This window comes from Mastigoproctus giganteus, chromosome 7 (assembly GCF_048544385.1).
Source record: "Mastigoproctus giganteus isolate SK-2022 chromosome 7, ASM4854438v1, whole genome shotgun sequence".
Lineage (NCBI taxonomy): Eukaryota > Metazoa > Arthropoda > Arachnida > Uropygi > Thelyphonidae > Mastigoproctus > Mastigoproctus giganteus.
In genome coordinates, this window is record NC_143581.1 from 39966201 (window position 1) to 40038289 (window position 72089).

At 37.0% G+C, this 72089-nt stretch overlaps 1 protein-coding gene across 2 annotated transcripts; it reads right to left on the reverse strand.

The window, feature by feature from the left end:
* Positions 1–3801: 3801 nt before the first annotated feature.
* On the reverse strand, positions 3802–34140 carry LOC150082837 (solute carrier family 66 member 2). 2 transcript variants are annotated; one of them, XM_090376853.1, is made up of 5 exons: positions 33917–34140; positions 30555–30691; positions 19572–19646; positions 7297–7513; positions 3802–4203 (listed from the first exon to the last, which is right to left on the reverse strand). In XM_090376853.1, exons 1-5 carry the CDS (start codon positions 34117–34119, stop codon positions 4005–4007), a joined length of 831 nt encoding a protein of 276 aa, XP_090232979.1. In that variant the 5' UTR covers positions 34120–34140; the 3' UTR covers positions 3802–4004. The 2 variants fall into 2 exon arrangements, with proteins under 2 accessions (XP_090232979.1, XP_090232980.1); XM_090376854.1 differs by lacking the exon at positions 19572–19646.
* Positions 34141–72089: the final 37949 nt, after the last annotated feature.

The window sequence follows — 72089 nt, forward strand, 5'->3', positions numbered from 1 at the left end:
ACGGCATGCACAAGTTGCAACCAACATCATTTATGAGTTTCTGAAAATTCACTTGTTTTTTATATGATTGAATATTTCATGGAGGGGAAACACATTTCACCATAACATGAAAACCCACAGAAGTCCAGCTATCAGTACTATAGCAAATGCAAGAAGATCAAGCTTACTACCCGTTCATAATTGATTGCACTAACAGAAAAGACCAATAAACTGGAAAATGCAAATTGTTTTTTGGTAGTGACCTCCAGAAATGTGCTTTAAAAAAATATCACGAAGGCGATAACGACTAGCGAGTCAACAGCGGGGATTCACAAAAAGGAATGGAAAAGTTGAAAATTACATCTAACATAATAGCAGGATTTTCTCAGCACAAAAATACCGTGTTATGTGAGATTTCCCACAATTCTCAAACTGTGTTAGAGCAAAACCTTAATATATAAGTACTGTGTTGTGCAAGGATTGCCACAATTTATCAATCGTGTTAGAGCGAAACCATGTTGTAGAAGTACCATGTTATACGGGGGTTGCCTGTACTTACCAAGCCTCGCAAGTTCAGGTATATTAACCATTTCATTAAGTACTTGACCGTGTCACAGTCATCTCATTTGTAAGGTATGGCTGCAAAATACAAAACTTGTACAATCAGTCACAATAAACCCAAATTGGTCAGGGTCATATACTATCAATAATGCCAAAGTAAGATCTTCCCCCACCCCATTGCTTGCTGCAACTGATGCTTGAATGCTCTACTCAGCTACTCTGACACTTTTCAGCAGTGACATTGTTGTCAACGTAAACCTTGTGAAATTGCCTTCACTTTATGTGAAAAGACATATGGTCATGTTCCATTGAGTGCCTGACAAGAGATAGAACTGTAGCATCTTCACAGATGAGTCCTTTTATAGCTTATGGTAGGATTCTCCTCAGGTCTTAGTGTAGTGTGAAAGAGGAACCTGAAACAAACTTGTGTTCATATAGGAATACAATCCAATGAAGGTAGATTGCTGGTATGGGGGGGGTGACATTAGTCTATGTGGTTGTACAGACCTCCACATCATGCTTACTGCACACAGGTACTGATACGAGATCCCCGAAATCTATAGTTTTCTATGCTGATACTGCTGGCAAGGAACTTTTGGACTATAGCTGGAAACAGCACTTTTGCAAGATTGGTGACTTTACACAATGATTCACTAATATCACTTGATTTTATTGATGTATCACATGTGCAAAACATATTTGGTAGTGACTGGGGACCATACATCATTTAGAGTTGTTCGTGATGACAAAAGCTGTTCCTATGCACTTGTGGGATTGTTTCTGATGTATCATGTTCCAATAAAGCTGCAATTACTGTTCACCCTTGAATTGCATTGAAATTTTTGATTTCACTGATTGAAACTTTAGTTTCATCTACATATGTCATATTTACACATATTGTGATCCTCTAATTATTTTGGCCGTGTGCCTTTCAGGAATTAATATTTTCCTTTACAGAACTTCAAGATTCAGTGAGTATTTAATATAATTTAGGTTAAATACCTTCAACACTTAATTTTTAACACATGATAGTTGTTTATTTGAACACCACCCTCTATATTAATGAAAAAAAAATTAGCTAGAGATCAGAGTGATATGCTATTTTCTAAGTGATTCAATTTAAAGTTGTTTTGCTCTTGGTTTATTATAAATTGATAACTTCCTAATATTTTAAGTATTGGCATAAAGAAGGAACAAAATATCATCACACTTCATGTTTTTATTTCAGATATTCTCCTAACATAAAGAATAAAATAAAAAATACATTTAATAAATATCTCCCAGATACTGCCAACTCTAAACACGTTCAGTGTTTTATATGTGCGCACGCACACACACACACAAAACAGACTCCAACTTAACCAGCATAAGTGGGACTGAGGAGCAGCTAGTTAATTCAGTTACATTACCTTCTATCTAAATCATGACATTCTATTTTTAATTTTGTTTTCATAGGTAATGCCACTCTTCTCAATATCCTTTGAGAATGCTGAACAATGCTTTCCACACAAGGTCCATGTTATTGAAACAATATGTATGGGGTGATAAATCCAGATGTTATATAAATGTTATTTATTAGTAGTGGCAAAACGATGCGAGGAAAGCTTATATGGAATCAGCAAAAAAAAAAAAAAAAAACCCAAAAAACTAGCATTATCCGATGCAACTTCTTAATGGCACTTGCTGTCTGTTTCCACTATTATAAAATTGTGTGTGTGTGTGAGAGAGAGAGAGAGCAATGGTTGATCGGTCTGCCTTCACTCTCTGGAGGAAAGGCTAATGATGAAAGGTCACTTAATGTTAAAACCAGAAATCTCCTTGAAAATGGTCACAAAATCACAATTCCTTTCTTTTTATAATGAATTAAGTGTTTCAAAAACAATATGAAGCTTGTGAACATTTCCTATTTGCTAAACTTAAACTATTATTAGGAATATTTTAAAAATGCAAGCTGAATAGAATGAATGTAAAATTGGGCTGCACTGCACAAAATTCAGGCTATCATGTATGCATAATGAGGCCAACTCAAGTAAAAAGTAATGAAATCCAATAAATGGGATACTCAGTTCCAAAACACATCAGTTTTCTTGTTGGTAATTTGATTTCTTCCTCATCAGCCATTTCATTATGGCATCACTAGTGATGATGGCCACTACCATTACTTGTTAATCTGGTGTACATACTACTTTTGTTAGAGTACTTATCAGCTTACTGTAAGTTGTTTAGCGGAGCCTAATTTTATGGTCATTCAGTTTAATGTGACTATTATTCCTAGCAAAAATTCTTAGCTATTTTCTTATATATTTCTAGATATTCATGCATCTTTAAAACATTTCTCTATATATTCCCAATAACAGTTGGCTAAGTTTAAATTATGTCAATCACAAACTGATTGACATAGTAATTATTATTATCAATTATTTTATAATTACAATATGTAATTTTTGAAAATAACTCTTTATACTTTATATGCTTGCAGAACTTGATGGTCGGATTCTACAAGGAAATAAGGTGCAAAGAGTAATTTTCAATTCAATCAGGAGCGCAGAGATATTGCCATTTTAATTTGTATATTGGGATTCACTGAGTCAAAATTTGTAAACATTTTATCCCGGCTCACCACTAAATCTAATTTAAAACTTATCATCTGGAAAACTTTTTTTTAAAAACTAACTTAAATGATTTTATAATTTGTGGCTGAATTTTAATCAGAAAGAGGGGGGCCCTTAAGCCAGAGGGTTAATTGAATGCTGGTTAGGAAAGCCCATTGTGTGGATGTATATGTACACAGAATGTTTTAATTAAAAGCAGCAGTTCCACTCACTTATTTTTAGGTTGAGGCTGTTTATCATATGCACCTTTTTTTTGTTTAAAATTGGGCTAAGTATTATTATTTAGATTTCCTTTATAAATTAAAATTTTGATTTATCAATGAGTTTCCCCCATTCTCAATAAAATGGATTATGCTCATTTCAGAAGTACATCAAACATCTTCTCCTTCGAAAAAAAAACTTTGTAACATCAGTTCAAATATGATTAAATAAAGGGCCAGATGACATAGCTTAAACCTAAATCAAGAGAGACAGACCCCTGGCCTTTTAATTGAAACACCCTGTATGATAGTGCACACACAAGCAGATTTCAGTTTACGAGGTTTTGCAAACAAGAGACAACTAATTCTAATTTTGTTAGTGAATCTTAGTCATTTTTTTTTTTTTAAACTTGAATTTATCAACTGAAAAAATATCTCTGTGAATTCTAATCTACTGTGTAAAATAGCACGTTTTGACTTCTGTATTCCCATAACAAATTATAATGATAAATGATTTCTATTCATTTTTTTTTTTTTACAAAATATCTGATATCACCATTGTCTTAGTTTTAACAACAAATCTTTAACAAGTGCAGCTTAAAAATATATACACTAGTTATTATTATTTTACAGGCAGTGTTTAAAAGTTATATCAACTTCTATGCTCTCCACGTTTTGCTACATACGTTGGAGTTGGAATACCTCTGTAAAATAATATTTGTGACATAATTGCTATATCAATCATGACTTGCAATGCCCCACAGATTCCGAACTGTATAGGTGCTTCATGAACAATAAAATAACCTGTTTTGAAGAGATCTCCAACTGTCCACATAAGTACCATCTTCTTACTACAAAAAATGATAAGAAATATTATTTAATATATCAGTATTTAATATATCAGTGGCATTGTGAGTAGGGTTATTATGTTATGCCAAATTATTTGGGTTAAGGGTATATAGATTATCAAAGCAGGCTTATTTATGTATAAATGGATGCTGAAGATCTAAAAGAGAAACTATTCCTTAAAATCATTATTTGCTGTACCATAATGATCAACTCAAGTTTGAATCAAAATTCAAGACTTTAAAAATAAATTTAAATACATTGTAGGTGATCCACATTGCTCATTTTTAGTGGCTGCCAAAAATAAACTACAAACAAAATTACTGCTCAAACGCATGCAATTTATTTTTGTCAGCCATTAAAACACACACACACACACCATTCAAGATGTGGCTGCATGTCAAATGAGGTCAGAATTGACCCTAGGCAAATGTTTTCCTTATTTCTTGTTACAGTTTATTATTTTTCCCATTATTATTATTATTTTTTTTTAAAGGTGGGGGGGGGGGACAAAAAAATGACAATTTCTTGTTTATTTATAAAATTAGGATGATGCTGGGTTAGGCTCTGAACCTACCTGGTAATGTACTGAATTATAAATTTTGTGAAATAAAGCATGGTTTTATTTCTTCCCTAGATTTGTTTACATATCCTGTTCATGTATATATTGTTTCAATAAAAAAAAAAAAAAAAAACACTTGTTATTAGGATGAGATCACACGTATTGTGAAAATGGGGTCAAAAAATAACTCACTGAGTTCAAAACATTTACTGCTAATTTAAAATTACTGCTAATTTAAAAGATAGTGAAGGTGAGTGCATCAATGAAATTATGGCATCCATGATTTTATTAATACTTTCTGCAGTTGTAGATCATATATGAAAAGCCTCATTATTGAGGTATATAATGTGGTAAATGCATGCGTGAGAGCTAGTACCAATGGTTGCTTTCTTTTGAGTACTGGCCATGAGGCTTTTATTGAAATCGTGAATGAAAAACTATCACAGACATCTTAAATCACATTTTTCATATAAGAAGTGCAGACCAAAAGTTTCTAGACTGGCCTTGTTTAGCATTATCCACATATAATATGATTAGTACATTCTTAAACACCACTGAAATAATTCATTGTGAGGTAGTGTGGCAAGTTTTTGTGCCAGTAGGACATTTGTCCTACTGGCACAAAATGCCTTTGCATGATTGGTGTTTGTGTGTTTCTGTTGAGTGAGTCTTGCAATTTTTTGTATCTGAGTAAGATTGCAAACATTAAGGAACAGCAAAAAATTACAAAATGCTTAAACAAGCATTTAGTGATAATATGTTACTATGTGTAGAACACAAACTTCATGTTTCCAAGGCAGCCAAAACTTCAGTTGAGAATTTTGGGCACTCATCTATCGTCAAATTGGACTGATGAAAATGTTGAAAAATTGTATCAAGTCATCCATGAGGACAGACAGCGCAGACCAGAAACTTCCTTTCCATGGTCATAACAGGAGATGAAAGTTGAGTTTATGGTTATGACCAAGAAACAAAGCAACAGTAGAAAAGTCCATCTCCACATCCAAAAAAGGCATGTCAGATCATTGGTCAAGAGTATGCTGATTGTTTTCTTCTAAAATGAGGGAATTATTTATAAGAAGATCCTTCTGCCAGGCCAAACTGTAAATTGCCAGTTACACATTTGGGTCCTAAGGGAGAAAGGAGAAAATATCTGGACAAATGGTGCACTCAGGAGTGGCTTCTGCACTGTGATAATGAGCCAATTCACATGGCTTTGTTGGTTCAGCAGTTTTTACTAAGAACAAATTGGCAGTGGTTCCATACCCTGTCTATTGTGACTTCTTGTTCCCCAAAATGAAAATCCAATTAAAAGGACAAAATATTTGCACTGAATTGCAGAGTGTTGGACAGCATCATGAAACATGTTGCCATTGTCTCTATGTAATTAATGTAAGTCTAAATTAATTTTATTGTTCCAGTCCAGAAACTTGGCTTACACCTTGTATATTTTAACTACAGAGAACAAGTCAGTTAAATGTTTTAAAACCACAAACTTTGTGGTTTTAACACAACACATTTAACTGACTTGTATTGTGAACACGATATAGTAATAATTAGAATGCTATTTCTCAAAATTGCCCTATCTTAGTGTCTTGGCATAGCAGACATAAATTGAAAATAAAATCCCAAATGTGTAACTGGTGACTTACAGTTTGACCTGACAGAAGGATCTTCTTATAAATAATTCCCTCATTTTAGAAGAAAACAATCAGCATACTCCTGACCAGTGATCTGAGAGGGAGTAACTTGAACCATTTATAGGATAGGTATACTGTTTCCTGTTAATAACCCACCCATTGAATCTTCTGGTGAGATTAATAGTAGACAGCAAGCATAAATTCAGTGTTTTCCCCCATTTTATTAAGCATGAGAAAAATTGAGTCACTGGTGACTGGACTTGGTAATCAACACACAGTAAGTCCCCGACATACGTAAGTGATACATTCCAAGACTTCTTGCATAGAGTAACATTATTTATTTGTCTTCTAGAGTAGTGTTACTTATTCATTTAATAGAGAAGCATTATTATGGCCACCTTCAGAATGAGATACCAGGTATTGCACTACTTCGAATAAGTGATGCTTCTCTAGTAGAGAAGATGATTATTACTTATTCTCAGTGGGCACAACTGAGAATAAGTAACAGTAGAGAAGCATCACTTATTCATCTATTAGAGTGCATTACTTATTCACCTACTAGAGAAAGCATTATTGTTGCTACCTTCACAACAAGATACCATTTATTTCACTAATTCAAACAAGTAACGCTTCCCTAGTAGAAAAAACTTACTTATTCGAATGCTCAGTTAGGGGATACCCCCGGTGCTTCCTGGCATTGAACACTATGACACTGTGTCACTTAATCGAAATTAGCCTTAATTTTAAATAAGTAAACTTACTTAAGTTTACTTATTCGAAGAAAAAAAAATTGAGTGAAAAAAATTTAAGTCAGGGACTTACTGCATTAAGTAAGATTACTTATTAATTTATTAGTATAAGATTACTATTCAATAACTTAAAGTTCCAATACTGACCTCATGCCAATTGTTGATTTCTTTTTGAAGTTTTTAATGAACTGTGGTGCTCCAAGCATAGCTTCTGTTAATAATGCCAAAAATCCAATAGTTTCAACCACAAGAGGAAGTTCAATACAGAAATACATTAATATTCCCACCATTCCTGCAAATGTAACAATACATTCCACGTAACTTTGAAAGTCTGTCCACTCCCAGAAGAAATTTGCATCGAAATCTAATAGAATCAAAAGAAATGATTTAAGAGGTGATTATTCTGCTTTTACTGAAAATGCTAAATTTAAAAGATTAAATCAAAATGCTAAATTTTGTACATATGATGCAACTCAGATATACTTCTTTACTTTGCATATACAGGCACTCCCTGGCTTACGTAATGCCTGACTTATGGAAATTCGACTTTACATAAGTTTTTGCCGGACGGTGCAAACTTAAAAAAATTGCGGAAACATATTTTGCATCCTGTAGGAATAAATGGAGGTATCATAATGTGAACCCAATGACACATTGTTTTTTTTTGGTAATTTGTTCCAAGACCTCAGAAGTTGAAATTTTCGCTATATAACTAAACTTTTATCTCTCTAAAAGGTAATTTTTATAATGGAAATTGCAATACACTTTCATCATTATAATATGTTCAGTTATAAGAATCGATTTGAATGCCTTTGTGATATTTTTATAAAACTCATTTCTGGAGGTCTCTCCCATAAAACAAAAACAATTTGCACTTTCCGGTTTACTGGGCTTTTCTGTTAGCACAATCTGTTATAAACGGGTAGTAAACTAGATCTTACTGCATTTGCGATAATACCAATATCTGGAATTCTGTGGGTTTTTACGTTACGGTATGGTGAAATGAGTTTCCCTTCACTGAAATCTTCAATCATATAAAAAAATTTTCAGAAGCTTCTCTTCATTCCTATTTAATTATTATAATGGTGAAGGGAAAGGGACCAACAGAAATTGCAAGTGCTGGCAGTGCTAGGAAACAAAATAAAATTGATTTAGAAATGAAGATGATTAATTAAGAAGTATGAAGCAGGACAAAGTTTGTCATCTATTACACGGAATTAGGTCTTGCTGCTTCAACAGTGAATACTATTTTAAGAGACAGTGCACATATAAAAGAACATGTTAAAGGATCAATGCATTTAAGATCAACAGTGATCACAAAACAGCATTCAGGTGCTATGTTGAAGATGGAAAAGCTATTAATAATATGGATGGAAAATCAGATTCAGAAGCAAGTGCCGCTGAGTCCAATGGCCATTCAAGCAAAAGCAAGAAGTATTTACGAAGATATTAAGGATAAGTACAGTGAAACCCAAACCAATTTCTTGGCAAGCAATGGGTGGCTTAATAGGTTCAAGCATCGCGCTGGTTTCCAAAACATTAAAGTATGCAGTAAAGTCGCCAGTGCCGATTCTGTAGCTGCAGAGAAATTTTGGGATGTCTCGGGAAAAACCCCTTCTAAATCTCCACAGCCCTCAACTTCCGCAGCAGCATGTTTATCCGCTGGAGAGTTAATTCTGGCAATGATGCTCGAAAGGTAAAACTTGCTGATATCTCTTCTCTATCTCCCCTCTCTTTTTTGTAAATTTATAATTTTGAAATTTTTGCAATTTTTCCTGCGCACGAGATAACAAAATTGAATGAATTTACATGTTCCTCGGACATTTCTTTTTTGCTTCAATCAAATTCAGCGTGCATAGTTGTGAGTGCTGCATAAGCATTTAGGGAAATTCTGACTTATGTAGAGTTCTGCGGAATGCAATCCTTATGTGAGTCAGGGAGTGGCTGTACAGGGTGATTCACAAAGATGGGTTAACTTCAGGAGCCCATTTCTGAGTAAAAATAAAAAGTTGATACGAACATGGGTCTGATTCTGAATAATTATGGAATTATGTGAATTTATTAGGTTCTCAGCAATGCGCCATTGCAAATTGGGCTCGCAACTTGTGTACCCACACAATCTTTTTCGAACATAACCCGATGCAGTTTGCAGAGCAGTGTGATTCCTTTTTGTTCTGTGTTCTGTTTTTACTTTCAGGATGTATTTTACATTTAAAAGTACTGAAGGTGTAGGATTTTGTGATGGAAATGCTGTTGCTGCTATCACTGAATACCAATGACATTTTCTGAACTGACAAGTTGTTAGCCCAGCTTTCCAAATATTGAAAGATACCAGCTCATTTCCCAGCATTCAACATCACATATGAGTGTGTGGTTCGGCAAGGTGTAGCTGAGCAAGAAAACATTGTTGAGGTGGAACGGTAATCCTTGTGGATATCTATGCATCTTGATGTTCCATAATCAAGAATATGGAGAACACTGGATAAAGGTGGCATGCATTCCTACCAAGTGCAGTGTGTTAAATACCTCAAACATGGAGATCCTGTCTATGGCTAGAATTTTGTAATTGGCTGAATGACAACTGCCAATTACAACTGAAGCTCAATTCACAATTCCCATGTTTGGTCAGATTTGAATGCCAGCAACTGGAAAGTAATTTTAAACACTGATTCATTGTTAATGTGTGGTGTGGAATCCTCTATGATTAGTTGATTGGTCCATTTATTTTTGAGGAATGTCTTACTGGACAGGTTTATTAACAATTTCTGCAAAATGAATTGCCACATTTTGAATGAACTTCAAAATTATTCTGGCAAAACATTCAACTACAGTTAGTTTTTTTACACACACTGCAAGTAATGAGGCCTTGATTCATACAACTGCCTTCATCAGTTCTCCCCTACACATCCTTGTTGCTCTGGGCCTTATGCTTTGCTGCTCTAGTCTGAGGCATAATTTCAGTTAAAAAGTTAAATCAGACTTACAGCACTATACCTCTATGTGATATGCAAGACACTCTTCTATCGTGTTTTCCACCGATCAAAACATTTTTTGAAGTCTGCTGTTGTGAATAGCCAAACTTAAAACAGGACATGTTTTTATTTGGGATGTTAAGATGTGTAATGCCAAATCAGGTGAACAAGGTGGATAACATGATGGCGAATGTTTTTTTTTGCATGTTTAACTTGCCATTTTCAATACCTCTGCAAAATGAGAAAAACTCAAAGCACTCAAAGCAGTTTTCTTCTAGGCTGGCACATAACATGTTAAGTTTGGTATGCACATGCCCAAAAGGCATTGTTGTAAGCCTCTCACAGTCTTTTAACTACCACTATGCAGTCAAGAATTATGAGATTATTTGCCTAAACTTGTTGATAAAACCTTGTATATGTACTATGCAAAGTTTATAAACACTTAATTATACTTTATCTCTAGTACCATTTTGAAACTTTCCTGCTTCTACAGCTAAACAAAACTGAACTGCTCTGCTTACAAAGTGCCCTTCACCAGACTAATGCCATTACCTTTATTATCCATCCACTGTGAGACATGCTTTTAATAGTTGTGTCTAATGGTGTCTAATGCATGTAATTGGTATTCTCTGCACTGAAAAAAATATTTTATTAAATATTATTGTTTTATCCATCAAATTTTGTACCTTCTAAGAATAAAAATAATTTAGGAGTTTAGTCACATTTTATTATAGTTTATTATCCTTTATATTTTATCTTAATGGATATTAAGATAAAATATATGAATGTATTGTCATTTTATAACCATATTAAAGGTATTAGAAACTAGAAACACAAAACCAACGAAGGGGCACACCTTTATATGGTAGATCATTATTACTTCTAAAACTTTAAATAGGAACATTGAAAGAAGTTAGGAGTTCCATATGTAAGTGGTAAATAAAAATGAAAAAGAATATTTTTGTGAAATCTCTGCTTTTGAATTAGCAGAGATCTTAAAACTACAACGCAGTACTCTAAGTGATTTGTTAGCTAATTTCGATGCTTGTCAAAATGTCATCTCCATGCTATCTATGGTGAAAAGTCAAATTTAAATGACAGAATGAAATGGAAATCACCTAGTATAGACATCAGCACTCAAACTCCATGTAGTGATGCCATACTGGCAATTTCCCAATATTCTTTCTATTATTTAAATTTACTAGAATAATGCCTAGTGGAGATTATCATGACAAAAAATAAATAATAATAACAATAAAAGACAATGCCTGGCCAGGTTTCACTGTAAAGAAAAATCACTGGCAATACTGATGACTTCAAATTTCTTATAACCATGCACATGTATGTGAGATGGAAAGCAGATCACAAACAACATACAGGAATAATAAAACTCATGTGACCTTAATCCTTTGAATTTCTTTCTTTGGGAACATCAACAGGAATTAATGTACCACTTGTTAATGACACAGATGATGTAGTGGCTGAAATGTAGGTTGTGATTACTGCACACACAACACGCACACATACTGGTATGTATACTCCAACATGCCGAGGCCAGTTGTGTAATGTAGGGTTTCATTTTGAACCCCTACTTCCATATGTAAATGGTAAATAAAAATGAAAGAGAACATTTCTGCAAAATCTCTGCTTTTGAATTAGCAGAGATCTTAAAACTACAATGCAGTGCCCTAAGTGATTTGTTAGCTAATTTCGATGCTTGTTTTGCTGGTAACATTTACCAAACAAATTAGGTACTTTTAAGCAGCACATTACATTTCAGGTGCATCTGATTTTTATTTGAATTTTTTCCCCCTTTTTCCATGATTAATAGAAATAAAAGTAAATATAGTTACGTTCTTATCAATTAATTAATAACATTATAACTTCATAGAATACTAAAATAAAACTCTATAGTTTTACATTTTCTAAACTTAGCCATTCAGTTTAATTACATTTAAGTAATAATATTTATTACTTAATACCTTTTTTAAGAGAGAGAGAGAGAAGACCAGGTCTCCTCTCTCTATCTCTCCATTTTCATAAACCTTACATACCAATACACACAAAAAGCATACATGGACTGTCTAAAGCTAACAATATTGCATTAAGACCACATTTAATCTATGAATTTCTGTTTTTCAAACTGTATGGAAAAAAAATAGTTCCTGGATTTCTATATGACTGATTTTAATGAAAATTGGGATGATCCAACAAATTTTTCTAAAAGAACTAAAAATATAAAATTTTGCGAAAATCCATCCACCGGTATGGAAACTGTTACATGTGGACAGATGGGGTGAAGACAATAAGCACTTATGCATATAAATATGCAAATATACCTAATAAAAAATTAGTCCTTAAGGGTATCCTGAAAGAGGCCTCTTGAGGTCGGGAAAACTCATATCTAGAAAATAAACTCATACACCGACCATTGAACAAAATTTGCTGTAACTAAAATTTTTACAAATAGTATAAAAACAAATTATTTACAATAAACTAATAATTGTATATTGCGGAATACTAAAAACTGTAATAAAAGATCTTTTACCATAAAATAAGCTAAAATGTAAAATTAAGAGCGCTAAAAACCTGGAGCTTTCAAGAGCGTCAGCTCTCTTCTTCAACAGTAATATGACTTTCTGCAACATCTTAAATAGCAGGTTCACGGTACTTCCACACGTGGTATTTCTCCACGTGGTTCAATCGGCACATGGTCAGAAGCGGAAATGTCTCGGGTACGTGGCAAATAAAATCGTTCATCCGAACTTAATACAATTGTTTCAAAAATAGGATGAATACGCATGCCTCTATCTCTATTCATGGTATTCTTACTGGATGAACCAATCCGTAAACCCTCGAGCCATTTACGCTCCCAGTATCCGTGTGCACGATCCAAAATAATAGCGTCCTCCGGGGAGATTTGATGCTGCTTCTCCCAAAAATGTTCGGCCATGGCACACTTACTGTAATCAGCGGTTCTTATGGCATTTAAAATGTTCCCCCAGACGATCCCTAAGCCGTCGTTTTGTTTCCCCCACATAACACTCCCCACAATCCGGGCATTCTATTCTATAAATAACTCCGCTACTGAGATCTTTTGGTATATGGTCTTTGACCTGAGATGCTGCACAACTATGTTGTGCAGCATCTCCGACAGTATCAGAAGTATTGTGTAAAAGAAGCTGGACAACAACAGCATTTAAGATTTGCGTACCGTTGCAGAGCGCATAGGCTGGTACCGCATGGGTTTAGGGTTAAAATACCTTTCCAGGATGTTCGATTAGTACGGGCCACTGTGCGTTTTCAAAAGAGTATTATGAATGTTTGGATTCGTAAGCTGCATGAAGATCTCAGATTTACTAGATGACAAATTGGCATGTATTTAGGTAATATTGGTAGTAATGTTTCTTCTAGACACCTGGTTCTTATCAGAAGGTTAGTTTCGGATAAAGTTGCTAGGGTAGCAGAGTCATATAGGCAAAGACAAATTATGAAGTTCAGTAGGTTGGTGAGTGAAAATGTGGTACAGCGATATGATAGGAGTACCCATTTTATACATAATTTGAGTAATAGACAATTCATGAAAGAGCAGGAGGCAGTCCTTAGTCTAGGCCCTAAGTTCACGCTGGTTCCTTCGAAACCCCCCATTGCGGAGATAGCAATGGGTATTGAACGGGCCATTAATAAGTTTCCTGAGCCTTTAGCTAATGAAATCCATGTGAAGTCTGCTGCAGCGTTGAGTCAGGTGAGGAAGGCATCCCCGAATCTCAGCCTTAGTCAAAAGAGAGCACTAGAAGAATTGAGAAGAGACAAAGGAATAGTTGTTTTACCAGCGGACAAAGGGAGATCAACGGTGGTCCTAAATACAGAAGATTATAATAAGAAGGCATTGGAACTTCTGCAAGATAATAATACTTATAAGGTGATCCAGAGGAACCCATTGGTGGATCTGGAATGGCGAGTCAATAAATTGGTACAATCCTGGTTGAACATGGAGAAGATTTCCAAGGAGAGTTACTGGTTATTACACACTACAGGTAGTCAACTCCCGCGATTCTATGGACTGCCAAAAATTCATAAGGCAGAAGTACCCTTGGGACCTATAGTTTCATTTATAGGGAGTCCTTCCTATGCACTATCAGGGTACTTGGCCAAATTAATTGCACCCATAGTGGGGCAGTCCGAGTATGTTGTTAAGGACAGTAGAGAGTTTGTGAATTTTGTGGGGAATTTGACTATAAATGATGATGAGAGCATGATCTCTTTTGATGTTGTATCTTTATTTACATGTATTCCTATTAATCATGCAGTATATTGTGTAAAAATGGCATTGACCAGGGATGCCTCACTTGGTAATAGATCACTGCTCGGTGTGGAAGATATTTGTACCGGGGTAGAATTATGTCTAGCTAGCACTACCATGTTATTTCAAGGAACTATGTGTAGTATAAGCAAGTTCGCGGTACGGCCATGGGTTCACCCATTAGTGCCACCGTGGCCAACTTGGCCATGGAGGAGTTGGAAAGTAGGGTTTTTAGTGGGTGTTCGTTTCCTATCAGGAATTGGAGAAGATACGTTGATGATACCTTTGCCCTGGTCCAGAAGGGGAGGGAGGTTGATGCCGTTTGTTGGCTTAATAGCTTCTCCCAATTTATACAATTGACAGGTGGAAACGGGCGGTACTCTGTCGTTTTTGGATGTATTGGTCTCTAGGGTGGGTTCTAGGCTTAAGACGTCAGTTTTTAAAAAACCCATGTGTAGAGGTCAATGGACAATACAAGAATAGCGTAGCAAAAGCTTTATTTGACAGAGTAAGATCACACTGTACCACTTCTGAGGATAAAGAGAAAGAAATTAATCGTGTCACGGCAGAACTTAGAAAGTGCGGATACCCCCAGAGGATCCTGGATAGATATAATAGAGGGGTGTCTGAGCGTAGGGAGTCGTTCGTCCCGGTAGCCACCGCATACATCCCCTACTGTCCGGGCCTTACTGAGCATCTGGCAAGAATTTTATGGGGTTATAAGACACGCTGTGTACAGCTTCCTGGGCGGAGGCTGTGCACAGCTGTGTCTCAGGTCAAAGACCGTATATCAAAAGATCTCAGTAGCGGAGTTATTTATAGAATAGAATGCCCGGATTGTGGGGAGTGTTATTTGGGGGGAACAAAACGACGGCTTAGGGATCGTCTGGGGGAACATTTAAATGCCATAACAACTGCTGATTACAGTAAGTCTGCCGTGGCCGAACATTTTTGGGAGAAGCAGCATCAAATCTCCCCGGAGGACGCTATTATTTTGGATCGTGCACACGGATACTGGGAGCGTAAATGGCTCGAGGGTTTACGGATTGGTTCATCCAGTAAGAATACCATGAATAGAGATAGAGGCATGCGTATTCATCCTATTTTTGAAACAATTGTATTAAGTTCGGATGAACGATTTTATTTGCCACGTACCCGAGACATTTCCGCTTCTGACCATGTGCCGATTGAACCACGTGGAGAAATACCACGTGTGCAAGTACCGTGAACCTGCTATTTAAGGAGATGTTGCAGAAAGTCATATTACTGTTGAAGAAAGAGCTGACGCTCTCAAAAGCTCCAGGTTTTTAGCGCTCTTAATTTTACATTTTAGCTTATTTTATGGTAAACGATCTTTTATTAGTTTTTAGTATTCCGCAATATACAATTATTAGTTTATTGTAAATAATTTGTTTTTATACTATTTGTAAAAATTTTAGTTACAGTAAATTTTGTTCAATGGTCGGTGTATGAGTTTATTTTCTAGATATAGTCCTTAAGGGTCACTGAGTAAAGCTGGGTTCCATCACAAAACACTGCTGTTAAGCCCCCAGAGGAAGAAATTACAACTGTCTACTAGACAGTTGTAATTCCAGAGAAGTGATCAAGTTAACTACAAGACAAGAAGCCTACCTAATACCTAATCTGAAGACAAACATGTTATACAGTTTCTAAAGATCTTGCATCATGTATCCAGCAAGAGATCATTAAGTTATGTCTAACGCTTTACCACAAGTGTGTTGGCCATGTATCTTTTAAAGACTCCATGACGGTCAAGTGACTTTGTCATTTCTTAGCCATTTGAAAAAAGCCAGAGGTTCAATTTCACTATAAAAAATTCTATAGAAAGGTGTTTTTCACTCAGGGCATATTTAACCAGTCTTAAACAGTGGTGTAGGTTTCTCTCCTACATACAAACATTGAGTAAGCTCAATGTTTGTATGTATGGCATTTTGTATGGCATTTTTCCTCTTGCTCAAACTGCACACATCAAAGGGCATAAATTCAAGTTGAGGAAATATGGTTGCAAGGTTTAGCTTCAGCCAGTGAATGGCTCACTGTTGGAACAAACTTCCATCTGTTATTGTGGAGGTGGTTTGAATAAATTCAAGGAAGAACTAGACAAATTATTGGAGGAAGGGGGTGGACTAGTGATATATATATATATATATATTTTTTTTTTTTTTGGCTGATGCTTTATAAGCTTGCATCAAGTGCCAATAATAATAATGCAATCCCAGTATTAACATACTCCTTTGGGGTCATAAATTGGACTAACACCAAGCTGGAGGATATGAGAAAGGCAAGAACAATAATGACCAAGAGCAGCCAACGTCAGCTGTGGAGAGACTGACAATTGCTCAGAAAGGAGGAAGAGGCCTAATAGACCAACAGAAAACAGCGATTAATAACCTGAAGGATTACACAGCAGCAATCTACCAGACCATAAGGAAGATAGACAAGCAGTAATACCCCACTCAACCTAAGCGAGGAGTCTCCTCCCACCCAGATGGCACAAACAAAGCTAGAAAGATGGGCAAAGAGGACACTCCATGGCAGACACTATAATGACCTCACAGATAAAATTGCTTCCAATGCATGGTTCACGAGCAGGATGTTCTTCCCCAAGACTGAAGGATTCATGCTCGCCATCCAAGACCATGTAATCAACACCAGAAACTATAGAAAATATATCGCCAAGGAGCCTGGGTTGTCAGATGGCACATGTCAACGATGTCACCTGGCCTCAGAAATGATCCAACATATCACCGTGGGATGCAAGGAGTAGACACAACCAGGTAGCCAAGATAATACATCAGAAGCTAGCAAGGAAATGCCAGTTGATCAAAGAAAGTGTACCGTACTACAAGTATGAATACCAAGCAGTACTAGAGACCCCACCCCATAAGCTGTACTGGGAGCGTGCCATAATAACGGATAAGACAATCCCACACAACAGCCTGGACATAAACCTTGTGGACAAGAAGGAAAAGGCTACCTATCTGATTGCCATAGTGATACCCAACACTGGCAGCCTCCAGAAAACCCATGAGGAAAAATCAGGAAGTACACAAACTTGATCATCATGTCAACCACCGGTATGGTGCCAAAGATCCTACATAACAGCCCAGTAGCAATAGGTCTCCCAGTGAACATCTACAAGGAACTCCAGAAAGTCACAATCCTGAACACCTGTAGGATAGTCAGAGAGTTTCTCAACCAACAGTAACACCAGACATAACAATTATCCTGTGTACGAGGTAGCAGTACCCGTCACGGGGTGGGAGCCCCCCATCAGAGAGAAATAATAATAATACACAAAAAAAACCAGCCTAGGACTGGTGTAATTTACAGACATGGTGTGTAAATGGATTAATTGCCATTACAGACTAAGGCCAGGATAGCTCACGACCTTAGTCTGATTACCTCAAACAGCCTAACCTATTTGAAGATATGGTCCCACAACTCTGTCACCAAAAACAGACCAAATTGTATCAATACTGTTTTAACACCAGGATTGTTCAAATGTTTTGACATCTGGTTGAAGAATACAAACATTTGCAGACTACTACATGTAATATGTGCAAATATTTCATCAGCTTATAAGGGTGATTTTGGGGTGGGGGGATATTTTAGTGAACTGATCCTCTGTTGATACTGCTTGCTCATTCCATGCATCATACTTTGTAGGGCTAAGTGACAACCACTTCCATTGTATGCTATTAATTTGTAGCCAATTTTGGTTGACCACTGCTATCCAGAACTGTGAATTTTTTGGATGGATTGTTATTCAAAAATTTCAAGCCATTCTCTCCAAAGGTAGCTAGTCCGCTGCAAATATTTTAAATGACATTCACAGTTCACCATGAATGTAATTCCAAATTTGTGCAGTCATCTGATACTTGGAAGAATAGCTTTGGAATTTATGAATGATAATGATGCAAATATCTGGCAGCCCACCGGTTAGGCCTGATACTCTTATTTGCTAATAAATTAATATTAGCCAAACTTGTTATGGTGTCAAGTATGGCTGGGATGTATTATTTCTTTAATTTATTTAGTGAAGCAAAAATAAAGAAAATTAATTGTTTTTTCATGTATTAAGTGTCTTTTGTGTCATACTGTGCATCAGCCAGTCTGTCCAGCAGCTACGGTTATTAACTTTTTTTTTTAACATTAATAAAAATTTTGAACAGCTTCCCAGGTTTAAGAACAATTTCAATATCTATTTCCCTACTAAGTCATATCAACCTTGCAAATGATTAACACTGGAAGACCAGTGTTAATCAATTTTATGCACCAGTTCGGTGGGCTGGTACACAAATAAAGAAAAATCAGTGTTTTTTTTAATAACAATCACTGTATGGTTTAGTTTTCTGATATATATATATATATATAGAGAGAGAGAGGAAAGCAGAGAAATTTATAATTGGTACGGGTAGCTGTAACTATTTTACACTTAACTTTGTTGTTGCTTCGCCATTTTAAATCACTTAATGGATCATTATTTATTTCAAAGTCTCCTGCCACACTGAAGTACCTCTTCATTCCATGGATAAAGAATGCAACAGAAAAGGCTTGACATAAGTTAACATTCTTTTTCAACTTCAACTAATTTCCAATTATTTTGTTAACTTGTTTGCCAGTGGGGTTTTTTTTTTTTTTGAAAATCTGACATCTGCAACCACACAAGCTTGGCAAACACAAAACTAATTTTTTCTTGGCCTTTATACCAGCTTCAGATATGTAATTATCAATTAAAAAAAACATACAGAAAACTTCAAACACATGCCGATATAAGTATCAGTACTCTGCCTTTGTAAAGCACTTTCCCACCATAATGGTTTAGGACTAAACTAAAAATCTAAAAAAATAAAATTATTTTGGCTGAAACCAGTTTTTCAAAAATATATTTTTATATATTTGGGTAAGTATGGTTAGTTAAAAAATCCATAAACACAGGAAGCTGTCATGACTTGATAGTGTGCAGATCAATTGCATTCTTAAATAAACCATTATGTGAAAAGAATACATGCATAAGAAGTTCATTTTTTAAATGTATCAAATGAAAGAAAATAAATAAGGAAACTGGGAGAAGGAAAAGAGGAGCAGCTCTTTAAAGGTTGAAATTACAAGGGCAAACATACCCCAAAAGTCTCGAGATGAAGAAGGAGGATGTAGTTTAGGCTCTTCAGGATCCACAGCATCCTTGTCTTTATTTTCTATGGGGGTGGTTAGTATGACAGAGATTTTTAATCATTTTTGCTTTGATTAATTTAAAATAGAAACTTCTTTCTATAACAAGAAGTGAGTTTAATTATTATTTTAATAGAAAAACTTTCATTACATGACAATGCACAAATAATAACATGGTTTTGCATATTTATATATAAAAATATTACTGAACTGAATCATCATAATATAATTATGAACAGCAAAAATAAAAGCTTAATTCAGTTATTCAGTTAATTTACTGGTTTTCCTAAAGGGATAGAATTTGCAAGAAGTCTTAATTTACTTCTTTTTTTACTGAACAAATATAGTATAAACTAAAAGTCAACCCAACTTAAAAAAAAGTCAACAGAAAACTAAGTTTATATGAGATGATTATTTAATATTTTATATGTTATCTCATATAAAATATTAAATAAATCAATGTAAAAAAAACTATGTATATGTGAGTAAAAAATTAACATTGGCCAGTTGGTTCATTCCCACCAATACCATTTCATTTTTGATTCTTCCATCAGATTTAGTATTAGTAGTGACAAAGTTATGTAAGGAAGCAAGCTTATGCGGCATCAGAAATAAAAACAAAAACTACCAACTCCATTTGCCCACCATCTAATAATTTATCCATTCCTTTAAATTTATTCAATTACTCTCTGGTTTAAAACAAAATTCACACATTTATCTTCTGCAACCATTCTTTTCCAGTTTATATTTATGTCCCCTTATATGATTCATCCAAAAAAGAGTAAGGAAGCCATCAGCATTTACTTTACTCATTATATTTAAGCCTTAAATTCTTCAAGTCTCACAGGGGTGCCTAGTTTATATATGCCGTAACTCAAGTCTTTCTTAGTAAGAATATTCTTTTTTTTTGTCCCATGCATTGTTTCACTTTTGAATCAGAATAAATGAGAAAGATTCACTGATAATAGAAGAAAACTGCCACAATATTAATGGAGTGAAAGTTGGAAATCAAAATGTTAAATTATGACATGTAGATAATTTAGTATTATTATCTAAATCAGAAGAAAATTTACAAAAATTAACACAAAACCACTAAATCTATATATGAATGTTCCAACTAAAGCTTTGTGACAGCATTATTAAAATTCTAATCTTTTTTCTCTGTACCTGTTTTAACAGATCTACATCCTTCCTAAAATGAGCCTGCCAAACTTCTATGCAGTACCCATTGCCTTGTATAACAGGATAATCACCACCTCTGCTGGTATATCAATGACAAAACCTCCCATGAGCTTTCCTAGCAGTCTGTATAGACTACTCAGAGAACTTCTATTACCCCTATTCTTTTTAATTTTTCACTATCTTAACTCAATAGGTTTGCTATTCTGGGATTACTGCTACCCACAGGCAGTACCTTGCATTTATCAATGTAAAATCTCAATTGCCATTTTTCCAGCATCTTGTTTGAGTAGCATACTCTGGTTACATTAAGGGCAAGTTGCTACAATGAGATTGCAATAATGACATTAAGGGCAAGCTGCTATCATGGATAAAAGGATGGTTGAGTGGGAGAAGACAGAGAGTGGTAATTAATGGGCACTGTTCTTTGTGGACTAATGTTATTAGTGGTGTCCCCCAGGGTTTGACATTGGGCCACTGTTGTTTTGTATATTTATCAATGATATTGATGAAGGTATATCAAGCTTAAAGTCAAAGTTTGTAGATGATACAAAGGTTGGCAAGGTTGTTAATAACAGTATGCTGCTGCAACAGGATCTGGAAAAGTTGGGCAGATGGGCTGAGAAGTGGCAACTGAAGTTTAACATTGAAAAATGCAAAGTACTGCATATGGGTAGCAATAACCCCAGAAAAATGAACCAACCGGGTGGTGTTACACTCAGGGTAGTGGAAAATGAAAGAGACTGGGGGGGGGGGGTAATATTGCAGTTGTGAAGTTTGCTGAGCAGTGCAAACTAGGGCTTACAATACCGATATCCCGGTCATTTTTTTCCGGTATTCAAATACCGGTAATGATACAAAAATACCGGTTTTTTGGTAAGGAAACTGGGAGAAGGTAAGGAAACTGGCAAAAATACTAATTTAAAAAAATAGCATTAGCATTAGTAGAGCCATATGATGCAAGACAGCAAGCTTATGCAGAATCAGCCAAAAAAAAAAAATGCTCCCATTTCACCTCTCCCGTTCGTTCCAAATGCCTATCCTGCTCAGCCTTAAATTTATTTAGGCTATCAACTTCCACAACAAAAGATGGAAGTCTGTTCCACCAACCAACTACCCGCTGGCTAAAGGCAAACTTCTGCACATCTATCCTACAACCATCTTTCCTCAATTTGAATTTATGCCCTCTCAGGCAATTATTCTGAGCAAGAGGAAGAATCCCATCAGTATTGAGCATGCTCAAACCATTCAAAGCATTATACACCTCAATCAGATCACCTCGCAGGTGCCTGGTCTCCAGACACTGTAATTTTCAAAATTTAAGCCTTTCTTCGTAAGAGCAACCCTTTGTTTCATTCACTAATCTTGTTGCCCTTCTCTGTACTCGTTCCAACAGCTCTAAATTCTTCTTAAAATGAGGCCTCTAGACCTGTATACAGTACTCAAGGTGTGGCCTGACTATTGCCTTATACAAGGGGATAATCACCTCCTTATCCCTGTTAGAAAAATTCCTGTATATCATTGACCAGACACCATGAGCTACCCTTGCAGACCATCTGCACTGCTCAGAAAACTTCATATCTGCCTGCACAATTACCACCAGGTTCTTTTTGTTCTCTACTACTGTCAGTGTAGTACCACAGAGTCGATACGTTACTCTGGGGTTACTGCTTCCCATATGTAGTACTTTACATTTGTCAATGTTAAACTTCATTTGCCACCTCTCAGCCCATCTGCTCAACTTTTCCAGATCCTTTTGCAGCAGCGTACTATCATTAGTGTCATTAACAACCCTGCCAACCTTCATATCGTCTGCAAACTTGGACATTAAGCTTGATATACCATCATCAATATCATTTATTAATACAGAAAACAACAATGGACCCAACACTGAACCCTGAGGGACTTCACTAATAACATTAATCCACAAAGAGCAGTGTCCATTGATTATCACTCTCTGTCTTCTCCCACTCAACCATCCCTTTATCCATAGCAGCAATTTGCCTCCAGTGCCACACACTGCCCCAATTTGTGCAGCAGTCTTCCATGTGAAACAGTATCAAAGACCTTTCTAAGATCCAAATATATGATATCAAAATTATTCTTTGCATCCAGTTCCTTTGTGACTATATCATAGTATCCAATCAAATTGGTCAGGCAAGACTTTCCTTTAACAAAACCATGCTGTGTCCGAGCTATAACTGAAGTCTTGTCTAGATGATCCTGCAATGCTTCTTTAACCAGTGCCTTCATTAATTTAATTTCCCTGGAACAGAAGTTTAACTAACACATCTGTAATTACCTGTGTCTCCCTTTGATCCTCCTTTGTGGACTGGGGTCACATTTGCACATATCCAATCCATGGGTACCTCCCCTTAGTCCAAGGAAGCTCTCATAATTATGGCTAAGGGTTTGCTTACTTCCTTTGCTGCCTCCTTTAATATAACTTGATAGATTCCATCCACTCCCGATGCCTTTCTTATGTTTATCTTCAACAATTTCTCCTCCACTTTACTCTCAGCTATTACAAGATTATCTAGCTTACTGCCAGAGTTTTATACACCTCTGGCATTTCCCTCCCTGAATAACTCCTCATGTGTGAATGTAGATGCAAAATATTCATTTAGTTTGTTAGCTACCTGAACAGGATCATCAACAGTTGAACCATTGATATCAAGTGGACCAATCTGATTCACTCCTTCCTTCTAGAGTTCACATAAGTAAAGAATTCTTTGCTGTTTTTCTTTGCATCCTTTGCCAAAGATTTCTCGTAATCTGCCTTCGCCTGCCTAACCTCCTTTGTGACTTGGTTACAGACCAGCTTATATCTATCATAGGCTTCTGTGTCACCTGTTATTTTTTATGTATCCCATGCATTTTTATTCTCTGTCACATGTCTAATTAGTTCATCTGACATTCACTTAGGCCTAAATCTTGAACAATATTTCTTAGTTGGTATGAAAAGCCTAGTAGCTTTCATACCAACTAAGAACAATATTTCTTAGTTGGTATGAAAAGCCTTCCAAGATTAATTCTTTGAATGGTTCCCAATTTGAATTTGCTGTTGGTAATATCATCAGTTGGTCCCACCATATAGAATTTAAATACTGTCTCAGACTACCATAGTCACCTTTACGAAAGCAAAAACTCTTCCCTTTACCCTTGATGGCAGTTACCTCTTTTAGTAAATCCCACTTTAGCATACCGTGATCACTGTCACCTAGTGGTTCCTTTATCTGCAGATTCTTAATGCATGAAGAATCACTACTGATAATCAGATCAAGAATATTACTCTCTCTAGTTGCCTCTCGAACATGCTGCTGTAGAAAACAGTCATCCAATAAATCCCCAAATGCCTTACTAGTGTGTGAGTGACCAACCCACAATTTCCAGTCAATCTCTGGGAAATTAAAATCCCTCATTATTAGACACTCTGATTTACTGGCCCACTCTAATTTCTCTACACAATTGCTCATTATACTCATCAGATTCATTAGGCCTAAAACACACACCTACTCTCATTCTTCCATTCCCAGTGCTTATGTCACACCAAACAGACTCAACATTGCATTGTCCACCAACATCAATTTGATGCACTTCCTTAGATTTTATGTGTTTCTTAACTAACAGCAAAACCCCTCCTCCTTTCCTGTCCTGTCTATCCTTTCTGTACACATTGTACTCCCCAAATTCCAATTCTGCACTGCTTATGTCTGTGTGACACCACGTCTCTGATGTCCCAACAATATCTGCCTTTGATGTCTTTACCAGCACTTCAAGCTCATCGAATTTATTAACTATACTCCTAGCATTGGTGTACATGCAAGTATACATGCACCTGTTTCTACTCTTAGTTACCCTGACACAGCCCATGTATTTACTTGTTCCACTATGACTCCCGGCAGTCCTGAAAATCCCTATTTCCTTGCTTTCCAGGCTGCTGCTCAATTGCATTTCAATAGAAGCAGTGCAGGAATCACTTTCACCTCTGCCAGCGGCTACTGTTAATCTATTAGTTCGTGTACCCCCCAAAACTAGCAGTTTTCTGACCCACCTAACTCTGCCTTGATAGCATCAGCAAATATTCTTGCACCCTTTCTATTTAAGTGTATCCCATTCCTGTAGAAGCAGTCTCTCCTGTTAACAAGCACAGACCAGGCTGAGAAAAATTCTACCCCCTGAGCCTTGCACAATCTCTCCAGGGCCGAATTGATCGACAAGGCTCTCATCATATACTCCCTCCTATCGTGTCTGCGCAGGATTGCAGACACTTTCAAATTTAACCCTAATTCACGGCTTTTTTTTTCAGCATTCGCTTGTACTTGTTAAGTTATTCAGCTGGTCTACTCTTAATATCATTAGTGCCAACGTGTACAACAATATCACCCTTTGTGCCCTTAAAAGATGATATCTGCTCTACAACATCATTAACCTTTGCCCCACGGCAGACATACCCTGGTCCTGTTCCATCTATCCTTTTTACACAGCATGTTCCCAGTTTCCCTGACAACAGAGTCATCTACAACTAGTTCCTTTGGGACCAGCGCATTCTGCCTTGGGGGTTGCCGCTGTTTTGTTTTGTGTAATGTTCGAGTGCAAGCTCTGGCATTGATGTGGGCAGCTGGGAGCTTGATGGGCCCCTCAATTTAAATCCTTCAAAGGCATCCACCCTGTCTTTCAAGCTCTCATATAAGCCCATAGCAATGCTGAGTTGGTGCCTGATTTCCTCACACTCCTTGCATCGTGCACACACAAAGACATTCCTCTTGGCAATATCATGTTCCGTTCCTGATTGCTCCACAAATTCAAATTCAATAAAATTCCAACACAAAATATAACCCTAAACTTATATCCCAATGCAGTTATAACACTATATATATGTATAAATATATATATATATATATGTATAAATAAATATTGTATAATAAATAAAGTATGTCAAAATATTTGTCTTTGGCGACACTGTTCACAATAAAATCAGTGTTGGCATTCGAGGTGAGCAGACATGCTTCGTCAGGGCTCCTCAGTTAAGTGGATTGGATTACTGTTGATTAGTGCTTTTAAATATTTGATTTATTTAGCTATTGTTGGATTATTTTGTTATAGGTTTTCCTATAACAGTTTGATTTTTATAATATTATTGATATAATTTTTTAAAGTTAATTTTCATTGATATTTAGCTAATTTTATAATGGTAGTTACAAGATCTGCCTTAAACACGTCACAGAGTATCGTGACTCAAACGGAAATAGCCGATGGCAATTTACAGGTGAGTCATGATTTAATCCGTTGCAGAATCTGTGGAATGTTTTCCAAGGTAGACCTGGTGACTAATCATAGCTCACCTGGGGATTCTTTTCTTTGTGATCGATGTAAGGAGTGCACCGATCTTAAATTACAATTTGGTGCACTGATGGAACAATTGAGTCACTGAAAAAAACGGGTGCTTGCCCTCGAGAATAATGCATCTGGGAACTCGTCAGGGACTCAAGACTCCAGCAATCTACCAAGTGATGCACTCCCGATTTGGGCCTCAAAACAGAAAAACCAAGTGCAAACTACTCTGGTTAAAAAGGACATTGTTTTATTAGGAGACACCATTGTCAGGGAAACGGGGAATATTTTTTGTAATAAGGGTAGTTGGAGTAGAACCAGGGTATGTCTGCTGGGAGCAACTATTAATGATGTCACCAACTGATTGTCAGATTTTAAGGGGGGGGTAAAGAGAATATTATTATTCATGTGGGGGACTAATGACATTAAACATACACGATCTGACGATTTTTTGGAAAAATACAGGACCATGCTGAGGAAATGCCGCGAGCTAGGCCACAATGTCTGTGTCTGCAATTCTGTCCAGACACGACAGGAGGGATTATATGTTAAAAGCCTTGTGGATTAACTCAAGACTTGAAGGATTTTGCAAGGCTTTTGAGGGGAAATTTCTATCAGCATGGCCCACACTTGTAGGTAGAAGGAATTTGTATTGTAGAGAGGGATACACTTAAACAAAGGTGGTACAAAAGTTTTTGCTAGTATTATTGAGGATACCTTAAAGGTTCAGGGAAACTGCTGGTTGGGGGGGGGGATGTGGGTAATACTGACAGCCGTTTATCTCATAATATTGGTCAAAGTAACTCTTGCACTACCTCAAGAGTTCTTATCTGTTACCCCAACTGGACATATTATCTAGATGTTCTGGGGGCAGAAACGTTTCAAGTGAGCGGGTAGCTAATGCCAGGGATGAGAGCCTAAAAAACTTCAAAGGTTGTGTTAGGGTAGTTAAATATACAAGAACAGTAAGTCTTATTTGTTTATATAGTAATGTTAGAAGTGTCGTCAATAAAATGAGCGAATTCGAACTGCTGGTTAAAACAAGTAACGTGGATATAATAGGGCTTACGGAGACGTGGTGCCACCCGGAAATTGGGGATGATGAGTTACGGCTTGTATAATGTATTTAGGAAGGATAGGGTAGATAGAAGGGGTGGTGCTTCTTATCAGAAGCAGCCTGAGTGCGACGATAGCTTTCCCGGATTCAGACATTTCACATGCTAGTATAGAATCTGTATGGTGTGAGATAGTTGGAAACAAAGGTATAATGTGAGTAGGAGTAATCTACAGACCAGGTGATTGTGAAGATTATGACGAAAGCCTCTACATGCAAATTGAATGCGCAAGTAAGCATCAATGTCTTATTATGGGTGATTTCAATTTGCCTCTAATTGATTGGAGTAAATGAGAAGGAAACTCAACATGGGGAACAAAATTTTTAAATCAACTAGATGACTGTTATTTGTATCAACATGTCAGGGAAAGTACTAGAGAAAAGAATATCCTAGACCTCATCATCACCCATGAATCAGATGACATAACAGGGCTGACAGTAGAGGAACCAGTAGCAGGAAGTGATCACGGAGTTCTACGGTGGATGATGATGAGAGAGGTAGCAGCAGTAAAAGGCAAAGGAATGGCTTTTAATTTCAGAAAAGGAAATTATGATGCCTTAAGGTACTACATGGCCTCTATTAACTGGGTAGATATCGCACAGAGAATGAATACATTTGAACTGCGGTATGCTTTTAAAACATTAATCACAGATGCCTTGAATGCATATTTACCATTAAAAAAATACTCCACGAGGAGGGTTCCAAGTTGGATGAATAGTGAAGTTGCCACATTACTTGAGCAGAAAAAGGTGGCATGGAAAGGTTACAGAGCAATAAAAAGTACTGAAGCCTATAACAGCTACAAGATGATCTGTAATAGAGCCACAGAAAAGGTTCGACAGGCAAAAGCAGTTTATGAGAAATCACTAGCAAACAGAGCAAAGAGGGGGGATATGGAATTCTTCACATATATAAATACCAAGAAGAGCAGGACAAACCAGATTGGACCTTTAAGTAAGGGAAAGGGGATAGTATTAAATACACCAGCTGCCATTGCAGATGAACTCAACGGTTATTTTGCATCGATATTCACAAATGAAAAACCTTTTGTGGCAATGGGAAATTGTGGGAGCGAAGTTGAAAAATATGTAATTAATGATATTGAAATTTCGCATGATTATTTAATGAAAAAAACTTTCGAACCTACAGGCCAGTAAAGCTCCTGGAGTTGATGGAATATACCCTATAATCTTAAGGGAGGCGGCAAGTGAGTGAGTGCATTGAACCGTTGAGGCTAATTATGCAAGCATCACTAGACTCTGGGGAGATTCCCTTGAATTGGAAAAGTGCCAATGTATCTCCCATACATAAGGGTGGCTCTAAGAGTGAAGTGGGAAATTATTGACCTGCCAGTCTGACTTCAGTGGTAGGGAAAATCATGGAGGCAATGATTCAGGATCATTTGGATCGAACTGAAATTCTCAAGGATACTCAGCATGGTTTTGTAAAGGGAAAATCATGTTTAACAAATCTGGTTTGCTATTTTGAAAGAGTCACTCACAAGCTGGATTTAGGGAATAATTTCGACATTGTTTATTTAGATTTCAGCAAAGCTTTTGACTCAGTCCCACATGAACGGTTGCTTTATAAGCTGGAACAGGTTGGAATCACTGGGAAAATCCTTAAATGGATAGCAGGATGGCTTCAGGGCAGGAAGCAGAGGGTTGTGATAAATGGCTATTCCTCAGATTGGGTTGATGTAAGAAGTGGGGTTCCCCAAGGATCAGGACCACTGTTGTTTTTAATTTTCATAAATGACATTGATGAAGAGATATAGGGCGTGATGTCTAAATTCGCAGATGATGTTAAAATTAGTAGAGTAGTTAATGATCACTGTCAAGCTGAGCTCCTTCAGAGAAACCTAGATAGACTTCAGGAATGGTCAGAAAAATGGAAGCTATGCTTTAATCCAACAAAGTGTAAGTATTATACCTGGGAAACAGTAATCCCAAAATAACTTATTCACTTGGTGGAGTTCAACTAAACCCAGTACCGGAGGAAAGGGACTTGGGTGTTACGATATGGTCAGACATGAAATTCTCTGAGCATTGTAAACAGATTGCAAGGAAGGCCCATGGTGTCATATCGGTGATCTATTGAACTTTTGCAAATTAGAGATAGGGACTTGATAATCCCATTATATAAGACTTTTGTTAGACCACACTTGGAATACTGTGTTCAAGTATGGAGACCGCACTTAAAGAGAGACTTCGAGCTTCTTGAAAGGGTGCAAAGATGGGTAACTCGCCTGGTCAGATCGGCAAAAGGGCGTCCTTATGAAGAAAGACTTCGAATATGTGGGTTGCAGAGTTTGGAAACTAGACACCTTAGAGGAGATTTGATTGAGGTGTTTAAGGCTCTGAGAGGCATCAGTAAAATGAATGAGGGCGAAATTTTCAAGATTATAAATGATGCTAGAACTAGGAGACATTTCCTTTTCTTTTATTAATTATTATTATTTTTTTATCATTGTTTTATTTGGGTTTTTTTTTTGGCTGGTGCAGCATAAGCCATAGGCTTTCTTGCACCATGCGGCCATTACTAATACTACTAAAACCAGGTCACTATTTATTTAGTAAAAAAGTACAATTCAATTGACAATGAAATTTAATAAGATTAATAAATTTTACTGATTAATTGATACTACTATACTCACTATCTAGTTTTCCGTTAAACACTACGCTATCTAGTTCAGTGCACATGTATCGTATAACAATGGTGGCAAGTTACGAACAGTTAATCTACGGACACGAGGTATTATTTACTTTCCAAATCGCGCTATCTAAGTTCAAAATAAACCAAGGAGCTTGACTAGGTCTATAAGCTACTTATAGAAAATAATTTAATCTAAAAATTAAGTCAATAAAGCAGCTAAATATAATTAAAAACTTTGCGTTTGCGGGATCTGCAACACTTGTCCAACACGTGGATTTGATACCCTTACCGATACTAAGTAATAACCTACAAAATCTCTATCTAAATTCAACTTAAACTAAAGTATTGTTACTAGGAATATAAAGCAACTCTAAGAAATAAATTAATGTCAATTTAAGTCAATAAAAAAGCAAAAATCATTCTCTATTAGCTGGAGCCGTAAAAACTTTGCCTGCTCACATGTACTCTAGCACACACTCCTATGATAATATGCTGTATAAAGGATAAGAAAATAACATACATAGTATGCTGCAGAATAAATAAAACATATGGATATATGTGATAGTAACAGATAAATTTGCAGACGGCAAAAGGAAGCAAGGCATTCTCTTACTTTGACTCTTAAAAAAAATATACTAGATATTTACTCACCTACAAAAGTATGCAGTTTTCCAGGAACAATCTGTGTAGACTTCCTTGTTTTTACACATAAATGGATCATTACTAACATTCCAATATTTGTTATTATACTCTGCAATAAAAGAGTCAACTCAAACTGATGGCCAAACCTGTAATGAAAAGAGCAAGATACTGGATTATAAAACTGCAGTTATGATAACCTTAATACAATCGTTGTAGTACTAAAAGTACAACCTCAAAAAAATGACATTTCTTGAATATTTTTTAAAGGGTAGTCAAATGTACAAGGAAGAGAAGAAACGGGCTATTGGACCAAAGAGAAAAAAAAAACTATCACAGACAAGTTCTGGATTTATGCATTATGTTAAATTAAATAATTTCCAAATACCAATTTCTTTGTTTTACATATTCTCCAAACTCATTGCTACTATATATTTGTAACCTATAAAATCATTTGTTTTAGCAATAGTATTAGCAGGGCCATTTTAAAGACTCTCAGAGCCCCCTGGCAAATTTCCAAATGTGGCCCCTATTCAGTTTAAATTTTGTTTTAATTTTTTGCAGGGTCTCTCTTAGTTGCATTCCTAGCATTCCACCTAAGTGAGGGCCCCCGATGTCTGCCGGATGCACCCATGCGTTAAAACGACCCCGAGTATTAGCAGTGGCAAATGATACAAGAAAGCAAGCTTATACAGCACCAGCAAAAAAAGAAGAAAAAAAAAAAGTCTCCTATTTCATCTACTCATTCTCTCCAATGGTTTGTCTAGTTCTTCCTTGAATTTATTTAAACTATTAACTTCCACAACAACAGATGGAAATTTTCAGTTCTGCAAATTTCAGTCTGGAGATTAGGCTCCTGCAAAGTGATTTGATTAAGGTGTTTAAGGCTTTGAATGGATTAAGCAAGCTCGACACTGATGAGATTCTTCCTCTTGCTCAGACCACACACGAGGGGACACAAATTCAAATTGAGGAAGGATGGTTGCAGAAGAGATGTGCGGAAGCTTGCCTTTTTTAGTAAGCAGGTGGTTGATTGCTGGAATAAACTTCCATCTGTTGTTGTGAAGTCGATTGTTTAAATAAATTCAAGGAAGAACTAGCCAAACCATTGGAAGAAATGTATAGGTGAAACGGGAGGTATCTTTCTTTTTTTGGCTGATGCTGTATAAGCTTGCTTTCTTGCATCATTTGCTACTGCTAATGCTAACATTACTATTATCTCTTGCCACAATGCTACTACATAAATATATATTTATTTAACCTTTGAAATAAGGTCACAGAACTAATACTAAACATTATGGATGATGTAATTTAATTTTACAGCTAAACATTATCAACAAAATATCTCTAAATAGGCCTACAAGGCTGGGACAAACCATGTTGATGATTAAGCTTCACACCAGCCAGAAGATAAATAAATTGAATACTGTAACTAAAAACTTTATTTACAATAAAATAAGTATAAAATATATATTTACAATAAAAATTTAAAAATTAAAAATATACAAATAACACTGATAAAATATACTAAAAACCTAGAAATTAAAAGCGATAAAAATTTGCTGTAGCTTTCAGAGTTAGCAGTCTCCTTCCTCAGCAGCATACGTCTACTGTGCGGCACATCCTTAAATAGCAAGTCCACGGTACATCCTTAAATAGCAAGTCCACGGCACAATCACATGGTTCCACGGTTGGACCTTTCCATTTGCGCACTGGGACCGGAAATGGATCGGGAGCACGTTAGCTGAAACCGTTCATCACATCCAAGGACAATGGTTTCCAGAGGGGGTGTAGACGTACATCCCTATCCCTATTAATAGTATTGCTAGCTGCCCCAATACGTAAACTCTCAAGCCATTTACGGTCCCAGAACCCCTGTGCATGATCTGTGATGACAGCATCCTCCGGAGAAATTTGATGTTGTTTCTCCCAGAAATGTTCAGCCACAGCAGACTTCCCATAATTTGCGGACTTTATTGCGTTTGCATGCTCCCCCAGCTGGTCTTTCAACCGCCACCCCGTCTCACCCACATAACACACCCCACAGTCCAGGCATTTCATTTCGTACACCACCCCACTGCTGGCTTCTTTGGATATGGGGTCTTTTACTCGAGACGCTGTGTGCAACCTCCGACCTGGGAGTTGCACACAGCGTATCTGACACCCCCGAATTATATGTGCAATGTGGTGTGAAAGGCCCGGATAGTAGGGAATGTGTGCGGTGCTCACAGGGGCGAACTGCTCATTACGGGTGGACTCGACTCCTCTAATGGCTCTGTCCAGCACCCTCTGGGGGTAGCCGCACTTCTTGAGGTCTGCTGTGACCCAAACAATTTCATTATCTCTATCCTCGGAGGTGCTGCAGTGGGACCCCCACCCTATCTATTAGAGCCTTAACCACACTGTTTTTGTGTTGGCTGGCCTGTGCCGAGGTATGATGACCCCTGACACATCGGCTTTCAAAATACCTTGGACTTAAGCCTGCCGCCTTCTCTAATCACCAACATGTCAAGGAATGGCAATGTTCCCTCCACTTCCACCTCTGAAATAAATTTGATAAAAGGGGAGAAACTATTAAGTACATTAAGTACCTGATCCTCCCTCCCCCTTTGTATAATGGAGAATGTGTCATCAACATATCTCCTCCATCTACACATGGGAAATTCCAAATCCCCAAAATTCCTGACTTCTAACTCCTCCATAGCTAAATTGGCCAATATGGCACTGATGGGGCTTTATTGCATGCAAAAGCAATAAAGTCCACAAATTATGGGAAGTCTGCTGTGGCTGAACATTTCTGGGAGAAACATCAAATTTCCCTGGAGGATGCTGTCATCACAGATCATGCACAGGGGTTCTGGGACCGTAAATGGCTTGAGAGTTTACGTATTGGGGTAGCTAGCAATACTATTAATAGGGATAAGGGTGTACGTCTACACCCCCTCCTGGAAACCGCTGTCCTTGGACGTGATGGATGGTTTCAGCTAGCGCGCTCCTGAGCCATTTCCGGTACTGGTGCGCAAATGGAAAGTTCCAACCGTGGAACCATGTGATTGTGCCGTGGACTTGCTATTTAAGGATGTGCCGCACAGTAGACATATGCTGCTGAGGAAGGAGACTGCTGACTCCGAAAGCTACAGCAAATTTTTATCGCTTTTAATTTCTAGGTTTTTAGTATATTTTTAATTTTTTATTGTAAATATATATTTTATACTTATTTTATCGTAAATAAAGTTTTTAGTTACAGTATTTAATTTATTTATCTTCTGGCTGGTGTGAAGCTTAATCTCCAACATCAACAAAATAGTATGATTTCAATTTTTACATTTGTTATTTTATTTTGTGATGTGAAAGAAGTAATAATATTTGCTCACCAAAACAGTATCCTTAAAGTATTTGCAACAAGAAGAGTAAGACATACAAATGTAGAGAAACCTTCAACGTTCCCAGTTTTTTTGATGTCACGATATTGTGGTATGAAAGGAATAACTCCTCCAATCGTCATTATTGTAGAAAATGTCCATGAAACAACTGCAGTTAGAGAAAAATCTTGAAAATGTTTTCCTACTTCATCCATTATGGAGACACATGACTTTTGACCTTCTTTTATAGAATTGCAATATTCTTTTTAGAATGCTTCAAATAGCTGAAAAAACAATATGCAATATTATAGAAATATATAAAACTTATTTTTTAGAAAGGCATTTATCATTTCTAGATAGAGTTCAAATAAGTTTGTTGAAAAATAATTGCTGCAACAGTTTCTACAACAAATGAAGAAACTGCATTTTTTCCAGCAAGTTGAAAAGTAGCCCACCCATTCCCACAGTATGTTGTCTACAAGGTTTGATTGTATGCAAGGGTCGTAAGGTTTGATGAATTTTGAAAAAAATTAATTTTATTCCATGAAAAATATTTACATTGTTAAAATATGTTAATATTCTTTAATATAATCTCATTCTGTAACCACACATTTGTTCCATCATGGCTATCAATGATCAAAATAATTTTGGAAGTCTTTTGTGAATGCTTTTAGGCAGTTCATGGACTAATTGGATTTCTTGAACTGACTCATTTTTCTTTTAATTTTGGAAATAGCCAAAAGCTGCATGGTGCTAAATCAGAAAAATAAGGGTAGTGCAGCATGATGGAAATGTTTTTTTTTAGCCAAAATTTGCCACACAGCGAGTGAGTGTGACATGGTGCATTGTTGTAAAGAAGGAGCCAACCATTTTTTGATCATTTACAGCAGAGTGAGTCTCTCAACTGTTTTTAACTACTTGGTAGTTAGCTGCATTACTAGCGCAGTTTGCGAAACAAATTCTGTTAACATATCCCCTTGTCAAAAAAATGTAATTAGTGTGATCTTCACATGTGATTTTTTTTCCACACAGCAAGTGAGTGTGAGATAGTGCATTGTTGTAAAGAAGGAGCCAACCATTTTTTGATCATTTACAGCAGAGTGAGTCTCTCAACTGTTTTTAACTACTTGGTAGTTAGCTGCATTACTAGTGCAGTTTGCGAAACAAATTGTGTTAACATATCCCCTTGTCAAAAAAATGTAATTAGTGTGATCTTCACATGTGATTTTGAATATCAATCCATTTTTGGCTTGGAGACAATGTTTTCCATTGGAAGCTCTGAACTTTGGTTTCTGGGTCATATCCAAGACTAAATCCATTATGAGTTTCATTAAAAATGAAGAATCCAACATAGCTTTCTTAAAAAAACTAAGATGAAATGAGGATTCAGTGTTGTTTTCGATCTCAAGTGAGAATGTGGAGCTAACTTGTGCTGCTCACTCACCTCATGCCTAAATCCTTTGTCAAAATGGCCTAACTCAACCAAATGAAAAGAATGTCTCCTGGGCAATGTCTTGAGTGGTCAGTTGTTAATCCAATAAAACGATAGTGCAGTTTTCATTGATGTTTTAATTGTTTTGGGATTTGATAGGTGAGCACTTTCCTTCTTCATCAAGCAAAATCCTCACTTAACCTTTGAAACTACTTGAAAACTGTAGTTTTCACAGTACTTTCTCCGTAAATTGTAACAAGAATTTTATGTGCTTCTGTTACTGACTTTCCAACCTTACTCAAAATTTAATGTTTGCACATTGTTCAAATTTTGTCAGTATACATGACAAATGAGAAAAACAAATGTTCATTCAAAGCAGCATTCTGCTAGACTGCCACATAAGTAAAACCTTGGTGTATATATATACCATAGCACACCAAGAACCCACTCATAATATTATCTGTATGTATTCAAGAATTATGAGATAATTCACTATTTTTGGATCAAACCTTATACAGGGTGTCTCAAAAATACACGGCATAACTTCAGGAATGAGTTCCTTATATGTAGACAATAAAAATATTTTATATCAACATAGTTCCGGAAATGCTTGGTTCCCGAGTTATTAATCGGAATGTCTTATCTCCCACAGGTGATTTCCTTCATCACAAAGTACTGACAGAATCTGGTGGTTTTCCATTCCGACCATGTACTCAAATCAGGAGCAAGTGGATATGCACTTTATGTACGGTTTGGTGGACGGCGGCAATGCTATGGAGGCTCGTCATTTGTACCACAAACGAAACGATGTCCAGACAGGAAAACGTTTGAAGGTATCCAATCGCTGCCTTTGTCAACATGGGACCTTTACACCTCAATGCTGCCAACAGAGGATGACCAAGATCTACAACTCCTGAAGTAGAGGAGGAGATTTTGGATGTTGTGCATTCCACTCCTGGAATCAGCACACGCAGAATAGCAATGCAACTGTCTGTTCAACGTTCGACTATTTGGAGAGTGTTGCGAGAACACCAACTGTATCCTTACCATCTGCAACGGGTACAGTCTTGTCACCAGCAGATTACCGTGCGCGAGTAATGTTCTGCCAGTGGTTCTTGCAGCAGTGTGGTACAACTCCTCACTTTCCTGCCTTAGTGATATTCACAGATGAAGCACAGTTCACACAAGATGGAATTCAAAACTTTCACAATCAGCATGTATGGGCTGAAGAAAACCCACATGCAGTTCTTCCATCAGATCACCAACAGCGGTTCAGCCTCAACATCTGGGCAGGTGTTTTTGGTGTAAGTTATTTGGGCTCCATGTACTTCCAAACAAACTCACAGGGCAGGCGTACAGAAGCTTTCTGGAAAACAACATGCCTGATTTCTTGGACGACACGCTACTGACCATTCATCAACAAGCACACTTCATGCCCGATGGCACTCCCGCACATTGCAGCCACCTAGCCCACAATTACCTAAATCGAAGGTTTCCTGGTTGGTGGATAGGTAGAGGTGGACCAACCGCTTGGCCTCCACACTCACTGATTTAAACCCACTAGATTTCTTGTGGGGCCATTTAAAGTCATTGGTGTATTCGACTCTGGTAGCTGATGGGGAAACTCTCCGCAATTGAATTGTGGCAGGTTGTGAGACAATACGAAACATGCCAGGAATTTGCCATCATCTTCACGAGTCCATGAGACGTCGATGTGAGGCTTGTATTCAGGCAGAAGGTGGACATTTTGAACAATTACTATAAGGTGATGTGAACAGTTAAGTGTCATAGACAGACCTTCAAAACTCAGAAACCAAGCAGTTCCAGAACTATGTTGATATAAAATATTTTTATTGTCTACATATGAGGAACTCATTCCTGAAGTTATGCCGTGTATTTTTGAGACATGCTGTATATCCTGTCTATTTAAAGACCATACAAAACTCTTGTTGCTAATAAAAAAACACCTCAAAATCACAATTCTTCCTATGATGTACAGGTGAATCATGAGTCACATTACACTTTTATATTAAGAGAAAGTATGGAACTGATTTATACATATATATATATATATATATATCACTGATTAAATGACAAAAAAAAAGACCTAAACTGTAACCAAAAATATTTCCAAACATTATTTTTCAAATTGGTGTTCCTTGTGCCTCAACACCTAAAAGCTTCTTTAAGCACAGGTCGACATACTTTTCTTGTTAGTACATGCTTAATTTAGAAAATTCTGCAGTTTTTTAGAATGTCTAAAAGTACAGGTTTATGGCCCATGGAAAAAAACATGGAGGAGATTAATTGGGAGACTGAAGGTTCTGTTGGCCTATATGTTCATATCAAATACAAGTATTCATTTTGAAAAGTGACTAGAACCTTTTTTTAATTGGATAAAAAAAAAAAAAAAACAATAAATGTGTTGTGGAAGACTTGTTTAATAAATTATGCACATTAATATAATATAAATATATAATATTATTAAGATATTAATACTGGATGGGGAAGGGTAGATTGGAACATATTAAGTTCCGGTCAACCCTTCCCCATCTCTTCCATCATGCAGTATGACTGATGACTTTAAAGGTTATGATGGACATCATGGCGAGATCCAATCTTCCTTACATTTCAAGGGTACAGCTCTAAAAAGGTGTTCACAGGCCGAACCTATTGGTAACTCTTTAGGGGGATTCCGGATCAGCTAGTGTATAATCTTGCTACCTCTATTCTGCCAGATAGTTACTGGAGGGAGTCCGAGTAGTGTGTATGTGGAGGGGGGGGGCATTGTCGAGGCCACGTTATGTCTAAGATCTGGGTATATTCTTTTTATCATGTGTACACTACATCCAAAAATTTCATTACATCATACAGCATGTCACCCCCCCACTTTTTCTTACTATTGAATACAACATGAATTGTCAAAATAATAGAGTAAGCTTATCTGCAAAAAGATCTATACCTCCCAGACACTTCCTAGTTCATTTCAAAAATATACGTATATACAAGGTCTCAATTCTAATCTCAACGATGCCCATTTCCACTTGCAGTCTGCCAAACAACATGTACTTTTTCTGATAGAATCTCAGTTATCGGTTGATTCAACTACTGCTCATTTCAGTTGCCCAAATTATTCACTGTATGATTCCTTTTGCCTCAAAGGTGGTACTTGTGCATATGTCCGTTCTGATATTCCCTGTCAGAGACTTGGTAATTTGGAATCTCCTCTGGCTTAAAATCTCTCAACCTCATTCTGTCAAATTCATCTGTTGTCTTTGTCGTTCTCCCAAATCCACTAATCACTTGGAGCTCTTCAACTTCCTCTCTCTTTGCAACTTGACTTTCTCCAGTCCAACTTTCCTAACAGTGAGGTAATTTTCCTTGGTGATTTTAATGTTCCCAATTCCAGCTGGCTTCAGTTGTCTAGTCACACAGACCCAGCTGGTCAAGATGCTTAGGCTTTTGCAATTACTAATGACCTTGCACAGATTGTTCATTTACCTACAAGAATACCAGACAATCCTAACCATACAGCCAACATGCTTCATCTTTTTCTCACACACAACCCTTCTAAGTACACGGTCGAAGTAAGTGGTCCTTTAGGCACCCCAGATTACAACTTAGTGATTGTATTCTTCTCCAATGGAGCTTTTATCTCATGGCTATTCCCAACATTGTTGTTTGGCTTACAAGAATGCAAAATAGGATGACCTATAAGATTTCTTTTCTTCTTTTCCTTGGTCGGACTACTGTTTCAAAACTTCTGATGTCAATGTTTGCTCAGATCATGTCAGTGAAATTATTCTTGTAGGAATGGAATCCTTTATCCCACACTCCACTTTAAAATCTCATCCTTTATCTAAACCTTGGTTTTCCAATAAATGTGCTAAGGCCATTCAAGAGAAGTGTTGCATATTGTAATTGGCTTGTTTCCAATTCTTCAGTTTCATTTTCTGTCTACACCAAAGCTTGCAACAATTGTAAAGCAGTTATTAATCAGTCCAAACTAGATTTTGAACAGGCTAAGAGTAGAAAACTTGCTTCTTGCCCTAATGGTAGCCGAGCATTCTACTCTCTTGCCAAAGCTATTGGCCGCAACTTTTGCCCATCTCTGCCCAACTTCTGTCAAAACCAGATGGTTCTGTTGTCACTTCGGCCAAGAATAAAGCTGGCCTGCTAGCATGCCATTTTTCTTCCAACTCATGTATTAATGATCTTTGTAAAACACCTTCTACCATTCCCAACACGCTCCATCCAATGCCTCCTGTGGTCTTCTGTCAAAAGGATGTCAGGAGGATTTTGACGAATCTCGATGCTTAGAAAGCTCCAGATCCTGATGGTATTTCTCCACTTGTTCTCAAAACCTGTGCTCCTGAACTTACACCTGTTCTTTGCTGCCTTTTTTCACTTTCTTATTCCAAAGATGTTTTTCCTTCTGCTTGGAAATTTGCTCACATCCAGCCAGTTCCTAAAAAGGGTGACAAGTCCCTCCCATCCAATTATCATCCCATTGCAATTACTTCTACTCTTTCTAAAGTAATGGAGAAATCAATTAACTGCCAACTCTTAAACTACCTAGAAACCTTCCGTCTGATCAACAATCGCCAGTATGGATTCCATCAGTGTCGATCCACTGGTGATAATCATCTGGCTTATATTACCCATTTATGGTCAAATTCAATGGAAAAGTTTGGTGAAACACAAGCAGTTGCTCTAGACATCTCAAAGGTATCACCTGTGAAGTAATACATATATGCACACAGAAAAAAAAAGAGATAAAAAAGAGAGAGAGAGAGAGAGAGACTATCTTCTTACACTGAATGGTAAGCTTCATGTTATTATTATTATTAGTGGCATATGATGCAAGTAAGCAAGCTTATAATTCATCAGCCAAAAAAAAAAAAAAAAAAAACCTCCCACATCCCTCCAATAAATTATCTAATTTTCCTTGAATCTATTTAAATTGTCTACTTCCACAACACCGCCTCCTGGCTGAAAGCAAACTTCCACACGTATCCTGCAACCATCCTTCCTCAATTTGAATTTATGCCCTCTCGTGTGTTTAGTCCAAGCAGGCAGAAGAATACTATCAACACTGAGCTTGCTTATCAAGAAGGATGTAGAGCTGCTGGAACGAGTACAGAGGACAACAAGATTAGTGAATGGAACAAAGGGTTGCTCTTATGAAGAAAGGCTTAAGTTTTGCAAATTACAGTGTCTGGAGACTAGGCACCAGCGAGGTGATCTGATAGAGGTGTATAAAGCCTTGAATGGCTTGAGCATGCTCAATGCTGATGGGATTCTTCCTCTTGCTCAGAATAATCACCTGAGAGGGCATAAATTCAAATTGAGGAAAGACAGATGTAGGATAGATGTGTGGAAATTTGCCTTTAGCCAGCAGGTAGTTGGTTGGTGGAACAGACTTCCATCTCTTGTTGTGGAAGTTGATAGCCTAAATAAATTTAAGGCTCGGCTGGACAGATATTTCAAACGAACGGAGGGGTGAAGTGGAAGTTTTTTTTTTTTTTTTTTTGGCTGATGCTGCATAAGCTTGCTTTCTTGCATCATATGCCTATTCTAATACTAATACTATCCATTCAAAGCCTTAAACAACTCAATAAGATCACCTCACAGGTGCCTAGTCTCCAGATGCTGCAATTTGCAGAACTGAAATGTCTTGATAAGACTACCATTTCATTCCTCTCACCAATCTCACTGTTTTTTTCTTCACTCATTCCAGCAGTTCTGCATCCTTCCTAAAATGAGGCCTCCAGACCTATATGCAGCCTAACCACTGCCTTATACAATGGGATAATCACTTCCTCATCCCTGCTAGAAAAGTTTCTGTATATCATAGAGAAACTCCATAAGTTGTCCGGCAGCCTGTCTATATTGCTCAGAGAACTTCATATCTTACTGCACAATTACTCTGAGGTGTTTTTCATTTTCCACTATCCACAGTGTAGTGCCACCCAGTTAGTATGTTAATCTGGGATTATTGCTACTCCCATATACAGCACCTTACATTTGTCAATGTTAAACTTCAACTGCCATTTCTCAGCCCATCTGCCTAATTTTTTTAGATCTTGTTGCAGCAGCCTACCCTGATTAATTTCATTAACTACCCGTCAATCTTTGTATCTTCTGCAAACTTAGACATTAAGCTTGATATACTTACATCAATGTCATTAAATATACAAAACAACAATGGTGCAACACTGAACTCAGGGGAATTCCACAATAATATTAGTCCATGAAGAGCAGTTTCCATTAACAACCACTCTCTCTGTCTTTTCTCACTCAACCATCCCTTTATCCAGAACAGTAACATGCCCTTAATGCCACGCTACTAATTTGTACAGCAGTCTTTTATGTGCAACAATATCAAAATCTTTCAGAAATCTAAGTATATGACAGAATTATTTTTTGCACCCAGTTACTTTATTATTGAATCATAATTCCTTATGTCACCCTTGAGACCTTATATCCTCCTTTGTAAACTGGGGATACATTTGCACATCTCCAATCCATAGGGAATGTTCTTAAACCCAAAGATGCTCTCATATAATTATGGCTAAGACTTTTCTTACCTGCTTTGCTGTCTCCTTTAATATAATCGATTAGATTTCCATCCACCCCGGGTGCCTTTTTATGTTAATTTTCAACAATATCTCTTCCACTTTCCTCTCAATTATCACAAAATCATTTTGCTCACTGTTAGATTTAGAAGAATTTGAGGAATTTCCCCTCCTAAAGAATTCCTCATATGTGAATGTAAATAAAAAATACCTATTCAGTTTGTCAGCAACCTGAGCATGATCATCATCAGTTAAACCAACATCAAGTGGACCAAACTGATTCAACCCCTTCCTTCTACTATTTATGTAAGGAAAGAAATCTTTGCTGCTTTGCTTTGCATTCCTCGCCAGAGATTTCTTGTAATCTGTCTTAGCTGCCTGACCTCCTTTGTGATTCGATTACAGACTAGTTATGTACCATAGGCTTCTATATGACCTGATAATTTATATGCAAACCCATGCATTTTTTTTCTCTGCCACAAGTTTCATTAGTTCATCTGACATCCATTTAAGTATAAGCTTTAAATGGTATTTCTTAGTTGGCATACTTTGTTAAATCTGGATGTAAACTGAAATCCTCCTGTGTACCATTCTCCATAAATACTCTCTAGAAGATTATATTTTCTGCTTGCATTTAGATATAGTGGATTCTGGTTATTTGGGCTACCGGTTAATCAGGGCAGCCATTTATTTGGGACAAATCTTAAAGAACAGAAACTAATCGACAAAATAGCCAGGATTTTTTCCCGCTTAATTGGGACAACATGCCGTTTAATCAAGGCAGGAGACTCGAAATTACCCTACAATTGTCTCCGCTCCTACCACATGGTCTGGGCGGATTTATGGAGGTCACAACCATAAAACAATAAAAACAATTAGCAGTTTCCAGTTTATTGGGCCTTTTCTGTTAGTGCAATCTATTATAAACGGATAGTAAACTCGATCTTATTGAATTTGCGATAATACCAACAGTTGGAATTCTGTGAGTTTTTACATTATTATGGTGAAATGTGTTTCCCCTTCCATGAAATCTTCAATCATATAAAAAACAAATAAATTTTCAGAATCTTCTCTTCATTCCCATTTTTTAAGCTTTGTAACTTGTTACTCCATTCTCACTTGTGTGTATTATGTTAGTTGCAATTTGTGCAGGCCACATTCTTTGTTATTGATTGCTTATCTTTTTTACTGTTTTAAATTTTAACCCCTCCCCCAAATGTCAGTGAACAGAAATATCAGCTAGTTAGTATGTACATATTACAGTACGTATTAATTAAGCTATGCATGTAAGAGTAAATTTATTTTTATTTTGCTAACTTGTGGAAAATATTCTTCCGATTTTCACGTATCATTTAATTTTTAATTGGTAAAGTAACAAATTGTACTTAATACAGTATATCTTTACTTTTATAGCGAAAATAAGCGAAAATAGGAGGAATAAGCGAAATTCCTCCTATTTTCGCTTATTAGAATCGCTGTTTAATAGAATTAAATTTCAATTCACAAACATGATCACAATGACAGACGCTTACTACATATCATAGAGTGAATGGTACTCTACTATGGTGAGTCCATCGTAACGTGATTTGATTGTACAGAAAATCAACTGTAAAGCGGGGGTCCACTATATTTTTAACCATTTATGTGAAACTTTGCATAATTGGGGCAGCTGCTTAATCACGCCAAAATGCACTAGTGCCGATGTGTCCCAAATAACCGGAATCAACTGTACTATGTATTAGTACAGTGGATTCCGGTTATTCGGGCCACCGGTTAATCGGGGCAGCCGTTTATTTGGGGCAAATCTTAAAAAACAGAACCCAATCGAGAAAATAGCCAAGGTTTACTTCGCTTAATTGGGACAACATGCTGTTTAATTGGGGCAGAAGACAGCAGCACTGGAGATTACCCTACGATTGTTCGGTAGGATTTCTGAAGGTCACAACCATAAAACAATAAAAACAATTACCAGCCACCTGTTTATTGGGCTTTTCTGTTATAAATGGATAGTAAAACTATCTATCATAAACGGATAGTAAACTCGATCTTATTGAATTTGCGATAATACTGACAGCTGGAATTCTGTGGGTTATTATGGTGAAATGTGTTTATACTTCCATGGAATCTTCAATCATATAAAAAAATTAATTTTCAGAATCTTCTCTTCATTCCTATTTTTAAAGCTTCGTAGCTTGTTACTCTGTTCTTACTTGCGTGTATCATGTTACTTGCAATTTGTGTGTGCCGTGTTCTTTGTTAATGATTGCTTATCTTTTTATTGTTTTAAATTTTAACCCCTATCCACAAATGTCGACTTGTTAGTGTGTACATATTACAGTACGTATTAATTATTCCGATTATCACATATATTCTTCTGATTTTCATGTATTGTTTAATTTTTAATTGGTAAGGTAATAAAGGGTAAATTTGTGCTTAACATAATTTTCAGAATCTTCTCTTCATTCCTATTTTTAAAGCTTCGTAGCTTGTTACTCTGTTCTCACTTGCGTGTATCATGTTACTTGCAATTTGTGTGTGCCGTGTTCTTTGTTAATGATTGCTTATCTTTTTATTGTTTTAAATTTTAACCCCTATCCACAAATGTCGACTTGTTAGTGTGTACATATTACAGTACGTATTAATTATTCCGATTATCACATATATTCTTCTGATTTTCATGTATTGTTTAATTTTTAATTGGTAAGGTAATAAAGGGTAAATTTGTGCTTAACATATTTTTACTTTTATAGCCTGTGGATAATATTCCTCCTATTTTCGCTAGTTAGAATCGCTGTTTAATAGAATCAAAAATTCAATTCACAAATGTGATCACAATGACCAGCGCTTACTACACATCGTATAGCGAACAGTACTTTACTATGGTGAGTCCATCGTAATGTGATTTGATTGTACAGTGAACCAATTGTAAAGCCCGGGGGGGGGGTGTCCCATTGTATTTTAAACTATTTACGTGAAATTTCGGATAATTGGGGCAGCCGCTTAATCGGGCCAAAATGCACTAGTCCTGATGTGTCCAAATAACTGGAATCGACTGTACAGTCAGTCCTCGTATAGCACGATAGTTGTGTTCCTAGAAACCCTCGTGCAGTGCAAAATCGTGCAATATAAACAACAGGCCCTATGGGAAAAATAGGGTTAGGTGCCAACCACCCAAGATTGAACACACATTTGTAACCAAAACATTGCCAAACAATAAATAATCGTAATAAAATGCTTACGACTATTACGACTTTTATTACGACTATTACGTAATAAAATATTGCTAATGCTTTTGCTTCTATCATAAGCAAACTTGTTTTTTGTTTGATTTTCTATCCAAACAGATGACAGCCGTTCCATCTCTTCCAATTCTTTGTGTCTTAATCTAACAGATTTTAATTACACTTTGAGTTGTTCCTGCTATGAAAGCTGTTTTTATTTTCTCTGCATTCTTTTTAATTCTCGGCATTGCCTCATTTAGGTCTGTAGCACGTGCAATACCACATGGTCTTTCATTTTGCTCAAAGCGTTTCACAATTTCATATTTTTTCTCTATCGACAGAGGCAGACTGGCCATAAACTTACTGGGGAAAACCCCGGTGGGGCGGAGGCCGGTGTGATTTTGGCAATAAACGCTAGTAAGAGGCCACTACAAATTTTTCCAGATAAGAATTTTTGACCCAGTCTGCCTCTGTTTATCCATATTGCTTTTCTTTTTCTCTCTGAATGTGCAGTGTCTTCCTTTTCACACCTTTTAAGTATTTTACTCATTTTTAGGGAATAAAGCACAATTACAAAATGAGGAGGCACGCTTGATACACATAAACTAAGCTGCGCACGTGTAGCAACTGAATAAACAACACCGTAAAGGCAGAGATACACTATTAACATCTCACATTTTACTAAAGCACATTTCTGGGGGTTATTACTATAAAACAATAAAAACAATTTCCAGTTGCGTTTCTGCTAGTGGGATCTGTTATAAACTGGTAGTAAACTCGATCTAATTGCATTTGTGATAATACCGATAGCTGGAATTGCGTTGGCTTTTATGTTATTATGGTGAAATGCGTTTCCCCTTCACTGATATAAAAAACAAATACATTTTTAGAATCTTCTCTTCATTCCTATCGTGTTGTGTTCGGTTGGGGTGATTCTGCGTTCAACTGCCATTTCTCGTAAACAGAAAGGTGAATTGTGCATAAGCGAATTCGGTTCGTGTTATATAAGATATCGTTCCCCTATTTATAAATTGTGTATGATCGAATTCGTGTAGTGTAAACACGTGTTATACGAGGACTGACTGTATTAGTATTAGTAATGGGCGCATGGTGCAAGAAAGCTTATGGCTTATGCTTCCCCCAGTCAAAAAAAAAAAAAAAAACGAATAAAACAATGATGGGAAAAAAAATAAATAAAACAATGATAAAAAAACAAATTAATAAAAGAAAAGGAAATTAAACCTATCATCTTATGCGTATCCCTCACCTGAAGGTACTGTCCTGATGACCTTTGAATTTCCCCAAACTGTCAGCCTCTACCACCCATGTGGGCAACATATTCCAGTAATTTATAACTCGCTGGCTAAAATAAAACTTCCTGCAGTCCAATCTAAACATCTCCCCCAATAACTTGAATTTATGTCCCCTAGTTCTAGCATCATTTATAATCTTGAAAATTTCATCCTCATTCATTTTACTGATGCCTCTCAGAGCCTTAAACACCTCAATCAAATCTCCTCTAAGGTGTCTAGTTTCCAAACTCTGTAACCCACATATTCGAAGTCTTTCTTCATAAGAACACCCTTTTGCCAATCTCACCAGGTGAGTTACCCGTCTTTGCACCCTTTCAAGAAGCTCGATGTCTTTCTTTAGGTGCGGTCTCCATACCTGAACACAGTATTCCAAGTGTAGTCTAACAAAAGTCTTATATAATGGGATTATCACGTTCCTATCTCTACTTGCAAAAGTTCGATAGATCATCGATATGACACCACGGGCCTTCCTTGTAACCTGTTTACAATGCTCAGAGAATTTCATGTCTGACCGTATCATAACACCCAAGTCCCTTTCCTTCAGTACTGGGTTTAGTTGAACTCCACCAATTGAATAAGTTATTTTGGGATTACTGTTTCCCAGGTGTAATTCCTTACACTTTGTTGGATTAAAGCATAGCTTCCATTTTTCTGACCATTCCTGAAGTCTATCTAGGTCTCTCTGAAGAAGCCCAGCTTGACAGTGATCATTAACTACTCTACCAATTTTAACATCAATTGCAAATTTAGACATCATGCCCTCTATCCCTTCATCGATGTCATTTATGAAAATTAAAAACAACAGTGGTCCTAATACTGATCCTTGGGGAACCCCACTTCTTGCATCAACCCGATCTGAGGAATAGCCATTTATCACAATCCTCTGCCTCCTGCCCTGAAGCCATTCTGATATCCATCTAAGAATTTTCCCAGTGATTCCAACCTGTTCCAGTTTATAAAGCAACCGCTCATGTGAGACTGAGTCAAAAGCTTTGCTGAAATCTAAATAAACAATGTCGAAATTATTCCCTAAATCCAGCTCATGAGTGACCCTTTCAAAATAGCGAACCAGATTTGTTAAACATGATTTTCCCTTTACAAAACCATGCTGAGTATCTTTGAGAATTTCAATTCTATCCAAATGATCCTGAATTCCACCCTTGATCATTGTCTCCATGATTTTCCCTACCACTGAAGTCAGACTGACAGGTCGATAATTTCCCACTTCACTCTTAGAACCACCCTTATGTATGGGAGATACAGTGGCACTTTTCCAATCCAATGAAATCTCCCCAGAGTCTAGTGCTGCTCGCATAATTAGTCTCAATGGTTCAATACACTCACTTGCTGCCTCCCTTTAGATTATAGGGTATATTCCATCAACTCCAGGAGCCATACTGGCCTGTAGGCTCGAAAGTTTTTTCATTAAATAATCTTGCGAAATTTCAATATCATTAATTACATATTTTTCAACTTTGCTCCACAATTTCCCATTGCCACAAAAGGTTTTTCATTTGTAAATATCGATGCAAAATAACTATTGAGCTCATCTACAACGGCAGCTGGTATACAGTAAACCCCGCTATTCACGGTTTCCCGGTCGCTGATTTAATATAAAATGAAACCTTAAAAATGTGAATTTTAAATCGCCGTGAACATTTTCCGCCATAAAAAAACATGGGCGTGGCTAAAATCATCTTTCCCGGTCAAAACAGCGCTTAGTGGGTGGGGGAGAGGGGTGACAAAATCGCAAGCTTGGATGTTTCTCGCTAATCCTTGTTCAGTATGTGCTATGCGCTTGTCATGGAAAGTTTTGTCGTTTGCTTTTAATTTATATGTTTATAAATTGAATAAATTTATCAATTTATAAATTGATACGCTTACAAAAGTGAAAAATCTACCGTTTTGCAGTGTGTTAGTGTAAACAGATTTTTCGAGTGTGTTAAGGGAAGAAAATGACTTTATTGTGGACAAATTCTTTTCTAACCCCTACAAAAAAAATGGCTACGAATAACAAAGGAATTGTGAAAAGATCAAAGAAGGTGATGACATTAGCAAGTAAAATTCAGTTATTAGACAAAATTTCTAATGGTGAAAGTGTCTTGTCAGTGGCAAAACATTATAAAATCAATAATGTCAACGGTATGATCAATCAAGAAATCGGAAAAAAAAAAATCCGCCGTAGTGTCTGTGAAAACGCGCTAATTGCTTCAAAAATTTGCTCTGTAACTTGTGATGTTAAATTAGAAAAAATGGAAAAAGCTTTAAATCTGTGGATAGAAGATTGAACTCAAAATAAAATTCCCTTAGGTTCACTCATCAATCGTGAAAAGGCAAAACACCTTTATCAACACTTTAGTGAAACTGGTGATAGAACTGGCAGGATAAGTTTTTTAGCTATAGCAAAGGCACTGGATTGAAAGATTTGTTTGAAATTTCTAATAAATATTAAATTGTTTCTTATTTTCATTTCGATGCCTTATGCTTGCATTTCACTATATACTGTCTATGTACATAGTCATATTATGAAGATACATACAATACATACATAGACAATTTTAGACTAGTTTTTCTTATATATTTCATACTTTGGAACGGAACCCCTTTATTACTAAGTCAGTATTTGCGGAATTTCTCAGGAACATAACTCCTGCGAATAGCGGGGGGTTTACTGTATTTAATACCATCCCCTTTCCCTTACGTAAAGGTCCGATCTGGTTTGTCCTGCTCTTCTCATCATTTATATATGTGAAAAATTCCTTATCCCCCCCCTCTTTTCTCTGTTTGCTAGCGATTTCTCATAAACTGCCTTTGCCTGTCGAACCTTTTCTGTGGCTCTATTACAGATCATCTTGTTACAGGCTTCAGTACCTTTTATTGCTCTGTAACTCTTCCATGCCACCTTTTTCTGTTCAAGTAATGTGGCAACTTCACTGTTCATCCAACTTGGAACCCTCCTCATTGAGTATTTTTTTAATGGTAAATACGCATTCAAGGAGTCTGTGATTAATGTTTTAAAAGCATACGACAGTTCAATTTTATTCGTTCTCTGTGCGATATCTACCCAGTTAATAGAGGCCACATAGCACCTTAGGGCATCGTAATTTCCTTTCCTGAAATTATAACCCATTCCTGTGCCTTTTACTACTGCTACCTCTCTCTTCATCATCTTCTATGAAATTACAAGAAATCAATTTTTGTTTGGCATTTTAGCTGATGCAGCTGAGTGATGCCATCTATATTTTTTGTAGTCGGCTAGACTTCTCACTTACCATCTGCCAAACACCAGCATGAGTTGTCTTTGTTTCTTCCTCTTTGATTTCATTGTACAGTAAACAGAATGTTTTTTTTTTTCGATAACAAAACAGATAGAATTAAGAATATAATTTTAAAGTGTTCTAACACTTTAAGCCCTTTCCGGACTTTTTTGTCCAAAGACCGATTGATCACTAGAATACACAAATTGCCTACCACTTTTTAATGTAATGACCACAAATATAATTACATTTGTATCCTACCAACTGTGGGTGGAGAGAAGAGTTCAGTACACTGAATTAATTTGTTAAACAACACATAATGCAAATACTTCAACTGTTCTTTCAAATGTCTCAGTTTTTAAATTCAATACAGAGGAACCAACAACAAATGTTTAGTATTTTGACAGATGCAGCTGAAGGATACCATCTATATTTTTTGTAGTCCACTCCATTTCTTGTGTAACATCTGCCAAATGCCAGCATGAGTTGTCTAGAAAGCTGTTTCTTCCTTTTCTTTGATTTCGCTGTACAGCAGGGGTGTCAAACTTATTTGGGCTGCAGACCATTTCCCATATTGGAGTACCTCACGTGGGCTGCACACAACCTGCAAACCTTGCCATTGCTAAGCTTAAAGATGCTTTCTAATTACTCAGTTGTTGTTTGTTGCTGACTGATACTCGCAGCTGAGAATGCACTAATAACTAATTGAAAGGAAAATAAAAGTCTAAATAAACAACAGAACAAACAATGAAAAGCAAGTTTATTCCAGCTAATACAATATTGCAACGAGGGAATATACATGAAATTAGGTAATCTAGGCCTTTTTGCCAGACACTTGACTCCGTTTGCTTGCAACCAGCTTCACGAGATTTGGAGTCAAAGATTGAGAAGACACAACCTTCATTATGGAAGAAAGATTGGAGTTGGTTAGCCTTGATCTGTGGGCTGTTTTGTTAGCTTTCATACATGAAAACAGTTGTTTACATAAACATATGCTCCCAAAGTAACACAATTTGTGCTGCAAACTTTCTTATCTCAGGGTATTTTTGACCTAAATCCAAGTAGATTTTTGGGATTCCAACTTCTCGGCATATCTCTTTTAAAATTGGGTCATTATGCAGATCAATTAATTCCATTTGTATGGAAATGGGAGCTCTCTCGACATTAAAAGAAAGAGGACCTGAGAAAAGAGAAAAAATCCTCTTGGTGCTCCTTGAAATCTTTAAAGCTCCTATGAAATTCGTCTTTAATCTTTTCTATTCTATCACAATATTTTGAAAAGGTATAACTTTGACTCTGATTTTTCAGCTGTCCACACAGAAAAGTAAGTCAAGAGTACACTCTTTTAATTGATTTTGCCACACAATCAACCTTTTTTTTAAAACTAGCCAGTGCATCGTGCATATCTGTTATCAACTGGTCTTTTCCTTGTAGTTTGATGTTTAGATCATTTAGGTGACCTGTAATATCTACTAGGAAGGCCAGATCTTATACCCAAGACTGATCCTTTAGAAGCGATACATCCTGACCTTTCATTTCTAGAAAAGTATTTCTTCTTCCAAAACTAAAAGAAACCTCTGTAGTAAGTTGTGGCAAGACAACCAACAAACCTCTGTGTAGTATGGCAGCCCTTAAAATTCACTTTCCAAGTCCTTAAGAAGTAGAGCAAATTGGCAGTGATTCAGTCCTCTGGACCGGATGAAGTTCACAGTTTTGGCCACAGTCCATTTTCAGTATTTTCGAACACAGAACCTGCTGACGAATAATGCAGTGGAAAGATTGCAATTTTTGTTTGTCCGGATATACGTCCTTGAGTTTTGCTTCTCCTGTTGATACAAATCCTTTGACTTTGCCTGTCATTGCTGGAGTGCCATTGGTAGTCACAGCCATGAGTCTCTTGAGAGGAAGCTTGTATTTCTCCAGAATGCTCCATACAGTGTCACAAATGTCTTCCCCAGTAGTAGTTCCATGGATGGGAATCGTTTCCAAAAACTCTTCAGTTATTTTCAAATTGTCATCGCAGGCTCAAAGAAACAGTGCAACTTGCACCACATCTTGAATATCATTACTTTTGTCAAATGCAATTCAAAAACATTGCAGATGCTTCCTGCAGTTGTTCACGCAGATTGTCTGCTATCTCGGTTATCCTTTTAGCCAATGTGTTTCTTGACAACAAAATTTCTTGGAACACACACATTTCTGGGCCAGATGTTTTCAGTTGCTTTTATTGTGCATTCCTTAACCATGGAGCCTTCACTGAAAGGTTTGGAATATTTTGCCAGTAAATAGCTGATTTCATAACTGGCTTTCACTACCGATTCACTGCCTTTGTTAATTTTTGTAATTACATTTTGCTGCCTTTGAGGTGAGTTCTTCATATCCTTTAGTTTTTCTTCTCTTAATTTACCCTCAAAGCAGGAAAATTTATCTTTGTGAATTGTATCATAGTGTCGTTTAATATTGTAATCTTTGATGACACTAATCGATTCATTGTAAATAATACACACAATTTTACCTTTTACCTCTGTGCAAAAGTAACTCAATTCCCTATTTCTTTGAATTGTCTTCCCTCATCAACAACCTTTCCTTTTCTGGTTGGCTTAGAAAGCAACATCACGTCAGAATCACGTGTACATAACAGTCAACACAAAACTGTTTGCTTACTGACTTTATTAAATAAAAACAGCGACACAAATGTTAGCTCACTTGCATTACGATGTAACCGACTCAAACAGTATGAAAGCCACAGTAAAACTAACTGTCAGCGCATGAAACAATCGCTTAAATGTTAAAAAATTTGAGGGCACAGAATTCAGAGCCTCCCAAAAAAATTTTAAACCTCAAGCATCGCTCCAGAAACCTTGAGTCGTGACCTGCGTATACCACTTCTCTCTTCCAGGCATGTAATGATGTTACATTATTTAGTAAATAACTGTACTCGTGCAGTGATTTGTTTCCGAACTAGCCTGCTCTCTGATGTTCTTTACATATTTCGGCTCGCATTTAAATGACTTGAATGTCAAATTATAGGGTTCTGGTAAGACCCTTGTGTCATGTTTTTTTTTTTTTTTTGTAGTTTTGGCGCATAGGCTTCTGTGGCCATAATGCACCTCCCAAGGTTTTTGCAGTACTTTGATCCAAGTCCGAGGCGGGAATCGAACCCGCGACCTTTGGGTTGCCAGGCAAGCACTTTACCCACCCGGCTAGCCCGGTCGGCCTTGATGTCATGTTTGATAACATAAAGGCATTTGAAATTAGGCTGGGAGTTTTAAACGCGATGTACATTGGCAATTTTAAATATTTCCCAAACCTAAAAAGACACATCACTGATCTTGAAACTGATGAGAAAACAGACCATCAGAGTCTTCAAATGCTATGTCTGAATGTTATTTAGTCAACTATTGAACAGTTTTCTTCAAGATTTTCAAGTTCAGAGAATTGGAAGGAACTGCAAACGTCATTAAGTTTGTAGACAGTGTAAAACTAGCCAAACTGAACCTGAAAATGTTTCAGTGGATCAACCTGGATGATTGAGATGCGCAATTGATTGACTGATTTTCAGAGCAGCTCAATTAGGAGGCAAAAATTTATCGATCTGAGAGCTGATTTGGAAAATATTGAAAGTGAACGATTAGTGATGGGATTAACAAAGAAAACTGCAGAAAATGAGGTATTAAAAGTTTGAAATTCCATTCCTGAAACTTTTGTTTGTTTAAAAAATATGGCAACGGCATTCAATTTTCTCACAACATATTCTTGTGAATCGTTGTTCTCAGTGGTGAACTTTGTTACGTCTAGTCATAGGGATGAAACTAGTGCTGCATGCATAGCTATAAAAGTTACAAAGTATAAGCCTGATATAAAGTATCTGTCATCAATGGTGCAGCAAAAGAAGTCTCACAGATGTTTTATAGTTATAATATAAGAGAGTTTTATCATTTTATATTAAATTATAAAACTGTAAGCTAAAAGTTACATTTTTGTTATGAAGGATTTTATTTTAATACCTTTATTAAAGCAACTTTGAAATAATGTCTTTTAATTCATTCTTTTTTTGGTTATGCTTTTGTCAAGCAAAACGTGCATGAGAAAAATAATGATACAGTACTTTGCAAAATTCTGAGTGGTATTCAAGGGTAGTTTTTTTAAAAGATTTAGCCATTTCTGGCATGCACTCTTAAAAAGGTTTGCCACCCCTGACCTAGAGCAAATTGGAATAGAAATGATTGAAGCTAAACATAAAAAAGGCATCTGAGGTGGATGGGATCTATCCAATTAGAGTGTAGAGCATTTTAAGTGGCTCCTGTATGCTAACTGAAGAAGATTAGCATCATGTGTCTGGTAGATAAAATTTTTGTTCAATTTTATTTCAGTAATTTTGTGAAATTAATTTCTATATTTTGTAAATTTAATCCTTAACTTCTCTAATGTAGTTCTGCTAATTTAAATTCCTTCTGGAAACTTTGGTAGCTCAATTTTAACTTTCCTAGTGGATAAAGTTTTGATGTACAGTTTAATTTCTGTAGTACTTTGTTAATTTAAATTCTGTAATATATTGTAAATTTAAATTTTGTTATTTTTCTTAAATTTAACCTAAATAATGGTTTGTTACGAGGTCCACTTACAATACAAAATCAAAGAACACCATGATTCAGATGAAAATGCCTCCATGCATTTGTGGTGCGAGTCACAAATTCATTGATTGTATAGCTGTGGAATGTATTCTACAGTTGGTCCAGTAGACAAACCAGCTCAACGAATGATTCTTTTCTTTGAACCTGATGTAAGACGTGTACTGATCTCAAATTATAATTATAACTTGGTATATTACAGGAAGAATTTGAGTCACTGAAGAAACAGGTGCTTGACCAAGAAACGAATGTAACTGGGAGGTTGTCTGTGACTCAAGTATCTCAAGAACAGTCAAGTGCATACTATTCTGGTTGAAAGAGATTCAATTTTATTGGGAGACTATTGTTAGGGAAACGGGTAACATTTTGATAATAAACAGAGGTGGACCAGAACCACTGTGTGTTTGCTGGGAGCAACAATTGATGATGTTTTCAACAGATTGTCAGGTTTTAAGGGGGATAAAGAGAGCATTATTATTCATGTGGGGACTAACGATATTAAATGAACACAACCTGACCACTTGTTGCATAAATATAGAACCATGCTGAAAAAATTATGTGGGTTAGGCCAGAATATGTGTGTCTGCAATTCTGCCCAGACATGATGAGGGATTATATGCTGAAAGCCTTGTGAATTAACTCAAGGCTTGAGGGAATCTTCAATGATCTGGGGGGGGGGGGGATTTTTATCAGCATGGCCTGTACTTGTAAGTAGAAGGAATCTTCATGGACTAATGTTATTAGTGAAGTCCCCCCCCCACGGTTCGGTGTTGGGCCCATCGTTATTTTTGGTATTTATCAATGATATTGATGAAGGTATATCAGGGTTAATGTCTAAGTTTGCAAAAGATACAAAGGTTGGCAGGGTGGCATCATTAATGGCACTAATGATAGTATGCTACTGCAACAGGATCTGGAAAAGTTGAGCAGATGGGCTGAGAGGTGGCAACTGAAGTTTAACATTGAGAAATTTAAAGTACTGCATATGGGCTAGCAGTAACTCAGAGTAACATATCAACTGGGTAGTACTACACTCAGGGTAGCGGAGAATGAAAAAGAATGAAATGGGGGTAATTGTGCACAGTCAGATACGAAGTTTTCTGAGCAGTGAAGACAGGCTGCAAGAGTAGCTCACAGTTGTTGTTGTTATTTGGTTTTTAGGAGCATTAGCAACTAAGGCCATATTGCTCCGGGGATATGTGGTGGTAATTCCCTGACCTTTCCGCATCCTCCGTATTTGGTGGTCATGGGCTCGAATCCAGGTCTAATCAAGAAGCATGTGCTATGCACTGCTGCTCCTGCCCACCTGGCTACAGAGGCTCCAGTAGCTCATGGTGTCTTGTGAATGATATACAAGAATTTTGCTAGCAGGAATAAGGTGGTGATTGCCCCTTGTATAAGTCACACTTTTAGTACTGTATACAGGTCTGGAGGCCTCATTTTAGTAAAGAGCTGCTGGAATGAGTACAGAAAAGGGCAACGAGATTGGCGAGTGGAATAAAGGGCTGGTGTTACCAAGAAAGGCCTAAGTTCTGCAAACTGCAGCTTCTGGAGACTAGGCCCTGCAAGGTGATCTAATTGAGATGTATAAGGCCTTGATTAGTTTGAGCAAGCTCAATGCTAATGAGATTCTTCCTCTTGCTCAGCTGAGTAGACATAAATTCAAATTGAGGAAAGACAATTGCAGAATAGATGTGCGGAAATTTGCCTTTAGCCAGCAGGTGGTTGATAGTTGGAACAAACTTCCATCTGTTGTAGTGGAGGTCAACAACTTAAATAAATTCAAGGCAGAGCCAGACAAACATTTGGAGTGAATGGATGGGTGAAATGGGAGGGATTTTTTTTTTTGGCTGATGCTATATAAGCTTGCTTTCTTGCATCATATGCCTATACTAATGCTAATTTTGTAGAGACAGTATTCATTCGAACAAAGGTGGCGCAAGAATTTTTTTCAGTATCAATTGTGACACTTTAAACATTCAAGGGAAACTGAACTTCTAGTTACCGTATTTCCCCACGTATAAGACGCACCCTAATTCTAGAGCCCGAAATTTGAAAAAAAATGTATTACATAAAGTTATTGAACTCAAGTTTTATTCATCATAAAATTCATACAACTCATCACTGTCAAAACTCCCATCCATCAGCTTGTCCTCATCTGTGTCTGATGACGAATCACTGTCTTCATATATTGCCTCGTCCTCGGTTCCATTTATGGCATTTGAAATGCCACACTTCTTAAATGACTTGACAACGATCTCAATCTTGATATTATCCCAGGATATTTTCACCCAGGTACAAATTTCTCCTATAGTTGGTTTCTTCACTCTTCCTGCTGGTGTCAAATTGTCCCCAGAAGACTTCATCCATTGGTTCCATTCGTCTCTCATGGCAGCTTTGAAGGGTTTGTTAATGCTGACATCAAGTGGTTGGAGCTGGGGTATCAAGCCTCCAGGTATGATGGCAAGTTTTGTTTTTTGCTCTGCAGCAAACTTCTTTGTATTTTTTGTTATGTGTACTCTGAACTGATCAAACACCAATAGGGCAGGTTTGAGTAAGAGCCCACCTGGTCTCTGCTCCAAACTTTCTCAAACCAGATCTTCATCCCATCCTGATCCATCCAACCCTTGTCATGAACGTGGACAATCACTCCTCGAGTAATGTCTTCTTTTGGCATTGTTTTGCGTTTGAAAATCAGCATAGGAGGCAGCTTGGTTCCGTCAGCATAACAAGCTAGAACAACTGTATAATGGCTCTTTTCATGTCTACTTGTCTTCACAGTTACAGTTTTCACCCCCTTCTTATCAACAGTTCTGTTACTTGGGACATCAAATTGAAGGGGGACTTTGTCCATATTTGCAATCTGTCCCAACTCAATCTGATGTGTCTTCCGACACTGAATGACAAAACAATGAAATTCAAGGACCTTCTGCTCATAGCTTTCAGGCATCTTTTGGGCAAGTCTGGTGTGTGTACACATGCTTAGTCCATTCTGTTTCATGAACCTGAAGCACCAATTGTGTCCTCCTTTGAAATCAGTAACTTCTTTTTCATCAGCAGTTCTTCTTGCCTCATGCTGAACCATCTTTGTGGACACAGGAATTCCAATTGCCCTTTGCTCCTCAATCCATATCTTCAATTCCTTCTCTAAACCAGGCCATTTTGCTGACTTGCCTCTAATGGCCTTCTTCTGCCGTGGCGTTTTCAGTAGGGTTTTTCCTTCCCGTAGCCAGTCTTGGATTGTTTTCTCAGTTGGAGGACCAAACTTATGTTCAGCAGTACGATTTTCATTCACCTTTGCAAACTGGATCACTTTTAACTTGAATTCAGTACTGTACAAAAATCTTTTCTGAGCCGTTTCTGGGCAGAACGTTTTTTTTTTTTTTTTTTTGGTAGTTGTTGGTGCATAGGCTTCTGTGGCCATACTGCACCTCCCAAGGTTTTTGCAGTACTTTGATCCAAGCCCGAGGCGGGAATCGAACCCGCGACCTTTGGGTTGCCAGGCAGGCACTTTACCCACCCGGCTAGCCTGGTCGGCTGGGCAGAATGTGGCAAAATGTAACCTAATATACCGGTAACAAGTGCGAAACAATGAGCGCAAAGACAACAAGTGCAAAAAAGTGGGAAATGCAAGTAAAAAGATCTACAACCGCTGTATAAGACGCACCCAGTTTTTAGACCACAAATTTTTTGAAAAAAGCTGCGTCTTATCATGGGGAAATACGGTATAAGGAGAAGGATAATATAGATCCATATTTATCTGATGATATGGGTCAAAGTAATGCTTGCACTCACCTAATGAATCCTTGTTTTTACTGCAACAGCCAACGTTGGCAAGATAATGCTAACAGAAACGTGGTTTCACCTAGAAATTGGAGATGATGAGTTCCACTATGGTATGTATAATGTAGTTAAGAAATGCATGGAAAATAGAAGGGGGTTTTGGGGTCATGTATCCTATCAAAAGCAGCCTGAGTGTGAAAAAGAGTTTTTTCTGAGTCAGAAGTTATGTCTTCCAGCATTGAATCTGCATGGTGTGAGTTTTATTATTATTATTATTATCCATATGGTGCAAGGAAGCCTGAGACTTATGCTGCACCAGCCAAAAAAAATAAATTCCCCGAGTTACCCTAGAGAGAGAGAGAGAGAGTCAGAAGTAGAAAGGAATCACCTAGAAAGAGAAGAATGATGATACCTAGCTCAGGACCCTGGGTTTGCCAAGCCCATACTCACGAGATGTGAGCCCCTGGGGTTAATCAAAGTATTATGAAAGTGGGAGTAATCTACAGACCTGAAGATTGTGAAGAGTATAGTGAGGTCTCTAGATACAGATGGAATGGGGAAGCAAGTGTGAATGTCTTATTATTATTATTAGCCATACAGTGCAAGGAATCCTGAGGCTTAAAAAAAAAAAATTTCCAAGTTACCCAGAGAGAGAGAGAGAGAGAGAGAGAGAAGGAAGGAATCACCAAGAAAGAGAAGAATGATGATATCCATCTCAGGACCCTGGGTGTGCCAAGCCCATATTCACCAGATGTGAGCCCCCGGGGTAACTTCAATTTTCATAATGCTTTTGGTTAAGAACCATGGTCTGTAAAACAGCACAGTACCAGTAAACACAGAGAAAACAAAAATGAGTGTTTGGCCAAATTATTGTGATGAGTATAATGAACAACTACACATATAAACTGAGTGGGCCAGAAAATCAGGATGTCTTATTGCAGGGGATTTTAATTTTCCAGATATCGATTGGAACTTGTCGGTTGGCTGCTCATAGCAACACAATTCTCAATTTGTTGGATCACTGCTTTCTATACCAAAATATTAGAGATGCAACAAGAGCAAGCAATGTTCCTGATCTGGTTATCAACAGTGATTCGTCATGCATTAAGAATCTTCAGGTGGTGGTGATCACTGCGTATTGATATGGGATATATTCAAAGAAATAACTACAGTCATAGGTAAATGGAAGGGATTTTGTTTAAACTCTTTTCAGTGTTACCAACTGATGCTAAAAAATGTAAATGTCAAAGAGGAATTATTTAAAATTGACTGTTGCTCCCCATCTTTAGGTGGTAGATGACTTTCATCAACCAGTGAAATACCACCACTTTGCTTATTGGAGGCTCGAAGTGGTGAAACCTATGTTTAGTCTCTAGAGCAAAGTTTCCGGCATCCCCCTCTCCCCATACTTCTCCTTCAACCCATGCATGGTACTAAGTACTATAGGTTTTGATACCTTTCGTGTTTGGGGTTTTCATAAAAAAAAAAAAAAAAATCTCAGGAAGGAATGAGAGGCCACTAGGCATTTTATACCAATTAAAAGATATTGGTCAAGAAAACAGATGTCAGATGGATTGATGAGCTTAGTAGCTGAGGAAAAAAATGCATGGGATAGAAAAATTGTCAGGAGATAGAGCCCTACAAGAAGTAAAAACTAGTGTGTACTTAGGGTGTTAAGCAGGCTTAAGACAACATTATGAAAAGTTCCTGGATAAGAGTGTAAAGAAAAGCAGCAAGGATTCTTTGTGTATGTTGTGTTAGCACTGGATGGAAAGGGATTTCATATCCAGTGGACCAATCACATTGGTCCACTGGATATGAAAAGCCACTGTTGATGATCCTTTACAGATTTCTGATAAATTGAATAAATATTCTACAGCTACATTCACACACGAAGTTTCTAGAGATGAGGTTAGCAGACATCTATCAAATAACAACTTGGAGTTAAATGATTTTATAATAACAGAAAGTAAGGTTGCAGAGAAATTTCTACAGCTAAAAGTGTAGTGGCTGGGGCTAATGGAATCTAACCAATTATGGTAAGAGAATCTACAAAAGAGATAGCTAAACCTTTAGTCGTGATAATGAGAGCACTCTTAGATTCAGGGGAAGTACCTGCAGATAGCAAGTACTTCTCCTCTTGAAAAGATTTCTTGCATTACTTTTTAGGAGTGGAGTCATAGGGCAGTTATTTTTCAAGATAGGAGTGAAGTCATAAGGCAATCACAGCATGGGTTTGTTAAAGGAAGACTGTGTCTCACAAATCTGACTAGCAGCTATGGGATTACCACAAAGGAACTGGATGAGAGGAACAATATTGACATCGCCAACTTAGATTTCAGTAAAGCCTTTGATACTGTACCACATACACAATTGTAAATTGGAGCAATGTGACATTAGGGGGAGTTTACTACTACTATGGATAAAGGGATGGTTCAATGGTATAAGACAAGAGTGGAGTTCCATGGAGGTTGGAATCAGGCCCCTTATGATTTTAATAATATAATTATGTAGGTGTTTCATGTCTGATGTCTAAGTTTGCTGATGACAAGGGTGAGTACAATGGTTAATAGTAGTCAGAATATTCTACTTCAAGAGGATCTAGATAAGTTAAATAGATGGGCTGTAAAATTATAACAGATTTAATAGATAAATGCAAGTTGCTGCATTTGGATCACAGTAATCCCAAAATAACATACCATTTGGGTGGTACAAAACTCAATATAGTGGAGCATGAAAAATTATCAAGGAGATATTGTACAATCTGACATGAAATTCTCCCTGCAATGCAAATGAGTTGCTAGAATAGCTCATGGGGCTCTGTCAACGATATACAAGAACTCTGCCAGAATGGGCAAGGAGGTGATTATCTCATTTTATAAGGTAAGGCTACATCTGGAATGCAGTATGCAGGTCTGAAAACCTCATTTTAGGAAGAAATAGGCCAGTTAGAAAGGGTGCAGAGATGAGAAAAAAGACTAGTTGATAACAAGAAAAAAAACAAAAAAAACAACATTCTTACCAAGAAAGACTGGGGTTTTGTAAATTGCAGTCTCTAGAAATCTGCAGGATGACCTAAACTGAGGTTTTCAGTGGCTTTAAAAGAACTTGAATTTTTTAGATTGTTATTTTCAGGAAATACAAACATGTGAAGGAAGGTTGTTTCTGTAAACTTAAGTAGAAGGGTTAAATGAAGAAGAAGAAAAGTTGGTTCTGTGACTTATGAGTTGGATTGGTTTAATATGTTTGCTGCTGGAACACAAACTTGCATAAAAAAAAAAAAAAATTTGCAATTTTTTTGTGCCTTACTATATTGGCATTCAATTGGCATTAAAAGCACTGTAAGGGAAAGGCACATGAAATTAACAACTGGGCAATATTGACACACTGATTGAATCATGGCTATTGCATTATGGCTGGGATTCTTCTTGGAAAACATCATCCTTAGTGCGTGTCCACTGATAAAACTGTGTGAAAACATGTTTTCCTATAAAATTTTTCCCTAAAAGGGTTGTTATAATGGATCCACAGCCTGGAACATCAGGACTGAAAAGGAACAGGGATGGACAGTAAGTGAATAGAACTAGTTTTAAAAAAGACTGTTGATAGAAATGTAGAAACTTAAAAGGAAATAACTTAATCACTTAACAAGAGCGCTCTATATATCACAAGAATATCGCTTGGCCTCGAAAGACGCTTGGCACCCGGGGCCTTTTTTTGATTCAATTTCTAAAAATATGTTAACAAATTAATGTTAAAGACATTAACAAAATAGTAAAATATAATTAAAACTTTAAATTCAGTGTGAAACTACTCACAAAAATGCAAAAGCTAGTGAAAAAATTGGTGATGTATCTGAGAGATACATCACAACCCACCACTTTCTTAATGGGGCCGTGACCTCCGAAAGGTTAATGACTTATTCAAGAAACTGAAGCTGTTTGTGCAGTACAAGATTTCTCAAATAGGAAGGTGGAATGTAGTGTGCTATCATAAGCAAAACTATGGACAGGATGTTCAGCCAGTGGAAGGTCATTAACATATAAGGGGAAAAGTGTGAGAAAGAACTGAACCCAGGGTAACACCAGCATTAGTGGAGAAGTTAGAACACAGACCCGCTTGAGTTTCATGAAATGTTTCCATTGAATTTGTCCATAGATGGGTAACATAAGCTAATATATTACCAGTGAATTGACACTGATGGATCCCATACTGTGATAATTCATTAGATGGAAGTTTTCAAGACAGTTTAGGAGTTGGTGGCTAATGGATTTCTCCATTAATCAGGAAAGGGTAAGTGTAGCAATGAGACATTGAATTGGAGCATTTTTTCACCATTTTTAGGAACTGGCTGAATATAAGCAAATTCCAAGCAGAAGGAAAAACACCAGTGGAATAAGAAAGTGTAAAAAGGCAACACGGAACAGGAGCACAGGTTTTGAGATCAAGTGGAGAAATACCATCAGAATGACCTGGGACTAGAATACCCCAGGTCATCCTGATCAGACTAATCATCCTGGCATCAAGATTGTTCAAAATTCCCAGTAAGCTCTACTCCATAGATTCTCACCCTGTTTGTCGCGACACCCTGGGAAGGCACCATAATTAGCAAATATTAAAAATCTATTAAGAATGATATTTTTTACTATTAGATAGTGCTTTTTTTTGTAAAAAAAAATAGGTGCCGTTACTCATTCTTTGCTATAAGGAAAAATTAAAAATTAAAAGGATATGAAAAGTACTCTTAAAAATTTTTTTTCCTGATATATATATTGTTACTTTAGTAGTAATGTTTTTGGAATAAGAACAACAAATTAAGTATATTAACACAGTTTATTAAGCATAAATTTATTATTCAAGTATATAAAAAAATAAATAAAATGTGTGAAAAGTAAATAAAATAAATAAAAAAAATAAGTAAAAATAATTTCATAATAAAGTTTCTGTAGAATATTCCAAATTTTTATCAAGTTCTCATCCGACACACTATGCCAAATTCTTTTCTTATTGCTTGTGTCAGTTGCTGAATCAAAGCGTGTCAGCAGTGGGTCTACAATTTTAAGAAATAATAGCCAAGAAATTGTTTTTGTCATCAACGAAGCTCTGGTTGGGCTGATGATCAGATTCATTTGTGAAAATCCTCATTCATATTCACTCGATGAAATTGGTATCATACTCAGATCGTTCATCAAATGCTTTAATTTTTCTGAAATCGCCTTTTCAATTAGGTATTCCCGAAATCCACGAATTGTATCCCTTTCATTTAACTGTAACCTAATTGACAATTTTCTAACTTCATTTTCACCAAATGCCAACATTTCATGTTTAGAAGGTTTAATACCTTTGTTGTCCTCATTTTCCTTCTCTCGTCATCGATAGTCACTAGTTCTTTGAACTAGTTAAATTTGAATTTTTTCTTTTCTTTCTTTTTTTTTTTTGAAACTGTACAAAAGTCAGTTTTATTCAGATATTCAGTACTGTGACCATGTAAACAGAGATAGAGAAAATTTACATTAAAATGTGGATAATGCACTTACGCGAAACAACAGATGATTATTTGTCGGGGTAAAAGAAAATTACTCTCTCCTAATTCTCGAACAGGGGGCGTGTTCAACCTACAGCCCGCACGGAAAGCGAACCAAAACAGCATTACAAATTTTGTTAATTATCAAAAAAATTTTCTCATTAAACGTTTTGTTCAGTAAATGTAATTGCGTATTGTACTTAATAAAATTTTTGAATATTTTCAATTTTATTTTTACATGTAACAAGATATGGAAAATCCAACACACTAATTTTTTCTCGAATCACTTGGTGCTGCCTGCGAAAGAAATCCATCTTTGAATTTTTTTTAATATGGCCCCTGTATGGGGAAAAGTTGGACATCACTGCAATAGAAGGTTGACCACAGCCCATTGTCAGCATCGGGAATTGTCAGCCACTGATCTGCTCACAGTTGACCAGCATGACCTCTCCATATGTGAGACAGATGTTCGGATAGGTTTTACGAGTACCACAAAGTTGTAGAATGGTAATGCTGTTAGCTCTCTTAATTCATGCAGCAGCACTAACTGCCTAAATTTCCCGAAGGCTAGAAATGCACAGAGGTTAAGTTGGTCCTAATCCATTCGTTATGTGAAAATTTTCTTCGCTCAATGGAAACTATTTTAAATGTAACTTCCAAGGGGAATTAAAAAAAGTGCTATAAAAGGAGTTCGTTAAACAGAGGTCCGACTGTAATTTAGAATTATAAAAATGTTTATAAAGTTTTATATAGAAAATATCTTAACAATAGACAATGAAAAATGCAAATTTAGTTAAATAACTTCAAGCTTATTTGAATAGTACGTAAACGTGAAAAAAATTTATGGAATATTACAAATTTCAAAGTATACTGCATCCAAATGTCACACATCACTGTAAATAAAGGTGCCGGTATGCCGTACCATCCCAAAAAAAAGGCACTGCTATTAGATATCTACTACTATTTGTAGTAGATATCTAATAGCTATCTAATAAGATATCTAGTAGATATCTAATCTGTATTATTATTTTACATGTAAATAATTATAGAAAATGTTTGGGGTATTTTTGATGAAGAGAATGCATTGTGTTCCCTGACCGTATTCTTGGGGTCCGGTTACTACAAGCGATTGGTTCGTGTATTTTTGCATGTTTTTTTTTTACCTTGCACGAATCAGAAATATGTGATGCCAAAAATCTCATAGTAACCGCATATTCAGAGTACAATTTAGTCTAAGTGCATGTGTATTTCGAATCACATATGAACGTCAACATTTTACATAAGGTGAGTCACTGGTAGTCAAGGGAGGTGCAGGGAAAATTTTACAGGTTAAGGGAGGTGTGGGCTCAAAAAGTTTGAGAACCACTGATCTACTCCCAGGAACTCACATCTGGTGAGTATGGGCTTGGCACACTCAAGGTCCTGAGCTAGATATCATCATTCTTCTCTTTCTTGGTGATTCCCCCCTCTCTCTCTCTCTCTCTCTCTCTCAGGGTAACTCAGGAATTTTTTTTGGCTGGTGCAGCATAAGCCTCAGGCTTCCTTGTACCATATGGCTAATAATAACACTCAATGACTTCTGTGGAGGCAGTGAGTAGAGTGTACTGGGAATGGTAGGAGGTGGTTTACCAAGATTGTTAATACAAGGTAGAAGAAAAGCAGGATGCTAGTAAGCTGGCTTTATCTCTGGCTGAGAAGACAAAAGAGCCATTAGGTTTTAACAGAGTGAAAGTACAGATGGACAGAAGTTGTAGCCAATAGCTTTGGCAAGACCAGAATGCTTGACTACTAGAAGTGTTTTCTATTCTTAACATGTTCAAAATAAGGTTTTTATTGATTAATAACTGTTTTGTAATTGTTGTGGGTTTTAGTGTAGGCAGAAACGAAGCTGGAAATTTGGACTCAAGCCAGTTGTAATATGCAATGTTCTTATCTTGAATGGCCTTGGTGCATTTATTGGAAAACCAAGGTTTAAATAAAGGATGAGGCTTTAATGTGCAATGTGGAATAAAGGATTTCATTCCTCCAAGAATAATTTCACAGACACGATCTGGGAAAACAATGGCATCAGAAAATTTAAAACAGTAATCCAATGAGGGAAAAGAAGAAAATAAATATCACAGATCATCCAGGTTATTATTCTTGTAATGCAAACAACATGAGGTCAAAGATGGCTATCAGAGAGAGAGACTCCATTGGGGAAGGGACCAAGTTATTTTCTGAGGTACAGATATTGACCGGTACTTTGAAGGGTTGTTTGAGTGAAAAAGATCAAGTGTTGGGCATTTGGTTAGGAATGTCTGGTATTTTGGTAGGTTGGATATGTCAGTTGGCTTCTGTTTTCTAGTTGTACTAAAAAACAGAAGCCAATGGTTGTGACATTAAAATCACCAAGTAAAATTACTTAACTGTTAGGAAGTCAAATAGTTCAGAGTGATTAGTGGAGTTGGGAGAACAATAGATGCAACAGATGAATTTGGCAGTGGAGTGGAGAGGAGAGAGAGATTTTAAACTAGGGGAAATCAAAAAGAGAAGATTCCAAATCAAGAAGACTTTGAAAGGGATATCAGGATAGACAGGGGCACAAGTACTGTCTTTGAAGTGAAGGGAATCAAAAAGCAAATAATTAGGGAAACTGAGATGGGTAACGCTTCAAGTAACTGATAATCGGCATTCTGTCACAAAAAGTGGTATATGGCAGGCTTGGAAAGTGGAAACAGACATCATTGTGATTGAGGCTAGGCCTACTTACATTCATGGAATGATTGAGGAAGTTTTTGGGAGGTTTTGATCTTTTTGCAGATGTTTTCTCTATTAGTTTATCTATTCATAGTGCAATCGCTTCTCAGCCTTTTGGCTAAGATCAAAGTGTATTCATATTGCATTCAGTAGGATAGGGCATACACATAACAAGAATATACCCAGATTTTATATATAACACACCTCGACAATGTTCTCCCTACATACACTACTCACGCTCCTCCAGTCACTATCTCACAGAGTAGAAGCAAAAAGATTTATACACTAGCTGATCCGGGTGCTTCCTAAAAAGTTACCACCAGGTCCAGTCCAGTGGACTATCTAGCAGCCAGCTTGTGAAAACTGTTTTAGAGCCGAAGCCCTGAAATATAAGGAATACTGATATAAGGAGGAACATGAGTGTTACCACTTCAAGCCTCCAATAAGCAGCGGTATTGTACTGTAATCACCTCAGGCCACAATAAGTAATGGTCTTGCACTGCAAGCACCTCACAATCCTCCAATAAATAGTGGTACTGCATTGCAATCACTCAAGCCTCTGTAGCCAGGTGGGCATGAGCAGCAGAGTGCGTAGCACACGCTTCTTGATTAGACCGGGGTTCGAGCCCGTGACCACCGCATATCCCCAGAGCAATATGGCCTTAGTTGCTAATGCTCCTAAAAAAAAACTAAATAATAAATAATAACTCAAGCCTCCAATAAATAGTGGTATTGCACTGCAAGCACTCAAGCCTCCAATAAGCAGTATTATTGCATTGCAAGCATGTCAATCCTCCAAAAAGCAGTGGTATTGCACTTCAAGCTTCCAATAAGTGGCACCTAAATACAAGTTCCATGAGTATTTTACACTCCAAGGTAGCAAGTTCTCGCCAACCTTTCCCCATCTCTTCTGTCATGCAGTACTGATGTCTTTTGAGGCTATGATGAACACCATTGCGAGATCCAAACTTCCTTACATTTCAGAAGTACAGCTCTAAAACGGTGTTCGTAGGTCGGCCACTAGTTAGTACACTGGACAGAACCTATTGGTAACTCTCTAGAAGGCTTCTGGATCAGCTAGTGTATGTAATCTTGCTACCTCTACTCTGCCAGATAGTGACTGGAGGGAGTCCAAGTAGTGTGTATGTGGGGGGCATTGTCGAGACCACATTATGTCAAAGATCTGAGTATATCCTTACCATGTGTATGCCATATCCAAAAATTTCATTGCTTCATACAGCATATCCCCTCCCCACTTTTTCTTACTATTGAATACACCATGAATGTCAAACTAATAGAGCAAACTTACCTGTGAAAAGATCTAAACTTCCCAAATATGTCCTAGTTCATTTCACAAATATATGTGGTCTCAGTTCTAATCTCAATGATGCCCATTTCCACTTACAGGCTGCCAAACCCCATGTACTTTTTCTGAGAGAATCTCAGTTCTCGGCTGATTCAACTACTGCTTATCTCAGTTGCCCAAATTATTCGCTGTATGATTCCTTTCGGCTCAAAGGTGGTACTTGTGCATATGTCCATTTCAATATTCCTTGTCTGAGACTTGTTAACTTGGAATCTCCTCTTTTCAATCTTCTCTGGCTTAAAATTTCTTTACCTCATTCTGTCAAATTCATCTGTTGTCTTTACTGTTCTCCCAACTCCACTAATCACTTGGAACTCTTTGACTTCCTCTCTTTGCAACTCTACTTTCTCCAGTCCAACTTTCCTAACAGTGAGATAATTTTCCTTGGTGATTTTAATGTTCACAACTCCAGCTGGCTTCCATTTTCTAGTCACACAGACCTAGCCGGTCGAGATTCTGAGGCTTTTGCAATTGCTAATGACCTTGCACAGATTGTTTATTTACCTACCAGAATTCTAGACAATTTTAACCATACAGCCAACACACTTAATCTTTTTCTCACAAACAACCCTTCTAGGTACACAGTAAAAGTGAGTGGTCCTTTAGCCATCTCAGATCACAACTTGGAGATTGTCTCTTCTCCAATGGAGCCTTTATCTCATGGCTATTCCCAACCTCGTGTTGTTTGGCATTGCAAGAGTGCAAAATGGGGATGACCTGCGAGATTTCTTTTCCTTGGCCGGATTACTGTTTCAAAACTTCTGATGTCAATGTTTGTTCATATTGTGTCAGTAAAATTATTTTTTTAGGAAAGAAATTTATTCCACACTCCACTTTAAAATCTCGTCCTTCATCTAAACTTTGGTTTTCCAATAAATGTGTTAAGGCTGTTCATCAAGAGAAGAATGTTGCATATCATAATTGGCTTGTTTCCAATTCTTCAGGTTCATTTTCTGCCTATACCAAAGCTTGCAACACTTGTAAAATAGTTATTAATTAGTCCAAACTAGATTTTGAACAGTCTAAGAGTAGAAAACTTTTTTCTTGCCCTAATGGTAGCCGAGCATTCTGGTCTCTTGCCAAAGCTATTAGCTGCAACTTTTGCCCATCTCTGCTCCCACTTCTGTCAAAACCAGATGTTCTATTATCATTTCAGCCAAGGATAAAGCTGTCCTGCTAGCATCCCATTTTCTTCAAACTCATGTATTAATGATGTTGGTAAAACACCTCCACCATTCCCAACATGCTCCATTCAATGCCTCCTGTGGTCTTCCGTCAAAAGGATGTCAGAAGGATTTTGATGAATCTTAATGCTAAGAAAGCTCCAGGTCCTGATGGTATTTCTCCACTTGTTCTCAAAACCTGTGCTTCTGAACTTACTCCTGTTCTTTGCCACTTTTTTCACTTTCTTATTCCAAAGGTGTTTTTCCTTATGCTTGGAAATTTGCTCATATCCAGCCAGTTCCTAAAAAAGGGTGAGAAATCCCTTCCATCCAATTATCATCCCATTGCAATTACTTCTACTCTTTCTAAAGTAATGGAGAAATCAGTTAACTGCCAACTCTTAAACTACCTAGAAACCTTCTGTCCAATCAACGATCACCAGTATGGATTCCATCATTCCACTGGTGATATTCTGGCTTATGTTGCCCATTTATGGACAAATTCAATGGAAGAGGGTGAAACACAAGCAGTTGCTCTCGACATCTCAAAGGCATTTGATCGTGTTTGGCCATGAAGGTCTTCTAAACAAGCTTCCATCTTATGGTTTGCCAACTGTTTTTTGTAATTAGTTATCCAGTTTTCTCTGATTGCTCACTGAGGGTAATGGTAGATGGCTCTCTTCTAACTTCTCCACTAATGCTGGTGTCCCCCAAGGTTCAGTTCTTTTTCCCCACCCTTTTCCCTCTTGTATATTAATGACCTTCATCCCTGACCAGAAATCCTATCCATAGTTTTGCTGACAATAGTACTTTGCATTCCACTTTTCGGTTTGAGAAACCTCGCCCTGCTCAATCAGCTTCAACTTCTCGAATATCCGCTACCAATTCCTTAAATGCCGATCTACAGGTAATTCTTCAGTGGGGCAAAGACAACTTAGTTGATTTCAATCCTTCTAAAACTCAGTCCTGTCTTATATCTTGCAAAAAGGATTCTTCTGCTCCTTTGCTTATCTTTGGTGACACTCTGATTTCTAGGCAAGATGATATATCTCTTTTGGGGATTACCCTGACTTCTAATCTCTCTTGGCACAAGCACATTACAAATATTGCTTCCTCTGCATCTAAAAAATGTGGTTTTCTCTTTCGCTCTTGGCATTACTTTTCTTCCAAACAGCTCTGTGCAAATTGCAAATCTGCCCTACCATGGAATATTGTTCACACATCTGGGGTGGTGCCCTCAAAACTTCTCTCATGCTTCTATATTCCATTCAGAAGAGGGCAATTAGGTTAATTAATGACTCATCTCTAACAGAGTCTCTCCACTCTCTGTCTCATAGATGTTCTGTTTCTGCTGCATGTCTTTTCTATAGATCCATGGGCACTGTTCTTCTGAATTGGCTTCTATAATTCCCACTCTCTCTCTTTCAAAACAGTCCGAACACCAGCCAACATCCACTTACTGTCCAACTTCAAACTCACAGAACCAATTTTTCATCTTCCTCGTTTATTCATTCAATTGCCATTTTCTGGAACAACCTTCCTTCATATGTATTTCTTGAAAATTACAGTCTACAGAAGTTCAAGTCTAATGTCAACAAATATCTTCTTTCGTCTTCTCAACCTCCAACCCATTGGGGCTTTCATAAAAGAAAAAAAAAAAAAAAAACAAGCTCTAGCCTGTCATATGAAGAATGTGTGTCAAGCTTCAGAGACAATTACTGGAAACAATGGGCAAATGAATTTTCCTCCCCCCTTCTTGTTGCTGCTATATAAGCCTTACATTATAACACCTGATACTAACATTAGTAAACCAATAATTTAAGAACTTTCACATTAAGGAGCTATTAGCAGGAACGTAAGTTAAAACAATCTCTGTTGTCAAAAGTAAAGGGAAGTTATGATGGCCTTACACATTTTTTAATTCTATTTAATAGGAACAATAGGAACAAAATGCTAATGGGGTATATTCAGAAGCAATTTTGGAAGCTACATATTTATTTATTGTTTTAAAGAGCTAGTTTGAAGCTCAGACCAATAAAGATAAGAAAGTTTCATATCACAACTGGCTTGCATCCAAATCACCAGGTTTATTTTCTACCTACACTAAAGCTCACAGTAATTGTAAATCAGTTAATAATCAATCCAAACTAGATTTTGAAGAGTAGAAACTTGCTTCTCATCCAAATGTTAGTTGAGCATTGTCTTAAACCCAACCTACTGGCCACAAGTTTTGTCCATCTATAATTTCACCTCTTTCACAACCTTACAGTTCTATTGTATCCTCAGCTAATGATAAAGCTGACTTGCTAGCATTTCTTCTAACTCTTGAAGTACTGATGATCTTGGTAAATCACCTCTTAACAAACCCAATACATTCCACTGAATGCCTCCCTAATGGTTTTCCAACAAAAGGATGTTAGAAGAATTCTGTGCAATCTTGATTCTAAGAAAGCTCCTGGTCCTGATGGCATTTCTCCACTTATTCTCAAAACTTCGGCTCCTGTTCTATTGCCTTTTTATACTTTCTTACTCCATTTACATTTTTCCTTCTAAGAAATTTAGTCACAACCAGCCAGTTCCAAAATATGGTGATAAATCTTTACATTGCATTTACCTCTACTCTTTCCAAAGTAATGGAGAAATCCATTAACTTTCAACTCTTAACTAATCAACGATTGCCAATGTGGATTCTGTTAATGTCAATAGACTGGTGAGATAGCAGCTTATGTTACTTATCTTTTGACAGTATATTCACTCAATACAATTTGTAATACTTTTGACTGTCACTCTTCTAGTGCTTCACCAAAAAGCAATGGTGTATTTGTGTTTCTCCATGTCCTCAATAATTCCACCCAGCTGTTGCTTGCCTGAAAATTTTCAATATGAAGCATTTGTCCAGTAACTGAAACATTCAGTAATTTCAGAACAAGGATATTAAGAGATTCAGTTTCTTTCGGTAATTTTTATTTCCCTTTGTGGCTGCAGTTCTCTTCCCAAGCTTTCAGAATTATATTCCTGTCAATGTTTCCAACTGTTGAATTCATGTAAAACTGTTCAGCAATTTTTGGTGGACTAACACCTTTTTCTATCAAATTAAAAACTTCTTTATGCTTGATGAACTCATTTAACTTTTTCCATTTTGAGCTCATGGCACATTTTTATTTTACTTTAATTTACA

What these genes read in the sequence shown, in the direction of transcription:
- LOC150082837 (XM_090376853.1), bottom strand. Translation starts at nt 34,119, where the DNA reads ATGGATGAAGTAGGAAAACATTTTCAAGATTTTTCTCTAACTGCAGTT. An exon ending in TTCATCTCGAGACTTTTGGG is followed by an intron (nt 7,514 to 19,571) that starts GTATGTTTGCCC and finishes TGATTCTATTAG; the next exon opens with ATTTCGATGCAAATTTCTTC. An exon ending in AAATCAACAATTGGCATGAG is followed by an intron (nt 4,204 to 7,296) that starts GTCAGTATTGGA and finishes CATTTTTTGTAG; the next exon opens with TAAGAAGATGGTACTTATGT.